The sequence below is a fragment of the Bombina bombina genome, chromosome 3 (genome assembly GCF_027579735.1).
Source record: "Bombina bombina isolate aBomBom1 chromosome 3, aBomBom1.pri, whole genome shotgun sequence".
Lineage (NCBI taxonomy): Eukaryota > Metazoa > Chordata > Amphibia > Anura > Bombinatoridae > Bombina > Bombina bombina.
The window spans coordinates 972,820,242-972,892,330 of NC_069501.1; the positions used below are offsets into that span (position 1 = coordinate 972,820,242).

Here is a 72,089-nt window from a genome sequence, read left to right on the forward strand (position 1 = left end):
TGTGACAGATTTTCCAGGGTCAGCCACCAACGGAGTGAATCTCTGGTCTTTTGATCTACTTGAATCGTCGGAGACAAGTCTGTATAATCCCCATTCCACTGTCTGAGCATGCACAGTTGTAATGGTCTTAGATGAATTCGTGCAAAAGGAACTATGTCCATTGTTGCAACCATCAATCCTATTACTTCCATGCACTGCGCTATGGAAGGACGAGGAACAGAATGAAGTACTTGACAAGAGCTTAGAAGTTTTGATTTTCTGACCTCTGTCAGAAAAATCCTCATTTCTAAGGAATCTATTATTGTTCCCAAGAAGGGAACTCTTGTTGACGGGGACAGAGAACTTTTTTCTTTGTTCACCTTCCATCCGTGAGATCTGAGAAAGGCTAGGACGATGTCCGTATGAGCCTTTGCTTTTGACAGGGACGACGCTTGAATCAGGATGTCGTCCAAGTAAGGTACTACTGCAATGCCCCTTGGTCTTAGAACCGCTAGAAGGGACCCTAGTACCTTTGTGAAAATCCTTGGAGCAGTGGCTAATCCAAATGGAAGTGCCATAAACTGGTAATGCTTGTCCAGAAAAGCGAACCTTAGGAACTGATGATGTTCCTTGTGGATAGGAATATGTAGGTACGCATCCTTTAAATCCACGGTAGTCATAAATTGATTTTCCTGGATAGTAGGTAGGATCGTTCGAATAGTTTCCATTTTGAACGATGGTACCCTGAGAAATTTGTTTAGGATCTTTAGATCCAAAATTGGTCTGAATGTTCCCTCTTTTTTGGGAACTATGAACAGATTGGAATAAAATCCCATTCCTTGTTCTCTTATTGGAACTGGATGTATCACTCCCATCTTTAACAGGTCTTCTACACAATGTAAGAATGCCTGTCTCTTTATTTGGTTTGAAGATAATTGAGACCTGTGGAACATTCCCCTTGGGGGTAGTTCCTTGAATTCCAGGAGATAACCTTGAGAAACTATTTCTAGCGCCCAAGGATCCTGAACATCTCTTGCCCAAGCCTGAGCAAAGAGAGAAAGTCTGCCCCCCACTAGATCCGGTCCCGGATCGGGGACTATCCCTTCATGCTGTTTTGGTAGCAGTGGTAGGCTTCTTGGCCTGCTTACCCTTGTTCCAGCCTTGCATTGGTTTCCAGGCTGGTTTGGGTTGTGAAGTATTACCCTCTTGCTTAGAGGATACAGAATTAGAGACTGGTCCGTTTCTGCGAAAGGGACGAAAATTAGGCTTATTATTAGCCTTAAAAGACCTATCCTGTGGGAGGGCGTGGCCCTTTCCCCCAGTGATGTCTGAAATAATCTCTTTCAAATCAGGTCCAAATAATGTTTTACCTTTGAAAGGAATGTTAAGCAATTTTGTCTTGGAAGACACATCCGCTAACCAAGACTTTAGCCAAAGCACTCTGCGCGCCACGACAGCAAACCCTGAATTTTTCGCCGCTAATCTAGCTAATTGCAAAGCGGCATCTAAAACAAAAGAGTTAGCCAATTTAAGTGCTTGAACTCTGTCCATAACCTCCTCATACGAAGATTCTTTACTGAGCGATTTTTCTAGTTCCTCGAACCAGAAACACGCTGCCGTAGTGACAGGAACAATGCATGAAATTGGTTGTAGAAGGTAACCTTGCTGTACAAAAATCTTTTTAAGCAAACCCTCTAATTTCTTATCCATAGGATCTTTGAAAGCACAACTATCTTCGATAGGAATAGTAGTGCGTTTGTTTAGAGTAGAAACCGCCCCCTCGACCTTGGGGACTGTCTGCCATAAGTCCTTTCTGGGGTCGACTATAGGAAATAATTTCTTAAATATAGGGGGGGGGGGACAAAAGGTATGCCGGGCCTTTCCCACTCTTTATTTACTATGTCCGCCACCCGCTTGGGTATAGGAAAAGCGTCGGGGGGCACCGGAACCTCTAGGAACTTGTCCATCTTACATAATTTCTCTGGAATGACCAAATTGTCACAATCATCCAGAGTAGATAACACCTCCTTAAGCAGTGCGCGGAGATGTTCTAATTTAAATTTAAATGTCACAACATCAGGTTCAGCTTGATGAGAAATTTTTCCTGAATCTGAAATTTCTCCATCAGACAAAACCTCCCTCATGGCCCCTTGAGATTGGTGTGAGGGTATGTCAGAACAGTTATCATCAGCGTCCTCAGTGTTTAAAACAGAGCAATCGCGCTTTCTCTGATAAGTAGGCATTTTGGATAAAAGATTTGCTAAGGAGTTATCCATTACAGCCGTTAATTGTTGCATGGTAATAAGTATTGGCGCACTAGATGTACTAGGGGCCTCCTGTGTGGGCATAACTGGTGTAGACACAGTAGGGGATGATGTAGTATCATGTTTACTCCCCTCATTTGAGGAATCATCTTGGGCAATATCATTATCTATTGCATTACTGTCCTTACTTTGTTTGGACACTATGGCACAATTATCACATAAATTTAAATGGGGAGACACATTGGCTTTCATACATATAGAACATAGCTTATCTGATGGTACAGACATGTTAAACAGGCTTAAAATTGTCAACAAAGCACAAAAAACGTTTTAAAATAAAACCGTTACTGTCACTTTAAATTTCAAACTGAAAACACTTTATTACTGAATATGTGAAAAAGTATGAAGGAATTGTTCAAAATTCACCAAAATTTCACCACAGTGTCTTAAAGCATTAAAAGTATTGCACACCAAATTTCAGAGCTTTAACCCTTAAATTAACGGAACCGGAGCCGTTTTTACATTTAACCCCTATACAGTCCCAGAATGAGGCTCTGTCTATAACTAGAAAGGCCCCCATCTGAAAAAGGTGTTCAACACAGTGCCTGCCGTTATTCTAAACGTTCCCCAAGATTATAATACCAATAATTAGTTAGAATCTGCATAATATGCCTAGTAAAGCAATTGTTTTAGCCCAGAAAAATGTCTACCAGTTTTTAAGCCCTTTTTGAAGCCCTTTATTCTTTTATGTTTAACTAAGAAAATGGCTTACCGGTCCCCATGAGGGGAAATGACAGCCTTCCAGCATTACATGGTCTTGTTAGAAATATGGCTAGTCATACCTTAAGCAGAAAAGACTGCTAACTGTTTCCCCCAACTGAAGTTACTTCATCTCAACAGTCCTGTGTGGAAACAGCAATCGATTTTAGTTACTGTCTGCTAAAAATCATCTTCCTCTTACAAACAGAAATCTTCATCCTTTTCTGTTTCAGAGTAAATAGTACATACCAGCACTATTTTAAAATAACAAACACTTGATAGAAGAATAAAACTACAAAAAACTCTAACCATCTCCGTGGAGATGTTGCCTGTGCAACGGCAAAGAGAATGACTGGGGTGGGCGGAGCCTAGGAGGGATCATGTGACCAGCTTTGCTGGGACTCTTTGCCATTTCCTGTTGGGGAAGAGAATATCCCACAAGTAAGGATGACGCCGTGGACCGGGCACACCAATGTTGGAGAAATATGTCTTAAGAAGCCACATTATATGCAGATTATTTGGTGTAAGTGAAAGGTGCAGAAAATATTTAGCTGTGATTTGAATGTGATGGAACCTCTGGACCTGCTGTGGGGAGATTTTCTATAGAGACTAGTCTATTTAAAAGTAAACTTTCATGATTCAGAAAGAGCAGGCAATTTTAAGCAACTTTTTAATTTACTCCTATTATCAATTTTTCTTCATTCTCTTGGTATCTTTATTTGAATATAAGCTTAGAAGCCGGCTAATTTTTGGTTCAGCACCTGGGTAATGTTTGCTGATTGGTGGCTACATTTAGACACCAATCAGAAAGTGCTACCCAGGTGCTGAACCAAAAATGTGCCGGTTCCTATTCTTACATTCCTGCTTTTTCAAATAAAGATACCAAGAGAACAAAGAAAATGGATAATAGGAATAAATTAGAAGGTCACTTAAAATTGCATGCTCTATTTTAATCATAAAAGTAGACTATCCCTTTAAATAACTAATGCTGATTTGCTGCAAAACTGCAGGAAAAAAAAGCCAGATTTGTGTTAATATTTTGCATGTAGTACGTAGTTCAATGATTCTCAGACAAGATGGATATGGTACTCCACTAGCACATGTCTGGGTGGGTCTCAGGGAATTTGAATGTGTTAGAGGGATAGTAAACACTTTTAGATTATAATATAAAATGAATAGTAAAATATCTTTACAATATACTTGTATTATTTATTTTGCCCCCTTTTTCTGTAACTTAAGTCTGAAAATTGTGGATTTTCAAATCCTGAAAACTGAAAGAGAACATGGCAGGCTTTACAAGACTAACCTTACCACATATCTCTCTCTTATGTGTAGTTTGTTATCTTATCACTTCTGTGTAAACCAAACAACGGATATGCTGTAAACACAATGACAGTGGCCAGCCCTGTCTTCTACAGATGCAAGTCCGGATTGGCTCTTAATCTGTTCTTATAACATTCAGACTCTGCTGTATGTTAAACTACTGTAAGACTGCTAAAAAAATATGTAATAATTACAATGTGTTTACTGTCCCTTTAAGTCTAAGAAACAAGTAAAGAGGTTTACAAACAAAAAATAATTTACTCATTCGCCTTTCTCTTTTTGTTTGGTTAAATTATCTTTGTAATGGATGAAACCACTTTAACCTGGTATAATCTAGTGTTTAGTGCTACAATGGGCTCGATTTATCAATCAGGGGCCGACATATTCGCCCCTTTCTGCCCCTTTGGCGTGCAGCAATCCGCTGCCTGAATTTAACATTGCACACGAGCGCTATTTTACACTCGTGTGCAACCCCGCCTCCTGCTCGCGCACAGCCAATCACACGTGGGCAGGAGCTGTCAATCTCCCCGATCAGACGAGCCCGGGGAGATTGAAATTCTCTGCTTAAGAGGTGGAGAAGAGGGTAGGAAGCAGCGGTCTGATGACCACTACTTGATAAATACTGACTGCAGGTTCTCTTGTGAGAAGCTGCAGTCAGAGAGGTGAAGGGCTTGATAAATCGGGCCCAATGTGGCAACACCACTACTCACTTTATTCTTATATTAGTAGACATATACCCCCTAGTATACATAAAAGAGAGAAAAAATAATGAATAAGAAAATACGGTGCAGTATAGTTTGGAAATGATTCATATCATAGCACATAAATGATTAAGTTATTATAAAAGCCCCTTTGCCAGGAATGTCCGGGTCTACATATCGGATACAAAGCTCAAATAAAATAGAAAAGAGTAATGCAATGAAATAGTTGTTCAAGTTAAAGGTGCCTGTAGGCCCAAAAAAACAATATATATGAAAGAGCAGACATTTAAAGGAATAGTCTAGTCAAAATTAAAGTTTCATGATTCAGATAGAGCATGCAATTTGAAACAACTTTCTTATTTACTCCTATTATCAATTTTTCTTTGTTCTATTGGTATCTTTATTTGAATGTAAGCTTAGGAGCTGGACCATTTTTGGTTCAGCACCTGGGTAGCACTTGCTGATTGGTGGCTACATTTAGACACCAATCAGAAAGCGCTACCCATGTGCTGAACAAAAAATGGGCCGGCTCCTATGCTTACATTCTTGCCTTTTCAAATAAAGGTACTAAGAGAATGAAGAAAAATTAATAGGAGTAAATTAGAAAGTTGCTTAAAATTGCATGCTCTATCTGAATCATGAATTTCATTAAGACTACCCTACTCCTTTAATATCTAAAACAGATAAAGCTAATTATATTTGCAAACAAGATATACTTTTGTACAATTGTGTATCAGTGCTCACTGGCTCTTGCCTAACAGGAAGAATCCTCTAAACAGGAAACAGTTCCCCTTTAGGTCTAAAATACAATTGTATGGTAATGTAGCAAATTGAAACCACTTTCATGCCAATTTACTGTAAATAATGCTGTGATTATGGATTTAACACATATGCAGTGATGGTGTAGGTCACTTGAAAGAAATACATTTTATTTTGTATTCCTTTTTGTGCTTATTCCTTTTTGTCTATAGAAAAAGGGCTTTGTGTGCATCATACGTAGTGATGCCTGTAGATAAAGACCAAACACATCCTGGCACTAGGATAACTGTTTTAAAGGGGCACAAACATTTCAACTAGAACGGTTTTGTCGCCTTTAAAACAATATTCCTCAGGACTATATCTAGTGCCCACTTTGTTGCCACCGCTACCAGATTGTAAGTGTGCAAACAGACAGTGGACATTACACAAAAATGATAACAATGATAAGTTGAGATATGGCAGAGTAAACCTAAATCACAGCACTTGCCTTTAAAATCGACGGTCTTTATGCAACTTTACAAAATAGACTATTTAACGGTACAGTAAAGTTAGGGGGAAAAAGCAATACACAGGATGAAGCAAAGTACTGCAAAGAAATTTTATATACAGTATATATATATATATATATATATATATATATATTTATATATATATATAGTATGTATGTATGTGTATATATATATATATATATATATATATAAACATGGGGATAATTCAAGAATTAAAACAGAACGGAAAAAAAATATTAGTATATCTTCTAACTCAAATGAGATGTGCAAGGCAAAAATTCAAGATTACATTCCAATTTTTCATGAGCAGATGCTGGTTTGGTGTTATTTTTTATAGCAAACTTGTAGCTGAAGTTTATTAGATAATGTTTAACACTAATCTATTTCCAATCCACTGAAACATAAACTGACAGCCAGGGATATGAAACAGTTGTCTTGCAAAATGCGCACTTATAAATTCTCAGTGTAGCGCCTGCCTACAGCTAAATAAGGGAGCAGACATGCTGAAAACATAATTACATTCTGCCTCTCCTGAGCATGAGGCTTCCTGTCCAGCTCATGTTACTCTAGAATATTTATTACATCAAGCTAGATATGCTTTCCTGTGGGGCTGTGACGGGAAGTAATGACCACTGCACAAATAAAATAAAAAAAAAAAAAAGAAATAAAAGGTAAAATCTTTTTAATGATAATACATATTGCAATAATTTATAATAAAGGGACAGTCTAGGGCACGTTTAATATTTTTCAATTAGCTATATCAAATTGCACATGCACAAATCAGCCTGTGCCAGTAAGAAAACTTATTCACGAGTTGATTGTTATTGGAGGAACTTAACATACCAAAATATACACGCAATAGGTGGACAGAGCTTGGCAGCAATTTTTAGCTCCTAATAAACAAATATTTAAATGGTTCATGTACTTCTTACATACTTATAGATGTCGGACGAGTTACAGGCAGGATGCTTCTCTGGTATGTAACAAAAAGTAATCAAAAGGATGTATTGGGTCTAGACTGTCCCTTTAAGTATAAGCCACCGCTTAGAGTTTTTTTATTACAGCAATGAAACAGACTGTTTTATATCCCTTTAACTGTAAGTTTGAGTTATGGTTGCCACCTTTCATGGGTAAAAATAATACTACTCATACTAGCACACATTTGCATAAATCTTTATACAGCATAGCTCAGAAAAAAAATGTTGATAGTACTAATTTTAAATGATTTTATGTTTATAATTAGATTTTTTTTTTTTTTTTTTTAAAGTCATCCTTAATTCTTTATCTAAATTTTTAAAATACTGGCCTCATCTGTAAAATACCAGCTTGGTGGCAACCATAGCCTCAGATTGTCACTTCCATGCTGCAAAATCCATTTGTGCTGAATAATATTTGTCTAAAACATTCTGAAATTCTTGGCAACTGAGAATTTGCAAATTGCTTCCCTAAAATGCAGTTCACTTTAAAGCAAGATGATATTTACAGAAAACTAAATAAAAAGACTGAAGCAAGTTTTCTCTTATAATATCTTCATTAAACAGTGTCACAATGTTATGGTCACATCTTTTAATTAGCTGCATGCTTTGATAGATCAGTACTGTACTTAAAGGGATATGAAACCCAAAACATTTCTTTCATGGTTCAGATAGAGAATACAATTTTAAACATCTTTCCAATTGACTTCTATTATTTAATTTGCTTCCTTCTCGTTAGCCTTTGCTGAAAGGTTTATCTAGGCAAGCTCAGGCAGGAGCAGCAGAGAACCTAGGTTCTAGCTGTTGATTGGTTGCTGCATATATATATATATATATATATATATATATATATATATATATATATTGATTGTCATTGGCTCACCCATGTGTTGTTAGAAACCATTAGTGCATTTCTGCACCTTCAACAAATGATACCAAGATAATGAAACAAATTAGATAATAGAAGTAAATTAGAAAGTTGTTTAAAATTGCATTATCTATTCGAATCAAGAAAGAAAAATGTTTCATGTCCCTTTAAATACAAATTCTTGTAAAATGAGTTTCAGCTTAAAACATAATTTAGTGCAATAATCAAACAATGCCGAGGATTCAAATCATTTTTTTATTTACATCAAAAAATGCTTTTCTGTTGAGTGGAACAAAGAAAAAATAATGTAGATCACTATATATATATATATTTATACAAATATTATCTATTATAATATTGAAGACAATCTGGGGGGGATATACCTATTGGTATAATATATTTATTACACAACTATATAAAATAGCATTCGGCTATATTTTATTCTCTGTTTAATATTGGGTTTTTTCCCCTTAATATATTACAAGGTGTGACATCCCAACTACGTGTGCATTTTGAATATTCGTTATGAAACGAATGCCGAATATGGCTGATGCCAGTAGCATTTGGCTCTTTTCTGTGCCAGATTTCTTCTTGTGAAAGTGCAATTTGGATTTGCACAGATCTTAGTGTGTTGCACTTTCACAAGAATAATTCTGGCTCTGAAAATAGCCGAATGCTCATCCCTAGCTGAGTGCGTTTTTGCTCCATAGCCAATTATTTATAGAATCAATCCATGTAATACATCATATAATGTCACTAAATGTGTGGGGGTATTTAAAGGAACATGCAACACTTTTTGAATTTAAAAAAAAAATAAAACATTTGCAATATATTATTTTGCCTAAGAATCGGAAATGCAAACTTCATAAGCCTGACAAGTCTACAAAGTGATTATTTGATCACTGTAGTATTTATGTCCCTGTTTGGCCTCAGCAGAGAAGATAGGAGGCTGTTGCTGAACTGGAAGCAATGGATATTCTACTAACAAAGTAAATAGTTTAAATGCTATTAAAACATTTATTTTGTATGTAGAGTGTCTGTTATATTTGACTTGTGAGGTGTATATATAGAGTAAGAGTTTTATGTCCCTTTAATGCCAATGGTTAATATGGCTGACACTAACAAGACACAGCCTTCATCCTAACTATTGACACACTGTATCTCCAAAACTCCTTTGGTGTCACAACTGACAAACTGCTGTGCCATGAGTTACATCCATGGAATAGGCAACAACTTCATTAAACACCGGTCCTTAGTCCTATTTTTAGTTATCACCAGCAACTCAGGATTTCTGTTTCTCTCTTGGTATCACAGAATCCTGTTCTGTAGGTGACAGCTGAGACCACAGGGCTTAGACGCACCAAGCTAAGTAGACTACATGATAGCACTGGGAAATTGTACATTAAAATGTTCTCCCCTTTAATATGTTCACAAGAAGCCATTTTACCTGCTGGAGTGTATTAAGTTGTTTACAAATAGCTTCTTTATTTTTGTCTTTTGGAATAGCTGCCATTCCCTGTTAAAATTGCTGCCTGTACTGAAATTTCCACTGCAGTATTGGCTATAAAGAAATGCTATATTAACAAGAGGTAGCTGCAGAAATTAACACCCAGTTGAGTTGCAAGAGAGACAGCAGCAGCTTTGAATACAACAAAATTAGCTATTTCATGAGTACATTGTTCCTTTAATGTGCAGTAATCTTGATAATGAGGTATAACTATTTTTAGTTTATATTCCTTCAACCACACCGCTTTGCGGGCAACATCTGCATTCAAGATCTTCGTCCTAATGTGTTGTTTAGGGTCTATAAAAACTAAATATTTACATGACGCAATGCAAAACACAATATCTTTTATGACAAATTGCTGCTAAGTTAACCAAATTGCTGTTGTTTTCTGTACAAAACCGGTTTTCATATCACAGATTCACTGCTCTGGTTTCAATATGGTTCAGTACAAACTGTTCGTTACGAAACACCTCCATTTCACTGCATGTTTTTCCACTGTTATGAGCGTTTATTTTATATTTACAAAAAAGGCAGAAGATGGCACCTAGAAATGTGCAAAATGGGTAGAAATGCCACATCAGGGAGCTTTTCTTCACAATACAGTAACCGTTCACTTTAAAAACCATGTCTGCCAACACCGTAAATAAATAATTCCCTTTGTACTGCATGTTTTGAACATTTTTGCGCACTCAAAGATAGCGAGAAATCTATATGTTGCACTTATGTACTGTACCAGTCTGCACGTAATCTTTAAATCTGTAAATAGTTTCTTTTTTTTTATGAAACTTTTTTTTCTACAATTAACTGTATAATGTTTGTTTTTCTAAAACAAAATGACAATGTTGGTACACTTATCTTTTGTAGAGTAGGAAAAAGCTAATTTACGTTTCAGGAATTCGGGGTTTAACAACAACGTATGTGCCAGGGTGGTCTGTAACAAAGTTATTGTCACAAGTTTCATGTAATTCAACACAATGTTTGTTATAAAATATATTGAATGAGTCGCCAGATCTTTATTTTTACTAGTAAAACAAACTTGAAAGTGGTCCAATGCCACATGCATAAATGATTTTATTTTTGTTTAAAAGGCATTCTATTCAATTAATTTACTGTAAAAACAGTTTAAATACAGTAGCTCTGGGTGAACCCATCTAGAAAATTGAAAAATGTGTATGCACCAAACACAGCTTGGCAGAGGAGGCATGCAGAAGATGCCAATATGGAAATAAAGTACTTTGACCATTGTATGTTGGAAATAATATATAATGGAAACAATAATGGGGCCAGAATCCTTAAAGGAACATTAGAAATTCAAGTTTCATAAGTATTTTATAGCATATTGCTAGATCAAAGATAAGATTTAACATATAAAAGGCACTCACCTTTTTTCCCCCACAAAGAATAGCATTTAAACATTTTAAATTTACTTTTATCATCAAATTTGCTTTGTTCTCTTGGCATTCTTATCTGAAAGCTAAAGCTAGGTAGACTCATGCTAATTTATAAGTCCTTGAAGGCTGCCTCTTATCTGAATACATTTTACAGTTTTTACAGCTAGAGGGTGTTCGTTCATGTGTGCCATATAGATAACATTGTGCTCAAGCCCATGGAGTTACTTATGAGAGGGCACCGATTGGCTAAAATGCAAGTCTGTCAAAAGAACTGAAATAAGGGGGCAGTCTGCAGAGGATTAGATACAAGGTAATCACAGAGGTAGAAAACATAATTTATGCTTACCTGATAAATTCCTTTCTTCTGTAGTGTGATCAGTCCACGGGTCATCATTACTTCTGGGATATTACTCCTCCCCAACAGGAAGTGCAAGAGGATTCACCCAGCAGAGCTGCATATAGCTCCTCCCCTCTACGTCACTCCCAGTCATTCGACCAAGGACCAACGAGAAAGGAGAAGCCAAGGGTGTAGTGGTGACTGGAGTATAACTTAAAAAATATTTACCTGCCTTAAAAACAGGGCGGGCCGTGGACTGATCACACTACAGAAGAAAGGAATTTATCAGGTAAGCATAAATTATGTTTTCTTCTGTTAAGTGTGATCAGTCCACGGGTCATCATTACTTCTGGGATACCAATACCAAAGCAAAAGTACACGGATGACGGGAGGGATAGGCAGGCTCTTTATACAGAAGGAACCACTGCCTGAAGAACCTTTCTCCCAAAAATAGCCTCCGAGGAAGCAAAAGTGTCAAATTTGTAAAATTTGGAAAAAGTATGAAGCGAAGACCAAGTTGCAGCCTTGCAAATCTGCTCAACAGAGGCCTCATTCTTGAAGGCCCAAGTGGAAGCCACAGCTCTAGTAGAATGAGCTGTAATTCTTTCAGGAGGCTGCTGTCCAGCAGTCTCATAAGCTAAACGAATAATGCTACGAAGCCAAAAAGAAAGAGAGGTAGCAGAAGCCTTTTGACCTCTCCTCTGACCAGAGTAAACGACAAACAGAGAAGACGTTTGTCGAAATTCCTTAGTTGCCTGTAAGTAAAATTTTAGAGCACGGACTACGTCCAGGTTGTGCAGTAGACGTTCCTTCTTCGAAGAAGGATTTGGGCACAAAGAAGGAACAACAATCTCTTGATTGATATTCCTGTTAGTGACTACCTTAGGTAAGAACCCAGGTTTAGTACGCAGAACTACCTTATCCGAATGAAAAATCAAATAAGGAGAATCACAATGTAAGGCTGATAACTCAGAGACTCTTCGAGCCGAGGAAATAGCCATTAAAAATAGAACTTTCCAAGATAACAACTTTATATCAATGGAATGAAGGGGTTCAAACGGAACGCCCTGTAAAACATTAAGAACAAGGTTTAAACTCCATGGTGGAGCAACAGTTTTAAACACAGGCTTAATCCTGGCCAAAGCCTGACAAAAAGCCTGGACGTCTGGAACTTCTGACAGACGTTTGTGTAACAGAATGGACAGAGCTGAGATCTGTCCCTTTAATGAACTAGCAGATAAACCCTTTTCTAAACCTTCTTGTAGAAAAGACAATATCCTAGGAATCCTAACCTTACTCCAAGAGTAACCTTTGGATTCACACCAATATAGGTATTTACGCCATATCTTATGGTAAATCCTTCTGGTAACAGGCTTCCTAGCCTGTATTAAGGTATCAATAACTGACTCAGAAAACCCACGTCTTGATAAAATCAAGCGTTCAATTTCCAAGCAGTCAGCTTCAGAGAAGTTAGATTTTGATGTTTGAAAGGACCCTGTATCAGAAGGTCCTGTTTCAGAGGTAGAGACCAAGGTGGACAGGATGACATGTCCACCAGGTCTGCATACCAAGTCCTGCGTGGCCATGCAGGTGCTATTAGAATCACTGATGCTCTCTCCTGTTTGATTCTGGCAATCAATCGAGGAAGCATCGGGAAGGGTGGAAACACGTAAGCCATCCTGAAGTCCCAAGGTGCTGTCAGGGCATCTATCAGGACTGCTCCTGGATCCCTGGATCTGGACCCGTAACGAGGAAGCTTGGCGTTCTGTCGAGACGCCATGAGATCTATCTCTGGTTTGCCCCAACGTCGAAGTATTTGGGCAAAGACCTCCGGATGAAGTTCCCACTCCCCCGGATGAAAAGTCTGACGACTTAAGAAATCCGCCTCCCAGTTCTCCACTCCCGGGATGTGGATTGCTGACAGGTGGCAAGAGTGAGACTCTGCCCAGCGAATTATCTTTGATACTTCCATCATTGCTAGGGAGCTTCTTGTCCCTCCCTGATGGTTGATGTAAGCTACAGTCGTGATGTTGTCCGACTGAAACCTGATGAACCCCGAGTTGTCAACTGGGGCCAAGCCAGGAGGGCATTGAGAACTGCTCTCAATTCCAGAATGTTTATTGGCAGGAGACTCTCCTCCTGACTCCATTGTCCCTGAGCCTTCAGAGAATTCCAGACGGCACCCCAACCTAGAAGGCTGGCGTCTGTTGTTACAATTGTCCAGTCTGGTCTGCTGAATGGCATCCCCCTGGACAGATGTGGCCGAGAAAGCCACCATAGAAGAGAATTTCTGGTCTCTTGATCCAGATTCAGAGAAGGGGACAAGTCTGAGTAATCCCCATTCCACTGACTTAGCATGCACAGTTGCAGTGGTCTGAGGTGTAAGCGTGCAAAGGGTACTATGTCCATTGCCGCTACCATTAAGCCGATTACCTCCATGCATTGAGCCACTGACGGGTGTTGAATGGAATGAAGGGTGCGGCAAGCACTTTGAAGTCTTGTTAACCTGTCCTCTGTCAGGTAAATCTTCATTTCTACAGAATCTATAAGAGTCCCCAGGAAGGGAACTCGTGTGAGTGGAACGAGTGAACTTTTCTTTTCGTTCACCTTCCATCCATGTGACCTTAGAAAAGCCAGTACTAACTCTGTATGAAACTTGGCAGTTTGAAAACTTGAAGCTTGTATCAGAATGTCGTCTAGGTACGGAGCTACCGAGATTCCCCGCGGTCTTAGTACCGCCAGAAGAGCACCCAGAACCTTTGTGAAGATTCTTGGAGCTGTAGCCAATCCGAATGGAAGAGCTACAAACTGGTAATGCCTGTCTAGGAAGGCAAACCTTAGGTACCGGTAATGATCTTTGTGAATCGGTATGTGAAGGTAAGCATCCTTTAAATCCACTGTGGTCATGTACTGACCCTTTTGGATCATAGGTAAAATTGTTCGAATAGTCTCCATTTTGAACGATGGAACTCTTAGGAATTTGTTTAGGATCTTTAAATCCAGGATTGGTCTGAAAGTTCCCTCCTTTTTGGGAACTACAAACAGATTTGAATAAAACCCTTGTCCCTGTTCCGACCGTGGAACTGGATGGATTACTCCCATTAACAAGAGCTCTTGAACGCAGCGTAGAAACGCCTCTTTCTTTGTTTGGTTTGTTGACAACCTTGATAGATGAAATCTCTCTTTTGGAGGAGAGTATTTGAAGTCCAGAAGGTATCCCTGAGATATTATCTCTAGCGCCCAGGGATCCTGGACATCTCTTGCCCAAGCCTGGGCGAAGAGAGAAAGTCTGCCCCCCACTAGATCCGATCCCGGATCGGGGGCCCTCAATTCATGCTGTCTTAGGGGCAGCCGCAGGTTTCCTGGCCTGCTTGCCCTTGTTCCAAGACTGGTTAGGTCTCCAGCCTTGTCTGAAGCGAGCAACAGATCCCTCTTGTTTTGGAGCAGAGGAAGTTGATGCTGCTCCTGCTTTGAAATTCCGAAAGGAACGAAAATTAGACTGCCTAGCCTTAGGTTTGGCTCTGTCTTGAGGTAGGGCGTGGCCCTTACCTCCTGTAATGTCAGCGATAATTTCTTTCAACCCAGGCCCAAATAAGGTCTGCCCTTTGAAAGGTATATTAAGTAATTTGGACTTAGAAGTAACATCAGCTGACCAGGATTTTAGCCACAGTGCTCTGCGCGCCTGAATGGCGAATCCGGAAATCTTAGCCGTAAGTTTAGTTAAATGTACTACGGCTTCCGAAATGAATGAATTAGCTAGCTTAAGGATTCTAAGCCTGTCCGTAATGTCGTCCAGAGTAGCTGAACTAATGTTCTCTTCCAGAGACTCAATCCAGAATGCCGCTGCAGCCGTGACCGGCGCAATGCATGCAAGGGGTTGCAATATATAACCTTGTTGAACAAACATTTTCTTAAGGTAACCCTCTAACTTTTTATCCATTGGATCTGAAAAGGCACAGCTATCCTCCACCGGGATAGTGGTACGCTTAGCTAAAGTAGAAACTGCTCCCTCCACCTTAGGGACCGTTTGCCATAAGTCCCGTGTGATGGTGTCTATTGGAAACATCTTTCTAAATATCGGAGGGGGTGAGAACGGCACACCGGGTCTATCCCACTCCTTAGTAATAATTTCAGTTAGTCTCTTAGGTATAGGAAAAACGTCAGTACTCGTTGGTACAGCAAAATATTTATCCAACCTACACATTTTCTCTGGTATTGCAACTGTGTTACAATCATTCAGAGCCGCTAACACCTCCCCTAGTAATACACGGAGGTTTTCCAGCTTAAATTTAAAATTTGAAATATCTGAATCCAATCTGTTTGGATCAGAACCGTCAGCCGCAGAATGAAGCTCTCCGTCCTCATGTTCTGCAAGTTGTGACGCAGTATCTGACATGGCCCTAGCATTATCAGCGCACTCTGTTCTCACCCCAGAGTGATCACGCTTGCCTCTTAGCTCTGGTAATTTAGCTAAAACCTCAGTCATAACAGTAGCCATATCTTGTAATGTTATTTGTAATGGCCGCCCAGATGTACTGGGCGCCACAATATCGCGCACCTCCCGAGCGGGAGATGCAGGTACTGTCACGTGAGGCGAGTTAGTCGGCATAACTCTCCCCTCGTTGTTTGGTGAAATTTGTTCAATTTGTACAGATTGACTTTTATTTAAAGTAGCATCAATACAGTTAGTACATAAATTTCTATTGGGCTCCACTTTGGCATTAGCACAAATAGTACAGGTCTCTTCCTCTGAATCAGACATGTTTAACACACTAGCAACTAAACTTGCAACTTGGAAATATTATTCAAGTAAAATATAATGAAATACGTACTGTGCCTAAGAAGCACAGAAAGATTTATGACAGTTGAAATTAATAAACAGAAAAGGTTACAGCATCAATCTTTGTAAAACAAACCACAATTTTAGCAAAGGCTTGTTCCCATTAGCAAAGAATAACTAACCCTGATGGCAGAAAAAAAAGTTAAAGAATAAACGTTTTTTATCACAGTCAACTACAATCTCACAGCTCTGTTGTGAAGATTACTTCCCTCAAAACAAGTTTTGAAGACCCCTGAGTTCTGTAGAGATGAACCGGAACATGCAGGAAAAACAATGAGCTTCTGACTGAAAATTTTTGATGCGTAGCAAAAGCGCCAAAAAAAGGCCCCTCCCCCTCACACACAACAGTGAGAGAGATCAGTAAACTGTCAGAATTAGATCAAGCAACTGCCAAGTGGAAAAATAGTGCCCAAACATTTTATTCACCCAGTACCTCAGAAAATGAAAACGATTTTACATTCTAGCAAAAACGTTTAACATAAATTAAGAGTTATTAAAAAGCCTGTTGCTTACAAATAGGCTAAAGTCTTATAAACACAGTGTAATTCCAGTGAAGTACCATTCCCCAGAATACTCAAATGTAAAATATACATACATGATATTATATCGGTATGGCAGGATTTTCTCATCAATTCCATTGTCAGAAAATAAAAGCTGCTACATACCTTTTTGCAGATTAATCTGCCCGCTGTCCCCTGATCTGAAGTTTACCTCTCCTCAGATGGCCGAGAAACAGCAATATGATCTTAACTACTCCGGCTAAAATCATAGTAAAAACTCTGGTAGATTCTTCTTCCAATTCTACCAGAGAAGGAATAACACGCTCCGGTGCTATTAAAAAATAACAAACTTTTGATTGAAGGAATAAAACTAAATAAAATCACCATAGTCCTCTCACACATCCTATCTAGTCGTTGGGTGCAAGAGAATGACTGGGAGTGACGTAGAGGGGAGGAGCTATATGCAGCTCTGCTGGGTGAATCCTCTTGCACTTCCTGTTGGGGAGGAGTAATATCCCAGAAGTAATGATGACCCGTGGACTGATCACACTTAACAGAAGAAAGTATATTAATATAACCGTGTTAGTTATTCAAAACAGGGGAATAGGTCATAAAAGGGATTATCCATCTTTTTAAACCATACAAATTCTGGAGTAGACGGTCCCTTTAACATCCACCTCTTGTCACCAACAATAGGTCAATTACTTTGTAATGCTAAAAAGACAAGAGGTCCTGCCCATCACGCTGCGGCAGGCCGAGGTCCTGCCCATCACGCTGCGGCAGGCCGAGGTCCTGCCCATCACGCTGCGGCAAGCCGAGGTCCTGCCCATCACGCTGCGGCAAGCCGAGGTCCTGCCCATCACGCTGCGGCAGGCCGAGGTCCTGCCCATCACGCTGCGGCAGGCCGAGGTCCTCCCCATCACGCTGCTGCAGGCCGAGGTCCTGCCCATCACGCTGCTAAAGTTTCTCTGGGGTAGGAGGGGGTCGGTAACAGTTAGGTAAGCAGTTTGACATGCTAACATCAGGAATAGTAAAAATCATGGGAACTATTTAAATACTCCGTTAACAAACAGAGCCAAGGAAATAAAATCAAACTCCTGCTTCTAGCATGCTTATCTGTGTTCTCTCCAGGGCCTTTTTAGTGGGTGCACCAACTGTCTGATTTTACTGACCACCCGGCTAAAATGTAAGCCAATATTAAGCTAACATTAGTTCATTTTAAATGTTTTCAATGTTTGTTGCTCAAAATACCATTTAATCAATGTTAAACAATGCAATTCATTTGTGCTGTGGATAGCTTAAAGGGACACTAAACCCAAAAAATGCTTTCATGATTCATGTAGAGAATACAATTTTAAACAACATTTCTGTTTACTTCTATTATCTAATTTGCTTAATTCTTTAGATATCCTTTGCTGAAGATAGGGCAATGCACATGGATGAGCCAATCACACAATGCATCTATGTGTAGCCACCAATCGGCAACCACTAAGCCTATCTAGATATGCTTTTCAGCAAATGATATCAAGAGAATGAAGCAAAATAGATAATAGAAGTAAAATTAGAAAGTTGTTTAAAATTGCATGCTCTAAATCACGAAAGAAAAAATTGGTGTTTCATGTCCCTTTAAATGACGCAGCATTGACAAGAAAATATTACCTAACATCTGTATGTAAAAACGATAGACATTTTACCTCAAAATGAATTCAGCTCGCCAGAGGAAATACTCTGTTTACAGTTCTACTTCAGTTATTGTCCAGCTGCAAGTTGAAAAAAGAAAACAAAAAAAGCCAATCAGCCGTGCTGAGGTCATGCTTTGATCTCATGAGATTTCCCTGAAATCTAGCGAGATTTCATAGTAAACTTCCTTAAACTGAATAGGGAAATAAGACTGTGCTTCCCCATGCCAGATGGATGCTCCCTTGCAAATCCCGTGACTAGCATTCTGATTGGCTGCTTAAAGTCCCTTTACAATGAGATGTAGCTACTGGGGAAATAGAGGTAAAATACCTTCTTTTTTTTTTTTTACATAGATACGTATGTTCTAGTCAACTTTTGCAGCCATGCTGTGTCACATACAAATGATTCAACATTTTGGTATCATGTTATTTTAAAGGGACAGTCAACACCAGAATTTTTGTTGTTTAAAAAGAAAGATACTCCCTTTATTACCCATTCCACAGTTTTGCATAACCAACACAGTTATAATAATACACCTTTTACTTCTGTGATTATCTTGTATCTAAGCCTCTGCAAACTGCCCCCTTATTTCAGTTCTTTTGGCAGACTTGCATTTTAGCCAATCAGTGCTGGCTCCAGGGTAACTTCACATGCATGAGCTCAATGTTATATATATGAAACACATGAACTAATGCCCTCTAGTGGTCAAAATGCATTCAGATTAGAGGAAGTCTTCAATGTCTAAAAAATTAGCATATGAACCTCCTAGAATTAGCTTTCAGCTAAGAATACGAAGAGAACAAAGCAAAATTGGTGATAAAAGTATATTGGAAAGTTGTTCAAAATTACATTCCCTATTTAAATCATGAAAGTTTTTTTGGGACTTGACTGTCCCTTTAAGTAACATTTAGAAATGACAGAAAATGTTATGATATTTTAAAGTATTACACTGCCTTACCTGACTGCCAGCTGGGTGTCATTATGAAGTAATCTTTTCTGTGGAGAACACTGCTTCTCCAATCCCAAATGCACAAGATATATCAAGTTTTCATATATTAAAAATGTGTCCCTTTTGTGTATTTTTCTTTTACAACTTGTTGCAGTGCCCTCTTGCACACAAGGAGTTAATGTTTCAGAGCAGGTCTTTCTGGCACCAGAGGGATTCATGTCAATAACACCATTTAAGCCTGCTTCTGAAGCACAATGTATACTTGTACCAATGACAAACTGTTCAGTATTAATAACTGCTTAAGACATCTGAAAACTAGTTTACATGGATTACAGACTACTTGTATGCTATTTCTAAACAAATAAAATAACTTTTCATGTTTGTCACCTACTCTGAATTATTTCACATACTGGGTTAAGTATGTGTTGGTGGATGGATAGAATAAACTATATCAGATGAATACCATAAAATGAATCAAAACAGGTTTACATTACTCGATGTTTATTTCAAATCATCAGAGGTCTGTGATAAAAAAAAAAAAAAAAGTAAACAAATGTATTTACAAAGACAAAAAAAGGGAAGTTAAAATCCAATTTTGCACATTTGGATTTTCAAATAATTTTTTTTTTATTTACCACATATAAAGTAGATATTCATTAAAAGATGATGTTGTTCATTTTCTTCTAGACGTAAACATTTCTGATTCAGACAGAGCATTCAGTTTTAAACAACTTCCAAATGTTCAATATCCAATTTGCTTTGTGTTTGTCATTCTTTGTTGAAAAGCATACCTAGGTAGGGTCAGGAACAATGCACTGCTGGGAGTGACCTGATTGGTAGCTGCACATATATGCTTCTTGTGGTCAGCTAGCTCCCAGTAGTGCATTGCTACTCCTCCATAAAAAGGATACCAGGAGAAGGAAGCAAATTTCATAATAGAAGTAAAGTGTCAAGTTCAGAATTGTGCACTCTGTATGAATCATGAAATAAACATTTTGGGTTTTGTGTCCCTTTAAAAGGCCAGATTTAGAAAAATGACATTAAAACTAGAAAACAAAAGCATTGAGATTACAAGAGCTGGATCACAACAGCTGACAAATAACTGTACAATATATAATACAACTTTACTACTACAGGTTGTCCATCTGTGTTCTTTTCTTAAGAAACTGTACACTTATGTACCAATCTCCATCATTTCAGTTATTATCTCAGGCTATGCTTCACCCTAACCAAACACTGAATAATATTAACATCTCTTTTTAAAAGGACATTGACAAAAAAACTTTGCAAAGTCACATACATGAAGCTTAACTAGTAACGTGCTGTTATTCTGGAACCTGCATTACTAGTATAAGTTGGTGCTAGAGAGCCTTTATGATTTATATATTCAGTTCACCTATGTCATGCTGAAAATGGTCAAACACGTTCCGTCATAAAGAGCATTACAATTGAATTTGATTTTCCTTTACAAACCATCATGTTTGTGTAAGAACTTACAAAGTCTTGAGTCATTGACTTGTTAAAGATTCTTAGAAACCCATTTATAGCAAAGTATTATTGCTGTACCAGTTTTGCATCCAAATAAATAGGTCAGCCACAGATGCTTGTGTCCTTGATCTTAAAAAAAATGCCAACTTCCTCCAACTAGAAAGTAAGGCTAATCACTGGGCACATTTATATTCATCACAGTTTATAGAGTACTTTCTAAAGTGGCTCACTGCAGAGCTCAAGCAAAGATGGTTTCTTCCCTCCTCTTCTTGGTAAGAATGGTACCAGGTTTGTGCTGTGCCTCCGGATGATTGGCCAGCTCTGGCGGACAGGACGACACTGGACTTTCCAAGATGGCCTGCTTGAGATCATAGAACACGGAAGCGTCTTCTTTGGTCAGGAAAGTTATAGCAACACCACTCTTGCCAGCTCTACCAGTTCTTCCAATACGATGGATATAATCTATAAGAAATTTAAAATTTGCAGTTAAAATACAAAACACTTAAAGGGATAGAAAAGTCAAAATTAAACTAGCATGATTCTAATAGAGCATGTCATTTTAAGACAATTAAATTCACTTCTATTTTCAAATGTGCTTCATTCTCTTAGTACCCCTTTTTTAAAAATGAATACGCACATATCCTACACTAGTGGGAGCTAGCTGCTTATTGGTGCCTGCACACATTTGTCTCTTGTGATTGGCTAAATAGATATTTTTAGCTGTCAGTAGTGCAATGCAGTCCCTTCAGCAATGGATAACAAGAGAATGAAGAAAATTTGATAATAGAATTAAATTGGAAAGTTGTTTAAAATCGTATATTCTATCTGAATCATAAAATAACATTTTGGGGTTTACTATCCCTTTAAAAGTAGGTTGTTATACACAAGACTGGCAACTTATGTTTGTAGGGACAGTAAACAGCTTGAGATCTTTATATAAATGTTTTAGTTATGCGTAATGAATCATATTTGTGATATACTATTTATTTTGTCCTCTTCACATAATTTAGCTCTGAAAATTCCTTTCACGATTCAGATAGAGCTTGCGGGTTTAAACAACTTTCCAATTTACTTCTATTATCAAATTGTCTTCACTCTCTTGGTATCCTTTGTTGAAAACCAGGAACGTAAGCTCAGGTGTGTACATGTATCTGTAGCTGTAGCATCATATACATTAGCAAAAGCAATAAATAGCAGCACTTTTTTTTCAGACATGTGAAAGCTACCTACCTAGGTATCTTTTCAACAAATAGCACCATGAGAACAAAGAACATTTCATAATAAAAGTGAATTGAAAACGTATAAAAATATATGTTCTAAATAATGAAAGAAAATGTTGGGGTTTCATGTACCTTTAAACCTGGATTGGCTCCTACAAATAAAGCAAATGGTTGGTGGATATTAACTAATGAAAAACTACATTAAACAAGATGCTCATTTGGACTTGGCTGATATGTTATTCTATAGCAACACAACAGAAGTGTCTTGTAATTACACAGTCTCTACTGTCCCTTTAAAAAGTGGTCATCCCATAAGCAACAGTCTCTATGATCTAGATTTAATAAAACTTGGTGGGCCAGTATTAAGCAATCTAAAGGTCTCAGTGCCTATTTAAAGTATGTATATTACAATTGTTTTACATGGAAGTTCACACTAAGCCAATGCGTCTGGGTCTCCGCAATTTGCAGTTCGATCCGTATATTAAACTAGAAGTGTAAAGACGTTAGAAGGTAAATATTCAACTTCCACTTCTGTTATTATATTGAAAATGTTATCATGAGGAGATATTTGGGAAAGAGAATTTCTTTCAATATCAACATATTACAGACTTTACTATGCAATTGGTTATGTCTGTGAATTTAAGGTGTAATGCAAGGTTTTCAGATCCTAAGCATGTCCCTGCTGTACCACTTTTGTCTTGTCTATATAGTGACATTAAACACAGAACACTGCATGATAATTTATCTTCATATCTGGAAATGAATAACGCAGCTTTAGTTGTCAAATGAGCTTACTGTGCAGTTAAAGATGGGGGTAGCTAATCCTTTAAGGTGGTTAAGCACTGATTCAGCAAATAATAGGGGTTGGCCCCACTTCAACAGCCCCCTTTTCTGGTCATTTGCAAAAGTTGAGCTGTCAGCCACATAGGAGAGAGAGGAGCTTGCTTCTCCGTGACAATTATTCATCCTTCCCTCTTGGTTAGTATGTGCTAGAGCACTGGTTTTCAAACCTGTACTCAGGCCTCCCCAACGGGACAGATTTTCAGGATCACCTTGGGTGAGAGCAGGTAAAATAACTATGTTTACTAATTAGCTGATTATTTCACCTGTGCTCCAGTTCAGATATCCTCAAAATGTGGACTGTTAGGGAGGCCTGGGGACGTTTGAAAACCAGTGTGCAAGAGGATATACACTTGTGCAAATATGGGAGCAGGTTTTTCATACAGCAACTCTGTAGTGGACGTCTTGGAAACCCTGACAATTTATAAAGGGAAATCAATAGACTTTAACCTGCGTGACATTTTGTTGCAGGACGGGAGCACAAAAGGGAAAAACATGATGCAGGACACAAGCAGGCTCTTCTGCAGTGACTCCAATACTGACTGCAGGGACTAATGGGCCCCCTAAAGCTGTGGGCAAAGTCTCAAGACTTTTAACGCCCCTGTTGTATACTAATACAAGCCTGGAAAGTAATTGATTTGGTTAAATAATATCTTCAAGGAGAGAATACAATTAAATATTATAGCTGTGGATACCAAATATCAGCTGTAGCATAAGGAACATACCTTCAATGTTCTTGGCCATATCATAATTAACCACTGTGGAGACATCATGGATATCAATACCTCGACCAGCCACGTCTGTGGCTACCAGAATATCCTTAGCTCCAGCCTTAAGGTTAGATAGAGCGAACTCTCTCTGTTCTTGACCTTTGCCGCCGTGCAGTGTACAAGCATTGTACTGTGAAGAGGTAAAATAAATTTAAGGAAGTGAAAGATAAATAAAAATTTTAATCATCAATAATGCCCCCTTTATTAACATTTAATAATATAAAAAAATAAAAAAAAAACAATAATGTTGATTGATCCACCTTATAAATCAACAATATAAAGGTATTTTCCGATGGACTTTCAGCACAGTAAAATGCATATTGTTATGTATACATACCCCCATTTTTTCAAGTGACTTAGCCAGCACATCACAGCCCTTCTTCTGGTTGACAAAGATAATAATTGGTGGATCAAAGCCTTTCTCCAGAATATTAAGCAACTTCTTCCTAAGAGGAAGAAACAGAAAAGATTACACACAGATTTGTAAAGATGTGTAATATCTTAACACCACAAATCTCAGCATAAATAGTGATTTTATGTGATCTTATCAAAAATACTTTCATTGGAAAACACGCAAACTTTTCTTTACTCACCTTTTCTCTCCTTCAGACATAAGGAACACTTTCTGTTCCACTCTCTCATGAGGTTTGCCAGCAGAACCAATGTACACCACTGCAGGACGGCGTAGATAGCTCCTTGCCAAACGTTCAACAGCAGGAGGCATTGTCGCTGTAAACATGACAGTCTGCAAAATAGTCAATATGGTCAACCATCAGTATCCTCACACAAAAGAATGGATATGCCAAAAACATTTTATGAAAGCGACAGTCAAAATTAATCAATCATGATTCAGAAAAAGCATGACATTTAAGACAACCGTCCAATTAACTAACATTATCTAAATTGCTTCCCTAAGTAGGCAAAGGATACCAAGATAATTAAACATTTGATAACAGAAGTACATTGAAAAGTTGTTTAAAAATGGTTTGCTCTATCTGAATCATGAAAATTATTTTGGTTTCATGTCAGTTTCAGAAAACTTAAAAAGCCAAACCCAAATACTAAATGTGCACACAGAGCTGACGTAATACATCCAATGAACAAATATTCATTGCATATTATTACATTTTTAGAATGTTTATGCTCAGCTGATCCTCAAGGATAAAACTGATCACTTGCTAATAAGTAATTTAAAAAGGTTTAAAAGGTGTATCTTTAAAATGCATACAACAAAGTAATACACTAAAAATCATTGAAGTCAAAACAAACAAAAAAAAGGAAATTTATGCCTACCTGATAAATGTATTTCTTTTACGATATGACGAGTCCACGGATTTCATCCTTACTTATGGGATTACGCCTCCTGTTTAGCAGGAAGTGGCAAAGAGCACCACAGCAGAGCTGTATATATAGCTCCTCCCTTCCCTCCAACTCCAGTCATTCGACCGAAGTTAGGAAGAGAAAGGAAAAGCCAAAAAGGTGCAGAGGTGACAAGTTTAACAAAATTAATTACCCGTCTTAGAAATGACAGGGTGGGCCGTGGACTCGTCATATCGTAAAAGAAATAAATTTATCAGGTAAGCATAAATTTCCTTTTCTTTTACAAGATATGACGAGTCCACGGATTTCACCCTTACTTATGGGATACAATACCAAAGCTATAGAACACGGATGAAAGGGAGGAACAAGACAGGAACCTAAACGGAAGGCACCACTGCTTGAAGAACCTGTCTCCCAAAAACAGCCTCAGATGAAGCAAAAGTATCAACAGAAGCATCGTTTTTAAATGCCCATGAAGAAGCCACAGCCCTAGTGGAATGAGCCGTAATTCTTTCCGGAGGCTGCTGGCCAGCAGTCTCGTATGCCAGACGGATGATTTTCTTTTTGGCTGAAGAGTGAGGTAGCCGTAGCTTTCTGGCCCCTACGCTTTCCAGCAAAAACAATAAATAAAGAAGATGATTGACGAAATTCTTTAGTCGCCTGTAAGTAAAACTTCAGGGCACGGACCACGTCCAAGTTATGCAACAAACGCTCCTTCTTAGAAGAAGGATTAGGACACAATGAAGGAACAACAATTTCCTGATTAATATTCTTATTAGAAACAACCTTAGGTAGAAACCCAGGTTTGGTACGTAAAACCACCTTATCATAATGGAAAATAAGATAAGATAAGGAGAGTCACATTGTAACGCTGAAAGCTCAGAAACTCTATGAGCAGAAGAAATAGCAACCAAAAATAAAGCCTTCCAAGATAACAACTTAATATCTATCGAATGCATGGGTTCAAACTGAACCCCTGGAAGAACATTAAGAACTAAATTCAAACTCCAGGGTGGAGCAATTGGTCTAAACACAGGCTTGATTCTAGTCAGAGCCTGACAAAAAGACTGAACGTCTGGAACATCTGCCAAACGCTTGTGTAGTAAAATCAACCAAGCAGAAATTTGTCCCTTTAAGTAACTTGCTGATAACCCTTTCTCCAATCCTTCTTGGAGAAAAGATAAAATCCTGGGAATCCTAACTCTACTCCATGAGTAGCCCTTGGATTCGCACCAATAAAGATATTTACGCCATATCTTATGGTAGATCTTTCTAGTGACAGGCTTACGTGCCTGAATCAAAGTATCAATGACCAAATCAGAGAACCCCCGCTTAGATAAAATCAAGCGTTCAATCTCCAAGCAGTCAGCTGCAGAGAAACTAGATTCGGATGATGGAAGGGTCCCTGAATGAGAAGATCCTGCCTCAATGGAAGCTTCAACGGCGGCAGAGATGACATGTCCACCAGATTGGCATACCAAGTCCTGTGAGGCCACACAGGCGTGATTAGAATTACCGAAACCCTCTCCTGCTTGATCCGTGCAATCACCCGTGGAACGAGAGCAAACGGTGGAAACACATAAGCTAGGTTGAACGACTAAGGCACTGCCAAGGCATCTATCAGTTCGGCCTGAGGATCCCTTGACCTGGATCCGTATCTTGGGAGCTTGGCATTCTGACAAGACGCCATCAGATCCAATTCCGGTCTGCCCCATCTGAGAATCAGGGTGACAAAGACCTCCGGATGGAGTTCCCACTCCCCCGGATGAAACGTCTGTCTGCTTATAAAGTCTGCTTCCCAGTTGTCCACTCCTGGGATGTAGATTGCTGACAGATAACAAGAGTGAGTCTCCACCCACCGAATTATCTTGGATACTTCTGTCATCGATAAGGAACTCCTCGTTCCTCCCTGATAATTGATGTAAGCCACAGTCGTGATGTTGTCCGACTGAAATTGGATGAATTTGGCCGAAGCCAACTGAGGCCAAGCCTGAAGCGCATTGAATATTGCTCTCAATTCCAGAATATTGATTGGAAGTAGAGACTCCGATCGAGTCCACACCCCCTGAGTCTTCAGGGAATTCCAGACCGCACCCCAGCCTAGTAGACTGGCGTCCGTTGTCACTATCACCCAAGAGGGTCTGAGGAAGCACGTCCCTTGGGACAGATGATCCGGCGACAACCACCAAAGAAGAGAGTCTCTGGTCTCCTGATCCAGATTTATCTGAGGAGATACATTTGCATAATCTCCATTCCACTGCCCGAGCATGCACAGTTGTAGTGGTCTGAGATGAAAGCGAGCAAACGGAATGATGTCCATTGCTGCCACCATCAATCCAATCACCTCCATGCACTGAGCCACTGATGGCCGAGGATTGGACTGAAGGGCTTGGCATGTATTCAGAATCTTTGACTTTCTGACCTCTGTCAGGAAAATTTTCATGGATATAGAATCTATTAGAGTTCCCAAGAAGGGAACCCTTGTCTGTGGAATTAGTGAACTCTTTTCTAGATTCACCTTCCACCCGTGAGTCCTCAGAAAGGACAGAACCATGTCTGTATGAGATTTTCTCAGATGGTAAGACGCCTGGATCAGAATATCGTCCAGATAAGGCGCAACTGCAATGCCCCGCGGCCTGAGAACCGCTAGAAGGGACCCTAGAACCTTCGTGAAGATTCTGGGTGCTGTGGCCAACCCGAAGGGAAGAGCCACAAACTGAAAATGTTTGTCCAGGAAGGCAAACCTTAGGAACTGGTGAGGATCCTTGTGGATAGGAATATGAAGATATGCATCCTTCAAGTCCATGGTAGTCATATATTGACCCTCCTGGAATAATGGCAGAATTGTTCGAATAGTCTCCATCTTGAAGGATGGGACTCTGAGAAACTTGTTTAGACTTTTTAGATCTAAAATGTCAAAACGTGCCCTCTTTTTTGGGGACCACAAAAAGATTTGAGTAAAACCCCTGCCCCTGTTCCAGTATTGGAACGGGCCGAATTACTCCCATAGTAGAGAGGTCTTTTACACACAATGTAAGAACGCCTCTCTTTTTATCTGGTCTACAGACAATCGTGAAAGAAGAAACCTCCCCCTTGGGAGAGAATTTTTGAATTCCAGTTGATACCCTTGGGACACGATTTTCAGTGTCCAGGGGTCCTGAACATCTCTTACCCAAGCCTGGGCAAAGAGAGAAAGTCTAACCCCTACTAGATCCGGTCCCGGATCGGGGGCCGCCCCTTCATGCTGTCTTGGTAGCAGCAGCGGGCTTCTTGGGTTGTTTACCCTTGTTCCAAGCCTGGTTGGGTCTCCAGACGTACTTGGCCTCAGCAAAATTCCCTTCCTGTTTAGCAGAAGCAGACGAAGAAGAGGGGACTCCTTTGATGTTCTGAAAGGAACAAAAATTATTTTGTTTACCCCTCAGTTTAGCCGTTCTATCCTGAGGTAGGAGATGACCCTTACCTCCCGTAATGTCAGAGATTATTTCTTTCAAGTCAGGCCCGAATAGGGTTCTTCCTTTGAAAGGAATAGCCAAAAGCTTTGACTTAGATGACACATCAGCAGACCAAGATTTTAACCATAACGCTCTATGCGCTAAAATTGCAAATCCGGCATTCTTAGCCACCAATTTGGCAATCTGAAAGGCGGCATCTGTAATAAAAGAATTAGCCAGCTTAAGAGCCTTAATTCTATCTAAAATTTCCTCTAAAGGAGTCTCAGTCTTAAGAGACTCTTCTAAGGTGTCAAACCAGAAGGCCGCCGCAGTGGTAACTGGTACAATGCAGGCCGTCGGTTGTAAAAGAAAACCCTGATGAATAAATAACTTTTTTAGAAGACCCTCCAATTTCTTATCCATAGGGTCTTTGAAAGCACAACTGTCTTCAATAGGATTAGTTGTACGCTTAGCCAGAGTAGATATAGCTCCCTCCACCTTAGGGACTGTTTGCTAAAAGTCCCGAACAGTGTCAGATATGGGATACATTTTCTTAAAATTAGGAGGTGAGAAAGGGATACCCGGTCTTTCCCATTCCTGCGTAATAATTTCCAAGATTCTCTTAGGAACCGGAAAAACATCAGAGTAAGTAGGCACCTCTAAGTATTTGTCCATCTTACACAATTTCTCTGGTGGTACCAAAATAGAGTCACAGTCATCCAGATTCGCTAAAACCTCCCGAAGTAACAGGCGGAGGTGTTCAAGCTTAAATCTAAAGGACATGACGTCCGAATCCGTCTGAGGGAACACACTTCCCGAATTGGAAAGTTCCCCCTCAGACAGAAGTTCCCTGACCCCCAATTCAGATCCCTGTGAGGGTACATCGGAAATAGCCAACAAAGCATCAGAGGTCGCAGGATTCGGATTGGCTTCTGTCCTGCTGCGTTTGCCCTGTAACACTGGCAACTTAGATAAAACCTCTATAAGGGTAGATGACATAACTGCAGCCATATCCTGCAGAGTAAATGAAGTAGACGCGGTTGAAGAACCCGGCGTTGCTTGGGTGGGCGTTAGAGGTTGTGCTGCTTGGGGAGAAAGTAGCGGCATACCCTGATTCTCATCAGACTGAGAATCATCCTAAGACACACTTTCTAAAAGTAAGAGGGGGTTCCACAATGGCATCTAAACACATAGAACAAGTAGTTTCCTCAAGTTCAGACAGGTTAGACTAGCAATAGCAATAATAGTCGTTCTTTACTTGATATATTGAGCTCTGAAGTCAAATTACATAGACAAAAGTTTTGAACTAAAAAGTGTACTGCGCCTTTAAATAATAAAAGCACAACAATTTTTCTGTTATCGGCAAAACGCCCTTATGTGCCTAAATAAACTTGACAGTATTGCACCCTTTGTTTGGTAATGTTATTTCTCAATTTTTATCAACTTTTATGAAGATTATCAAATTTATCAACACATTAGACCCCTGCACCTCGCCACAGCTCTGCTGTGGCGCCTACCTACCCCCAGATCGCACTGCTTCGGCTAAGATATCGCTCCTAAGTCTCTCTGTACCCTTCGAGTACAAAACAACTTAGGCCCCACCGGAGCTCAGGACCTTACTGCCCGATCCGGATGAATACTGCGTGGCTGAGCGCGCGAAATTATATTCCGCACACCATGGGCGTGACTCGAGCCGTGCTGAGGCCCGCATGGGCCGAAAACAACATGTCGGAATACCCAACTCAAATGTTAAAAACTACATGTGCCCCTCAAAATACACACTTTAAATAATAAAAGCGCAACAACCATGAAATATTGCTCTCTACCAGGCCTGTTATTCTTTGACATAACAACGCCAGCTCATGAACAGCAACCGCACCTCTCAGCATCAGCCCACATATGTATAAGTGAAAAATCAACACACTGATAATATCAAGATAAAAGGGAATTCCAGGTACACCATTTCCATTCCTATAGTGCCCACTGATTATCCCTCCCCAGTTAGGGAAAAATGTCAGCCTGTTCTGATGTATCAAGTCTCCCCAGAAACAAATGACTGAACATACCTCAATGCTGCTTGTAGCATGACACGGTTCTCCACACTGAAGATATTTCTTTACACTACCTTCAACTGCTCAGTGGACAACCAGCTGGATCTTAGATAATGTTTGCTAAGAAAATTCACATCAGGGCAGAAAAAAAAAAAGGATGTCTCCACTCCTCTTAGGGATTAAGTGGCTGATGATTTCTCCCTGAGAAAAATAGTACTGACTGGCACCATTGTAAAATAAAAAACTTCTTGATTGAAGAATCTAAACTAACACCTCACTTTACCTCTTCCTATCACTAACACAGGCAAAGAGAATGACTGTGGTGGGAGGGAAGGGAGGAGCTATATATACAGCTCTGCTGTGGTGCTCTTTGCCACTTCCTGCTAAACAGGAGGCGTAATCCCATAAGGATGAAATCCTTGGACTTGTCATATCTTGTAAAAGAAAACACTTTAATGTTTAAATGTTCTTTATGACTTTTAAATACTGGCTAACAATTATACACTCACTTGTCTATACTTGTGTTTCCCGGATTCAAAGTTGGCCATCATTTTCTCTGGGTCCTCTGCCTCATCTGTATCAGGCTTCTGGTTGGTGACTGGCATGTGCTCTAAGATCTTCTGAACATCTGGCTCGAAACCCATATCAATCATACGATCAGCTTCATCCAGTACCACGTAAGTACAGCGACTCAGTACTAAATATCGATTTTCCAGTACATCTATCAAACGTCCAGGGGTAGCAATCACAATCTTGAGAGGATGATAAAATGTAGCCAAATAAATTTTGCAAAGTTGTATAAGATAAAGTTATAAATATAGTAATGTGAAACCCTAGCCTTTTCAACAGAACAATTCTATAACTTCCAATCTGTCTTTGGAGTGGTTGCTTCTAAATTATTTGGACTAAAGAGCTACACAATTCAGCCCTTAACAGATTATTAATTTAGTTGAATTTAGAATTTTAAAATATTTTTTTATTTCAATATAGTGTGATAAAGTATGGCTTCTAGCTAATCTCTTGGGCACAATTATTGGTGTAGCCTAACATATGTCAACCTAGAGGCGTGTGAATTATAAATTATCTTGATATTAGCAACAAATGTATCACTATACCTCGCATCCCATTCTCAGACGGAAACCTTGATCCTCACGAGAGATACCTCCAATAACTGCCACTGTGCGAATTCCCAATGGTTTTCCGAACTTAATCGTCTCCTCCTCAATTTGTTGGGCCAACTCTCTAGTTGGGGCCAAGATGATGGCATAAGGTCCTTGATCAGATTCTTCAATCCTTAAAATGACAAATTAAATACTTGTTAGTATGTGACAAAAGCAGTATTTATCCACATTCTTCTCTCAGGATGTCATGTGAAACCTTTGGATCCTTAGGTTACATGCAGAACAAAACTACTGAAACTTCAGAGCTAACTTTCATCGTCACAAATAATTAAAATGCTACTTAGGCCATCTCTTTACTAGATTAGTGATGGCAAGAATTGGTGTACAAATTATACGTTTGTTGTATGTTTTCATATCCACGACGACGCATCCTGCTTCACAAAACAGGCACACAAAAAACATTTTTAAACATTGCCTTTGAATTCCTCATTTGGGACCCACAGCACCACTCCCTTTTTTTTTTTATAAATTAGGAAACACTCAAACTCAGATGTGCACAAACCTTATGTCATGCCAAAACAGCAAGTTTAAATTCCAACATCCTACGTCCATTTATATTCTGGAATACCACCACACAATTTACAAATATCTCAGCCTTTTTTTTTTTTTTTTTTTAAAGAGAATTTATGAAATCTGCAAGTTACCTGTCAATCTTAGGCAAAGTTGTGATCCAGACCAAGAGAGGAATAAGGAAGGCAGCAGTCTTACCACTACCGGTTTCTGCCACGCCAATAATGTCACGGTTCTGTAAACCAATAGGAATGGCTTGCCGCTGGATGGGCGTTGGTTCCTACGAATATAAAATAGGATAAAGTTTAGAAAACAGAATATTTTTAAACAGGCATGAGAGAAAGCATTGCTTTCGAATTAGCCTTTGATCACATCAGGCTATTGGAGATATCCAAGAAAAGGGGTAAAGTCAGGCGTTGATATTTAGTGTAATATTACATTGGTGAGCACTCTGAAATCACTGGCTTTTTTCCCTAACAACTTTTATGGCAATTAAATTTCAATTACTTTTTGTTATAACATTTCCATAAACCCAGCAATAGGGCAATTCTTTTCTTTGCATACAATATAAATTGCCCTTATCACCAAGCATAGGTGTCCTGTTACAATAGAAAAAGATTTTCAAGCAAATGTATGCAATAGTCCTGCCCTATGACATACCTTGTATCCACATTTGTCAATAACTTCTTGAATATGTGGGGGCAGAGAGGAGTCGGCCCAGGAGCGGATAGGGTTGGGAATCTTTCCACCTTTGGTGGTAATACTGTAGTCCTCCCGGAAAATACGCCAGTCTCGGTCAGTCATTTCATCTAATTTCTTCTGAGACCAATGTCTATCATCCCATCTCTGCTTGGCTTCCTTCTTCCTCACCTTACGCAGTCTCACCCTTTTAACGATCAAAATGACATGAATTTAGTTGTTAATGTTGAATTAAATGAAGAAGAAAAAAAACCTACATTTTACTCTACCTTAGTGTGGATCTCAGAGATCATAGACAAGTTAATGGTCATTGACAAACAACGTTGCAAACACTGCTGCCATAATTCTGAATACAATCCCACTGATCGCATTGCCTGAGTCAATATGGAGAAAGCTGCACTGCAATATCACTTCAGCTTACAGTGTCGTACAAGATCAGTTGCATGTGGTTTCTGATTTTCCACAGCAATATAGAACCGAAAGAGGTTTTACATACTGTATATATAAGAAATTAAGCAATGCGATGAAAGATTCTTGTGCAAAAGCAGTCCAGTTACACACTCTAACTATACAAACAAAATGCATACAATGCCCTTACAAAACAGATTTTAGTATGCTCAGCAATAAATACACTAGAATATGCCAGAACACTGCAACAGTGACAGGTATCATGCTGAGGTATAGCCGACACAGGTATATTTGTGTAGTCCGTAAATACTGCTGAGAAGTACAGGCCACTTACTCCTCTTGCTCTTTTTCCTCCAGAGTCCTCCTCTTCTCCATGAGATCACCATAAAAACGGGATTGCTCACGCTTCTGTTGCTTCAGGTCTATGCCTGCAATGAAACCACGGCCGAGTAGCTGAACATGGTGTCTCTCCTTATACCTTAAGCAAAAACAAAATCATTGCAGTTGATGGTTTACAGAGGGGCTGCAGCACATTGCAAAATCGTGTAAAGTTACACACATATATATATATATATACATACACTCACACATATACTTCGATTTACAACCTACATACGTTTTTAAAAATAGCTGCCATAGTTAAAAGGGATCATGTACTCAGGCAAGCAGCTGAGTTCCTTGTTTTGAAAGATGACGGAGGAGCAATCTTTCAGACGGGTTGATTTCTCTCTTCCAACCCCACCCCACTGGAGGCCGATTTATGCGGCTGCTTCCTGTTTACATAGCTTTTCTATATCCAATACTGCAGTTTTCAAATGTCCATATAGATGGAAGTTTCAACAAGTAACGGCAGCTATTTCTAATGTCAAACAAAGGAGCTATTTCGTAAACAATTTTATACAGTCCAGCAGGTAAAATAGATCATTGGGAACAAATTAAGGGAGAGAACATTTTAAAGTAAAAATTGCCATTTAAATTTAGATTACCTATACATACTTTATATTGTAAATACAATGGGAATTGCCGTTTTGTAACAAGGAATTAATTTCAATAGTTGGAGCTTTTACTCACAATGGATTATAGTCAATTGACGTATCTTCTGAAGCATCCCATTCAAACACAAATTTCCTATCATTTAAATGTCTAGTGCGTCTCCTCTTCTTTATACCCCCCAGGTAGCGCTCCTGCCAAACAGAAAAGTACAAAAATTACAGTGTCAAAATATTCACTGGAAGCAAAGCAAGTACATGTCCTGGGTAATAAATCCACAAATAACAAAACAAACAAATTGATCAATGGGGTCACTCATCATTACTGGCTGTTACATATGGGTGACAATCAACAGGAAAGAAAATACAAATTTGTACAATAGTCAGTCTCTGGTTTATCATTCTTACTCAGCAATATACCGTATAATTAGCTCTGGTTCTCATTAACGTATTTAATAGCTATCTTTCTATAAAAGCATTGATCTTCTTTAAGCAACTGCAAATCTGCACACAACATATTGCAGATGGATGGTCGAAGTGCTTCATTATAATAAACTACTTCCTCAACTCAGCATCCATACTGTTACTGTCATGTGCTGAAAAAAAAAAAATCATATGATTTTCTGCTGAGACTATAAGTTAAAAAAAAAAAATATATATATATATATATAAATCCAGTTATACTTACAATTAAAGGGACAATGAACCCAAATTGAGAGAGAGCATGAAATTTTAATCAACTTCCTAATTTACTCCTATTATCAAATTTTCTTTATTCTCTTGGTATCTTTATTTGAAATGCAAGACTAAGTTTAGATGCCGGCCCATTTTTGGTGAACAACCTGGGTTGTCCTTGCTGATTGGTGGATAAATTCATCCACCAATTAAAAAGTGCTGTCCAGAGTACTGAACCAAGAAAAAATATTTTTCAAATACAGATAGCAAGAGAACGAAGAAAAAATTGATAATAGGAGTAAATTAGAAAGTTGATTAAAATTGCATGCTCTATCTGAATCACAAACGAAAATAATTGGGTTCAGTGTCCTTTTAAGTGAACAGAGCACTTAATCTGTGAAAGGATATAAGTTTCCTGATGAAGATTTAGTCAACATATAGTAAATAGATTGGAACAAGAGAGCAGACAGATTAAACTATTTTAAGTCAGGCTCTGGGTACAGACTCCAAGGGCCTTATGCTCAGTAACCTCTGCAAAGGGGTTAAACACAAAGTTAGGGCATCACTAGTATTAAAATGAGATGCTATAGCTAATTGGAGCCTGTGTCCTTTTCATTATTATTGCCCTTTAAAGAGACATAAACCCCATTTTTTTTTTATTTAGATAGAAAACCCCAAATAAAAACAAAAATAAAAATGTATAGCTTTCTGCTGACACACTAATTCCTCTTTTATACAGTTTATTCCATGTAAGGCATTAGACCTTGTACGTTGTCTTTAGTTAACAGCGCTTGGCCAATATCTTGCTACTGCAGGTTGAAATAAATTGGTTTCTGAAACCATGCAGTTGTTGTATACAGCAACAATGGATGCACCAATTTTGATTTAAAAAAAAATAAAAAATTATATATATATATATATATATATATATATATATATATATATATATATATATATATATATATATATATATATATATATATATATATTATATTACTCTCTCTGCTGTAAAATGGTGGTAAGTTTGTTGTATTATCATGGAGTAAAATCTGCCCTATCATCTTATATTCATCAGTTAATAAGGCAACATGTTGCTTTTAAAGGGACAATCTACTCCCAGAATTTTCATTGTTTAAAAAGATAGATAAATCCCTTAATTACACATTCCCCAGTTTTGCATAACCACTACGGTTATGTTAATACACTTTTTACCTCTGTGATTACCTTGTATCTAAGCCTCTGCAGACTGCTCCCTTATTTCAGTTTTTTTGACAGACTTTAATTTTAGACAATAAATACCGAATCATAAATAAGCGAGTGAGCACGTTATCTATATGGCACACATGAACTAGCGCTGTCTAGCCGTGAAAATCTGTCAAAATGCACTGAGATAAGAGCCAGCCTTCAACTGCTTAGAAATAAGTTTGAGCCTACCTAGGTTTAGCTTTCAACAAAGAATACCAATTGAACAAAGTAAATTTGATAAAAGTAAATTAGAAAGTTGTTTAAAATCTCATGCCTTATCTGAATCATGAAAGTTTAATTTGACTAAATTGTCCCTTTAAAGTTAAAGGGGACAGTCAACACCTAGAAAAACTTTATTGCATACCTTAAAAAAAAAGATAATGAGCCTGCACCGCATCCCATCTTCAATACCACTAACGTTATGCGTCTAATCTTCAAATGAACATATAGTTTTCAGCGGTAGATATGGCCGCCAAACTCCCCCCACCGTTACGTAGGAGGCTTCTTCTTAAAGTCTTCAACCAATCAGAATCAAATCCTAGGCTAGATTCTTTATCCACTTTCTATTTCTAATAGCGAGCGGACTAAAATTATAATGCGCATGCACATTAGAAATAGAACAGCGTCCCTGTGAACGAGGATTGAATAAAAAAAAAAGAAGGGGACGGAGGAGGAGGAGGGGTATGGTGGCCATATCTACTGCTGAAAACTGTATGGGCTTTCGATGATTAGACTTATAACGTTAGTGGTATTGAAGATGGGATGCGGCGCAGGCGCATCTTTTTTGTGGTTCTAAAGTATGGGATAGATTTCCTGGGTGTTGACTGTCCCTTTAAGGTTATACTAATGAAAATATAGCTTCCATGTGAGTTTTAAATATGGGTTGTAAGTTACATATCATTTTGAATGGGAACATATATAAATAAAAGAGAAGACAACTGTGCATTAAACAGCAAGTATGGGTTTACTATGCTGGTGAAAAGATGGTTCTTTTCATTTTTAGCATGCCAAAACTGCCCCGTCTCTCTCTTACAGGTGCCTTTTTGAAAGCTTGTCTTCATGGCAACTGAACTAAACAGCCCTCTTCCAATAAAAGTTTTGTTAGATTTTACCCAGGTCTGCTCGATGGGCTACCAGCTGCATGACGGAGGAGCAGTTGTATGTATCAGGATTTGATACAGCACCAATGTCGCTTACATGGTTTCTAGATCTTGACAAGATCTCCCCTAGATCACACTTGACAATTCCTCTGCTTAAAACATCAGAGATTAAACCAGCCGGCGGCATCATTGGAATATAGCTGGGGAAATGTGGACGTCTCATTAAGCAGCCGTTTCCAATCACAGCCACTTCACCGCTCAGGATGAAACAATTTTTGTCAATAACAGACTGCTGAGTGCACAAAATGCGCAAAAAATACAAGTGCTACACAAAAAACAACCACAAAACAGGTTGATCTGTAGATAAAACTGGCTAATGAACATCATTGATATATAGAATATTGCTCAAATAAAAACATACCTTAATTGCTTGTAATTCTTTGGTTTTATCTTTCTCTTCTCTGACTTTTACTCTTCCCTCATCCTCTTCATTACCATTGTTCTCACGCTCTATCCTCTCTCTGCGCTCTCGCCGCTCCCTTTCTTGGGGATCCTCTGCAACATGCATAAAATGTATGAACATCAAGATTAAAAAAAAGGTACATTTTAAGAATGTGTATTAGAAAGGCAAAAAAAATCCATGTAGCCTGGGCTCAAAGAATTTTACTTTTGGGAGCAAAACATTTTTAAAAATGGCAGAAAGTTTCTCAATACGTTCAATTTTTCCTTGGTATCAAAAACATTCTTTCATTTCAAAATGCTGTGTCCATTCCTGACTAACTTGATAAAGCAAAATAGAAGCCAAAGGCAGTGTAACCTATCATTCCTATTAAATGTAGAACATTCAGTGTGGAAATAAACTCACTTAAAGGGACACTGAACCCAATTTTTTTCTTTCATGATTCAGATAGAGCATGCAATTTTAAGCAACTTTCTAATTTACTCCTAATATCAATTTTTCTTTGTTCTCTTGCTATCTTTATTTGAAAATCATGAACTTAAATCTTAGCAGCCAGCCCGCCCATTATAGGTTCAGCACCATGGATAGTGCTTGCTTATTGGAGGCTGACATTTACCCTCCAATAAGCAAACATAACCCAGATTCTCAACCGAAAATGGGCCGGCTCCTATGCATCACATTCCTGCTTTTTAAAAAAGGTTGGCAAGAGAATTAAGACAAATCGATAATAGGAGTAAATTATAAAGTTGCTTAAAATTGCATGCTCTATCTGAAACATTCAAGAGAAAATTTGCGTTTAGTGTCCTTTTAAACAGTCATAAGAGGTAGATTAGTATTATTCCAACTAAAAAACAAACAAAACAAAAAAACTGCAATAAATAGAAAGAAAAATATTTCCTTTTAAAAAGGTAAAGAGCAGATAAAGTGTGATTTTTCAAAATACTGCAACCAAAATCTTAACACTAAAGCAAAAACTTTTCAAAGCTCACCATAAAATATAAAAAAATAATAATCCCAGTTTAAATCTCGCAAGCATGGATAAAAATCTCTCTTTTTTTTATATAGCATTATATTGTAATGTGTCTCTCCTTTACATTCAGAACCTGCATTGCTATATAGAGAGCTCTCAAAACCCAAATGTGTCTGTGGAAATTATTTGAGGGATATTACAGTACTGATGAGACCCAGAGTGGAGAACTTTAGATCATGTGGGAGTAAACACATAGGCTTGCAGGGTTAGTAGTGCTAAAACTACACACTCTACCATCTAGGACATGTAAAGCTTGCCCTATAATGTCCCTTTAAGAGAGAACCGCAGAGTCTCTTAATGGAGGTGATAAAAATAATCTTCTGGCTGCAACAATGTACCATGGTGAACTGTGACTACTGTTACACAATGAAATAGGGTTGTTTAGGTTAACCCCTAGGCTGCAGTACTAATGTACAACAACCATAACCTTTTTTTTAAACACCTTTTTCATTATGCGTCATTATAATGCCATAACCATTAGCACAAATTAAAATGCACATCGCTATTGCAATATTTTACAAGCCAGCAATACAACAGTACACTAAAGGAAAGCTCTTCTGATAAAACACCCAGGTACCCGGCTGTCTTTTTCAATAAAGATGGCAACCTGGCACCAAGTATTTCTCAAGCTTCTGTCATGATGCAGTTACTGATATTTGAGCTTCTTTGGCACCAGATGTCTGTTCCATTATGTGACAAGTGATGCCTTGCTGTTCTTATGCTAGAAAAAGAGTGGGGAAACCTACATCATCAGGCGACTTCTGAGTAGGTTGGAATAAAAACTATAGGAAAGGCAAAGATGCAAGCTCACCTAACATCCTTCTGCCGATCTCCTGGAACTGTTTCCTCTTTTTCCTTTCTTCTTCTATTAATTTTTGTTTCCCTTCCACCTCCATTTTTCTTCGTTTCATAGCCTCAGCCTCTCTCTCTGCTTTGGAAAGGAATTTGGGCTACGGAATAGAAACAGATTTCAATCAGATTTGCTATATTAGTAAATGTTAAAATATATCGCAGCAATTATTTTTTGTTAAATTCTTATCTGTAAGTCAATTTTCTATCAGTTGAGATGAGTTTATTCATTTTTTGTCAAGATGTTTGGCATTTTATGTATATGCGTTATTACTTAAAAGGGACACTGAACCCAAATTTTTTCTTTTGCGATTCAGATAGAGCATGCAATTTCAAGCAACTTTCTAATTTACTCATATTATCATTTTTTCTTTGTTCTCTTGCTATCTTTATTTGAAAAAGAAGGCATCTAAGCTTTTTTTCTTGGTTCAGAACTCTAGACAGCACTTTTTTATTGGTGGATGAATTTATCCACCAATCAGCAAGGATAACCCAGGTTGTTCACCAAAAATGGGCCGGCATCTAAACTTACATTCTTGCATTTCAAATAAAGATACCAAGAGAATAAAACATTTTTTATAATAGGAGTAAATTAGAAAGTTGCTTAACATTTCATGCTCTGTCTGAATCACGAAAGAAAAAAATCTGGGTTCAGTGTCCCTTTAACTCTCTCCATAGCAAGAGAAAAAAATATATAGTCTTACCTTAGCTTCAGCCGCCTCCTCTTTTTTCTTTTTTGCCAACAACTCTTCCAGAGACAAGGGCTGCGCCTAAAAGAAGGAAAATTCCACAAATTCATGTGTATGACAACTATTAAAGATTCTGTGTACACACATTATATGGTCAAAATTATGTGGACACCTGGTCATTAAGCCTATGTGAGGTTGTTGGATATCCCATTCCAAAACCACGGGAGTTGGCCTCCCCTTTGTGGCTAGAATAGTCGCAACTTTTCTGGTAATGTTTTCCACAAGATTCTGTGGAGTTTCTGTGGCAATTTGTGCCCATTCAGCCAAAAGAGCATTTGTGTGGTCAGGCAATGATGTTGGAATAGAAGGCCTGGCTTATATCCCAAAGGTTTTTAGTGGGGTTGAGATCAGGTCTCTGTACAGACCACTTGAGCTACTGCACATCAAACTCTTCAAACTAGGTCTTCCTGGGTGTCTCTTTCTGCACAGCAGCACAGGAAAGGACCTAACCCAGACTCTTGGAAGCACCCAATTGTCTAAAATGTCTTTCCATCCTGTAGCATTAAGAAAACCATTCACTGTAACGAAGGAGCCAAGCCCAAACCCTGAAATACAGGCCTAGAAATTATCCCTCTTCCACCAAACTTTACAGAAGACACTATGCTATTGTTGGATAGTGTAGATAGTGAAGCGCGATTTATCCCTCCATACAACTCATTTCCACTGTTTCACAGTCCAGTGGTGACCTGCTCAGCCATGGAAACCCATTTCATGAAGCTACAAACACACAGTTAATGTGCTGATGTTGCTCCCAGAGGCTGTTTAGAACTCAGTAGTGAGTGAAGATTTTGGGGAAAGGCTATTTTTTACATGCTACGCACTTCAGCACTCGGGAGCCCCACTCTGAGTTTGCATGGTCTACCACTACATGGCTGGGCTGTTGTAGCTCCTAGACTCTTTCACTTTACAATAATAGCACTTACAGATTCACAAACTGACTTGTTGCGAAAGGTGGCATCCTGCGACACTGGCACAGATACAGAGTGCTTCACTTTGACACATTGTACTGCCAATGTTTCCATATCAGAGAGTTGATGCTGAGAAGCGTGCGGCGTGTCTGGCAACAACCGTGGAGCCGGCTGAGAGACCGGAAATGACACCGGTCTGACTGATTTCAAGTTCAACCCACCTTGAAAACGGAGTGCCGTAGCAGTGGCGAAACCAAGCCACAAATCCAGATCCAAAGTACAAGTAGTAAGCAGGCACTGCAACGAGGGTTTCTTTTTTAAAAATAAAAAGTATCCTTTATTGAAAAAACAAGGTTAAAAAGGTTTTAACCAGCTACAAACGCTGGATGACACGCTAAAAGAGACAAATGGCAGGAGTGTGTGAGAGACATTATTAGCTGTCTGACTAGTTTTGCGTCCCTCTTGGACGCTTATTCATAGACTAATTTGTGATGAGAGGAAGGCTGCTTAAGAAGGGGAACTTTAAATTCAATTGGCTGTTTGCTAAAAATGGTATAATAAGCTACAGCCATTAGTTGTTAACCCTTAGTAAGAAAACCTCTCTCTTGATACATCACAAAGTACAAAGTTAAAAACAAAGTTAATGAACCTCCTTGTATTTTAAATTTACAATTATATACATTAATGCAAAAAAATGGTTACATGGTATTGATGGAGGAAGCAAAATCCAAAACAAGAACTTAGACTGAAATGGAAAATATTGAAAGAAATAATAATAATAATAATGAATGAGGAAATAAATGAATGAAAAAATGAATAAATGAATGAATGAGAAAAATGAAAAAATAACATAATAATAATTATGAAATGAGTAAAAATACAAGTAAATTTAGAAAATTAAAAATGAAAAAGGAATACATAAGAAAAAAGTTAATTAACTAACCAGCAGGTTAGTGAAAAATGTCTTTGGAAAGCAATTAACCCTATCTAGACCTCAATTGAAGACATTAGGTGTAAATAATAAACCATATACAAAAAAGCATGTATATAATACAGTAAACCAAGAGGGATAAACTAAGAAGATGGAATCAACTGTCAATTAAGTAATTAATGTCACATTCACGGTTCATCCCTAATGGTGACCGTGTTTTAAGTTTCAACATCCAAAACAGTTCCTTTTTCTCTAAGATTTTAAATTTATTGCCCCCTCTAATGGATGTAGTGGCAATGTCTATGATGTTAATGCTCATATTAGCTATATTCGTCATGTGATAGCCATTGAAATGATTGGCCACTGCTGAGTCCTTATTATAATTTTTAACATCTCTAGTGTGTTCATTGAATCTTTTACGAGCCTCTCTAGAAGTTTGACCTGTGTATTGTATTTGGCATATATTGCAAGTGATAAGATAAACCACAAAAGTGGTGCAACAATTTGCATAAAACTCCATAGTGTATTCATTTTCTGTACTGTGACTATGAAACTTGTCACCTACATTGATATGTGTACACATTAAACAGTTGCGTCTTCCACATTTGTAGTTGCCCCTATGTTGCAACAAATTTTGTTGGCTTACATCAGTTTTCATGACCAAACTTGGTGATATGGCTTGACCTAGGGTTTTACATTTTTTAGGAACATATTTAATATTCTTTATATGTGGTTTAAGTATGTCATCTCCTAAGAGGACATGGGAGTGTTTTTTCATGATTTTAACAATTTCATTATACTGTTTTGAATAGGCCGTTGTAAACACTACTGCATCTTTAAAGTTAGATTTCTCTTTCTTACTCAAATCAGGTTTTTTATAAGCACTGCTGTGAGTACTTATACTTTTTCGACACTTTTGAAGGGAATTGGTGTTATAGCCCCTACACACTAATCTGTCTTTTAATTCCAGGGATTGAGATTCATATATTGCATCTGATTTTGTATTTCTATGAATCCTTATAAATTGCCCCCTAGGTATTGCCCTAATGACATGTGTGGGGTGTTGTGAGGTGGCATGTAAGATTGTGTTGCCAGCTGTCTCTTAGCGATATGTGCTGGTAATTGTATTATCAGTGATTTGAAGTGTCAAATCTAAATAGTTGACCTTATTGTTGTTAAATATCCCAGTAAATTTAAGATTAAATGCATTTCCATTTATATATTCAATGAATGTATTGAAATCTATCTCATTGAGCGGCTTTTTTACAATGACCAACAGGTCATCAATATAGCGTACATATATAAGGATGTTTTCTAACCAAGGGTTATGTATACAATAGATATGTGACAACTCCCACCATGAGACATACAAATTTGCAAATGTGGGGGCAAATTTTGCCCCCATGGCAGTGCCACATATCTGATTGTTAAATACCCCATCAAACCAAAAATAATTGTGAGATAAAAGGAATCGCAATACATCTCCTACATATTGAATGATTAAATCTGTTAAATCCATTTCTCGATTTAGAAAAAATTGCACAGCCTGTACCCCTAATTCTTGAGGGATACAGGTATAAAGAGAGCATACATCAATAACTGCCCATGTATAGTCTTCCTTCCATTGCACAGTGTCCAGTATGTCAATAAGCTGGGCACTGTCCCTTAGATAGGATAGCTGTTTTTTGGCTATAGGTTGTAAAACCTCATCCAACCATGCCCCCAATGGCTCAAATAAGGACCCCACCCCAGAGACAATAGGTCTACCTGGAGGGGAGAGGGGGTCCTTATGAACCTTGGGAACATGGTAAAAAATTGGAGTAAGAGGGTGATCTGGAATTAAATTCGTGAGATACCCTTCTTTGAAAATGCCCAGAGTGATACCTTCCTTAACTAAATTTTCCAATTTCTTCTTGTAAGAGAAAATTGGAATTCCTGGAAGGCGTTTATACACTTCAGTGTCATTCAATTGTTTATAAGCCTCAATGAAATAAGCCTCTTTGTCTTGAATGACAATGCTGCCTCCCTTGTCCGCATTTTTAATGACAATGTTAGAATTGTCCTGTAGAGATTTTAATGCTCTCTTTTCTCTATAAGACAGATTATGGGAGGCAGCATTGTCATTTTTCTTCATTTCCAATTCAAAAATGTCATCCTGAACCAATTTATGATATGCATTGATGATAGCACCTCTATATTGCTTAGGATAGAAGTCAGACCTTGTCCTCTTTGGGCGCACCAATTTGTTAGATGAAATGTGCTCATTGTCACCACTATACAGATCAGTAAGGGTGACAAGAGCTATCACATGACGAATATAGCTAATATGAGCATTAACATCATAGACATTGCCACTACATCCATTAGAGGGGGCAATAAATTTAAAATCTTAGAGAAAAAGGAACTGTTTTGGATGTTGAAACTTAAAACACGGTCACCATTAGGGATGAACCGTGAATGTGACATTAATTACTTAATTGACAGTTGATTCCATCTTCTTAGTTTATCCCTCTTGGTTTACTGTATTATATACATGCTTTTTTGTATATGGTTTATTATTTACACCTAATGTCTTCAATTGAGGTCTAGATAGGGTTAATTGCTTTCCAAAGACATTTTTCACTAACCTGCTGGTTAGTTAATTAACTTTTTTCTTATGTATTCCTTTTTCATTTTTAATTTTCTAAATTTACTTGTATTTTTACTCATTTCATAATTATTATTATGTTATTTTTTCATTTTTCTCATTCATTCATTTTTTCATTCATTTATTTCCTCATTCATTATTATTATTATTATTATTATTTCTTTCAATATTTTCCATTTCAGTCTAAGTTCTTGTTTTGGATTTTGCTTCCTCCATCAATACCATGTAACCATTTTTTTGCATTAATGTATATAATTGTAAATTTAAAATACAAGGAGGTTCATTAACTTTGTTTTTAACTTTGTACTTTGTGATGTATCAAGAGAAAGGTTTTCTTACTAAGGGTTAACAACTAATGGCTGTAGCTGATAATACCATTTTTAGCAAACAGCCAATTGAATTTAAAGTTCCCCTTCTTAAGCAGCCTTCCTCTCATCACAAATTAGTCTATGAATAAGCGTCCAAGAGGGACACGAAACTAGTCAGACAGCTAATAATGTCTCTCACACACTCCTGCCATTTGTCTCTTTTAGCGTGTCATCCAGCGTTTGTAGCTGGTTAAAACCTTTTTAACCTTGTTTTTTCAATAAAGGATACTTTTTATTTTTAAAAAAGAAACCCTCGTTGCAGTGCCTGCTTACTACTTGTACTTTGGTACTGCCAATGTTTCTCTAGGGAGATTTAATGGCTATGTGCTGTGCAATGATTGTGGCGGAAGCACCTGAAGTTAATAATTAGTAGGGGTGTCCACATACTTTTGGCCATATAGTGTGTGTGTGTGTGTGTGTGTGTGTGTTACCAGAAGTGATCTAATTCCATAATAAAAATGTTTAAGACTGGTGCCTGTATTCTGAGCAGTTAAAGGGACAGTCAAGTCAAAATTAAAAACACTTTCATGATTCAGATAGAGCACACAATTTTAAACAACTTTCCAATTCCCTTCCATTTTCTAAACGTTCACTATCTTTTTATATGCACACTTTGAGGCACCAGCTCCTACTGAGCATGTGACATGCTATACATATATGCATTGGCTGATGGTTATCACATGATGCATTAGGAAGGAAACTGTACCTGACATTTGTCAGAAAATAACCTACTACTCATTCGAAATTCAAAGTAAGTAATTTGGCATTGTCTTTTTTATTGTGCATGTATTGGTTATGCAATTCTACTATTTTCAGTGGTCCTTTAAAGGGACATGAAACCCCCAAAAAATATTTCATGATTCAGATAGAGAATACAATTTTAAACAACTTTCTAATTTACTTCTATTATCTAATTTGTTTAATTCTCTTGGTATCATTTGTTGAAGGAGCAGCAATACACTACTGGTTTCTAACTGAACAAATGGGTGAGCCAAAGACAATTGGTATGTGTGTATATACATTATATATATATAATTTTTTTTTTTATTATATTATATACACACACACAGCCTATATATGCAGCCACCAATCAGCAGCGAGAACCTAGGTTCTTTGCTGCTCCTGAGCTTTCCTAGATAAACTTTTCAGCAAAGGATAACAAGAGAATTAAGCAAATTAAATAATAGAAGTAAATTGGAAAGTTGTTTAAAAATAGTATGTTCTATCTAAATCATGAAAGAAAAAAAATTGGGTTTCATGTCCCTTTAAGTATTTACATCCCAGATGAATGTGTTTCTGGCGAGCAAAATGTTAAAGGGAGAGGAAATCCCCAACATTTTATTTCATGATTTGGATAGAACATACAATTTTAACAACTTCTATTATAAAAAATGCTTCATTCTCTTGTTATCCTTTGCAGAAGGAACAGCATTGCACTACTAGCAGCTAGCCAATCACAAGAGACAAATGTGTGCAGGCACAAGCAGCCAGCTCCCACTAGTGTAGGATATATGCATATTCTTTTTCAACAAGGGATACCAAGAGAACAAAGCACATTTGAAAATAGAAGTGAATTTAAAAGTGTTAAAATAACATGATCTATCTGAATCATGCAAGTTTAATTTTGACTTTCCTATCCCTTTAAATCACAGTGGCAAGAGTTGTTCAAAAGTGATTTAATCACCTTCGCCAACTTGGATGTTACAATATATTCTTTAGGTGAATCTCATGCTCATTTCAGTGATTTAATCACCTTGGATATAAAGTAAAAATTGACAGACTATTTTAGTTGGTATTTTAAAATATTTAGGATATATCAAATATTTAGAAATAGAAAATAACACTTAATGTAACAAAGGGAACAAAAAAAACTGGTCTGACCTTTAGCTTCTTTTCATTCTGGTTTTCTTCCTCCGATTCCTTCTTTATCTCTTTTTTTAGTTTTACATCTTTCCCTCGATTTGGAGATGTGCTCCTGAGCATAGAAACAAAGATATATTGGCACCAGTAGAATAGGTCACCCTATTAATTAAAGTGCCATAAAACATGTTAAGATCTGTGCATATCCTAAGGGCTAAGTAAGTAAAAATAGTTTGCATAAATAAAAAAAATTGTTTAAAAATTGCTGGCAAGTATTTTAAAATAATTTAAAAAATAAGCTAAACTAATTACATGGCCATGCTGTCTGGAGCAGTCTGCTCCACCTCCCCTCCCCTCAGTGTTTAGACACAGGCATTGTATTTAAACTGAGTTAACAGCTTCTAGGCATGCTCCAGCAGATAATCACTGTGCACCTTTGCATTCTACCAAAGCAACAGTAGATATAGATACAGCCATAGAAGGAAATGTGTGGTGGGAGTTAGAGCTGTACAATTCGGAATCTTAAAAGAAAGAGTTAATGGCGAGGCACTGCAGTATAAATTATTAAAATATTATATTTTGTCTCTATCCCAACTTGTCTTATGTCCCTTTAAATGAATTAAAAATTGCATCATGGAGATACAAAGTATATATTAAAATCATAAGAGAAAAAATTATTAATCACTTTGGCAGCATTGGTGAGTACCAGTTAATCCTTATGGATGAATAATGTATCCCTGTGTGTGGATAAACTCTAGGGGAAATGAAACTATTCACTAAGGAAAAGCTGTCTATGTCAGGGCACAACCTTGTACTGAGAGTTACGGCACAACTCACGGAATGTGTCCGATGACAGTAGTCCGTTAAAGGTTATAAAAGGGATATAAAGGGACAGTAAAGTCAAAAATAAAAAGTTTCATGATTCGGGTAGAGTATGCAATTTTAAACAAATTCCCAATTTATTTTTATTATCAAATTTGCTTTGTTCTCTTGGTATTCTGGGTTTAAGAAAAAAACGAGCAGGCTCAGTGCACCACTGGGAACTCGCTGAACCCATCTGGTGAGCCACTGACAAGAGGCATATGTGCAACCAAATCACCCACAGTGAATTGCTATATCAGCCTATGTAGACATGCTATTTAACAAAGAATACCAAGAGCAAACTTTGACAAAAGAAGTAAACTGGAAGGTTAATTTAAAACATGCATGCTGTATTTGATTTATGAAAGTTCAATTTTGACTTTGCTGTCCCTTTAAGACTGTGTATGGATATAAATAGTATAGTTTGTTACCATTTAACTAGTCACTGATAAGAGTCTATGATTTGTTCTTTTTCGCTATTTTATATAATGGTATGCATTTTTTATTCTGTAATCTGAGTTGGGGTGTTTTGGGGCCCCATTGTCAGGAAAGATGTCTACAGTGTTAACACTAATGATGAAATTAGAATATAAAACTATTCCCATATATAATGTCATGAAATGCCTGAAGTTGTAAAGCATTGTTTTTGTAGCCTTACATTCTTAATAACATCTTGCGTCGTTTTATCTTTTAAAAAAATATATTCTACAAATATAACTGTGTAGACACTGGATAGGGCAACAGATAAAAAGAACTGCAACAGAAAGAATTTACCTTGATCGCTTCCTGTCCTTATCCCGGCGATGAGAATCCTTCTTTCGATCTTTCTGCCTTCTATCCCTCAGAAAACAAGATCATAATGTCAGTTTAAGATGGATTATAAAAATATTCTCAGAGATGATTGTGAAAACATTCACTTTAAATTAAGATATAAGACAGCAATTTTGCTTTATTACTGAGAATAATTGCATTTGAACTATCTTCTAATAAAAAAAAAATGTACCTCTCGTTAGATTTGGAACGTGAACGAGAGCGACTGCGAGATCGCCTTCTCTCACGGGCATGATGTCTCTTCCTATCCTTAGATGGTGAGGCTTTCCTATCGCGATCCCTCTCAGCAGATCTTGACCTGGACCTCTTACGCTCCTTAGAGGGAGATCCATCCCGTTGTTCCCTCTTATCTGGCAGCTCCCCTGCCATCTGAATATTAAGAAAGAAAGAAAGAAAGAAAGAAAGAAAGAAAGAAAGAAAGAAAGAAAGAAAGAAAGAAAGAGAGAGAAACTTTGGCTGGACATACAACTGAAAAAAATCCTTGGAAGGAAATGGCGTATATTATGATTGAAGCGGATTTAACAAATAATTCCAAGTCAAACCCCTCCTTTTTCCAAGTGAAAAAGAAGGGGTAGCAGTATCTATAGTGTTGCCACCTTAAAGGGATATTAAACAGTGCTCCTTTTGTAAAAACAAATATAAAAAGATATTGTAAAAAACAGCAAATAAGTTTTCTTGCAAAATTAGCACTTAGAATTTCTCAATGTAGTTCTGCCCCCAAGTGCTATAAGAGCAGAGGATTTTCAAAACCTATATTTTTATTCTGTCAGTTCTGGGCATGAGAAAATTTAACTCCCTGTCATCTATTATATTCACTAACCTAGAAGTTTTATGACATCAGGCTAAGATAAAACTTTTTGCAAAGGCCTCCTTCTAGGGCTGTGGCAAGAAGCACAAATAAGCATAAAAAAGGTAAAATCCATTTAAATAGATGAATAATACATATTGCAATGATTTCTATTATGTATAAGCAACTGCTTAGTCTTTTTTATTACAACAATGAAACAGACTATTTAACACCCTTTTAAATATTAACCCTTTCGTGACAGGGTTAAAGTGCCTACATCGGAACAACTGTTCCGATGTAGACAAATTGAAACTACGCGATCGTGCATACGATCGCGAGATTTCAATTATTGGATCGCATCTGGGGGGCGTCCCTACAATCCTAGGAACGCCCTCCAGACCGCGATTAAATCCCTGAAGCACAGAAGGCTTCAGGACAGCCGTTAGTTATGACGTTCCATTCCGTCATAACGGCTTTAAAGCCCAGTCTAATTATGACGGAATGGAACGGCATAACGGCTTTAAAAGGTTAATATCCACAAAGCATTTTTACACCATTTGCGTACAACCATAAGAAAAAACAAAACAAAACAAAAAAACACTTGGTGATATAATCTGGCCGCACAAAGATGACTTGTGTATAGACGCCGCTATGGCTACTCTCAAAACCGTTCCCATTAACATTTAAGACAGACAAGACATGCATGCAACAGGTGCATAAAGCAACTACATTTGAAGTGGGGAGATAGTATTATCTAATGTTTTCTCAATACGTCAAAAACAATGTCAAGAGACAATTTACCCCAAATGTTTCTTCGCTTTAATTTGTTCCCAATGATCCATTTTACCTGCTGGAATGTATTAAATTGTTAATAAGTAGCTCCTTTACCCTTATTTCGGCTTTTGAAATAGATGCTTTAGCCTGTGGTATCCTAACCTATACTGGAGTCTAAGCTATTAATAAGCCTAAGTAAACACAGCCAGCAGTAGAAAGTACACTCTCAGTGGGGTGCAGGATAGTTAAAGGGACAGTACACTGTAAAATTGTTTTTCCATTAATGTATTTTAAATGACTTGTTATACCAACTGCAGAGTATAAAATATTTGAGAAATTGCATTTTCATGCTTATTTGTGTATATGAAGTAGCTGATTTTGTGTTTTGAAACCACAGCCTATTACAATGGGTTGAACTTTAAGGTGATATCAGATCTCATTATGTCACAAGTTTGTGTACACAGACTTGCTTCCTTATCTTTTATTTGGCTGGAACACCAAAGCTCAATACATAGAGAGAACAATGAACAATTATTGTATTACTTAACTATCCTGCATCCCACAGAAAGTGTAACTTCTACTGGCTTAGGACATTCAATAGCCTGTACTCCAGTATCAAAACTTTCATTATAGGTGGCTATACCACAGGCTAAATCAGCTATTTCAAATGCTGAAATAGGTGTAAAGGAGCTACTTTTAACCAATTGAATACACTCTAGCAGGTAATAAGGATCATTGGGAATAATTTAAAGGGCGGAACATTTCTGGGTGAACTGTGCCTTTAAGTAATAAAATGTTAATTTTCCATTGCTCTCTCTAAGTATTGAGCTTTGGTTTACAGACAAATATAAGGTAAGGAAGCAAGTGTGTGTACACACAGTGATAACATAATGAGATCTGATATTACCTGCAAGCTCAACCAATTTCAATAAGTTGCGGTTTAAAAGCACAAAGTTAGCCAATTCATATATACAAACCTGAAAATGCAGTTTTTTATACTCTGCAGCTGGTATAACAAGTCATTGAAAATACATTAAAGGCACATTATACACATTTTTTATTTTCATAAATGTTTTGTAGATGATCTATTTATATAGCCCATGATGTTTTTTTTTTGTTTTTTTAATTTTTTAGTTTTGCTTATTTTTAAATAACATTGCTCTGATTTTCAAACTCCTAACCAAGCCCTAAAGTTTTATGAGAATACCGTCAGCTACCTACTCCAGCTTGCTGCTGTTTGTGTAAAGGGTCTTTTCATATGCAAAAGAAGGGGGAGGGGGGAGTGTCTCATTTCCCACTTGCAGTGGGCTTTCCAGCTACCTTTTCAACAGATATAAACTGAGAGCTTCTAAGTAAGTTTTTAAACAGTTTTATACTGCATTTTTATATCAGTATCTGTGCATCTTATTCTTTATAGTAGTGTCTATTACATGCAGTTATATAAAAAACGAGTGTATACTGTCCCTTTAAGGGAAAAACTATTTTACAGTATACTATCCCTTTAAAACAGTTATAAAAGTGCAAATGCTCCATTACATTAGAGCATTTTATTATTTTACTATTGCTTGTATATAAACTGCAAAAAGATTAAACTTATATAGTTAAAAGGGACATAAAACTCCCAATTTTTCGCTTTCACGATTCAGATAGAGCATACAATGTTAAACAACTTTCCAATTTACTTTGATTATCTAAATTGTTTTGTTCTCTTGGTATACTTTGTTGGAAAGCATACCTAGATAGGCTCAGGAGCTGCAGATTGGTGGCTGAACATATATGCCTCACGTTATAGGCTCACCTCGTGCAATGCTACTTCCTCAACAAAGAATACTAAGAGAATAAAGCAAATCAGGTAATAAAAGTAAATTGGAAAGTTGTTTAAAATTGTATTCTGTTTTAATCTTGAAAGAAATGTTTTTAAATTTCATGTCCCTTTAAAGTCAGCTCCACAGAAGCAATGCACTACTAAGAGCTAGCTGAAAACATATGGTGAGGCAATGACAAGGGACTAATGTGTGCAACCACCAATCACCAGCTAGCTTCCAGTATTGTACATATCTTTAAACAAAAGAATACAAAGAGAAAAAAGTAATTTGAAAATAGAAGTCAATTTTAAAGTATCTTAAAGTCACATGCTCTGAGCCATACATGTTTAATTTTGAATTCCCTAGCCATTTAAAGTTCTAAAAACTATAAGAAAAGAAAACAATGTTTCCACAAAAATCCTCTTGTTTGGCATAACACAGCACAACAAACAAAATTTGTCTAAAACATAACTAACCAACTCTCTCTCTAATAGCAAAAAGTTTTTATCTAAATTAAAAATAAAAACTTTAAAAAGGGACACTAAACCTAAATTTCATCTTTAATGATTCAGACAGAGCATGCAATTTTAATCAACTTTCTAATTTACTCCTATTATGAAATTTTCTTTGTTCTCTTGTTATCTTTATTTAAAAGGCAGGAATGTAAAGCTTAAGAGCCGGCTCATTTTTGGTTCAGAAACTGGGTTATGCTTGCTTATTGGTTTGCTAAATGTAGTCACCAATAATCAAGCGCTATCCAGGGTCCTGAACATAAAATGGGCTGGCTCCTAAGCTTTAAATTCCTGTTTTTTAAATAAAGATAGCAAGAGAACGAAGAAAATTTGATAATAGGAGTAAATTAGAAAGTTGCTTAAAATTGCATGCTCTATCTGAACCACGAAAGAACATTTGTGGTTTAGAATCCCTTTAAAAGTTGATTTTGCTCTGAAACTTATCTTGGAAAATATAAACCTTATGTCACAAGCACAAACAAGAGGAGTTAGGTAAGGGAACCAAAAGGTTTAGGGTTTATTTAGCACTCATCCCTAAAAATGTAGAAGTTAAAAAATTGAATTTTTAATAATAACCATTTAAAAAACCAAGGAGAATCCTTGATAATGTACCCACGCTAAAACTGTGCACCTAGCCCCCCTGTTTCCTGGCCGATAGCAGCTCCCTCGGCTTCAGGTGTCAGGGACTAGGGACAGTGTTAAAACCAATAGTAAGTGCACAACAAAGTGCTTACTGTAAGCACAAACGCGTTTCGGCTGTATTAATCAGCCTTTCTCAATGTGAACAAGTAAGCCGAGGCCCGGGTGCCACCCCTTTATATAGTGCTTGTAAAAAAGGTTCATAGCCAATCCCTATCTCTCATTAACGTCCGCCCATTCAGTGACCAATCAGGAGCGGTATGTAGTAGGCGCGATTGCCATTTGCGGCTTGATTGGATCCAACAATTTTAGACGTACCAATCATTAAGTCTGCAGTGCTACAAGGGGGACCGGCTGGTCTATCAGATATCGATCCTTTGTAAATATCGTCATTGGATGTAAACAATGGCATAAATCCCTTTTTGCGCCTAGTTACTGCTTAATCTATAGATCGTTATGTTATTATTCATATGTATGATTATTATACACACATCCATAGTCGTTATTTGCCGGCTTAGGTGCTGCATGGCTACATCAAAATCATGGTATTAAGCTAATGTGGCAACCCCTGTGTTATGTCAGTATATCATGTCCCTATCAAGGATTGATATGTACACATACATGGTCGTTATCCAGCGGCTTAGGTGCTGCATGATTAGATCCAGTCCATGTTATGGAACCTATGTGGCAACACCTATGTTAGTTATGTGTTATCCTTCTATAGATATTTATTTATTCCTTAACGTATGGTCAATAAGAGCTTATTCTCCCTATGTTAGTTTAATACAGTATCCTTTCTGTTCAGTACGCTGTATAATACCTTAAGGTTCACCTTAATTCTGATGAATACCTTTGTATAGTATTGACTTACAGTATCATCAAATATACTTGTCTGTTATAATAACTCCTGAATATATGCAACATTAAAGGTTGCTAGATAACACAAGAAGATGAATTTTAATCAGAGACTACCTATTTTTGATTTTTCTACCAGTATCAAAGGTATTCATCAATAATTGTCTTTAAATTAATAACAACGGATAACACATTTTTAAAGTGCCGCCCGTAGTGCTATATATTTTTTATAAGTTCACATTACCATTTCCCTTATAATGTTCCAATTGGAATCCAACTCCCAATGACTCTGATTAACATCACTACCCTCAAAAACATGATTCATACCATTTACTACACACATGAGCTTCTTTTATATTGTATATGTAGTTTCATACTAATGCAATAAAATGAGCAGCACCTGAATAGGAGAATATGTATAGTAAGTTCAGAAAATGAACCATAGGTACAACCAAGTAAAACTCTGTACTCCGAAACAAGTATATTGGGCCTTAATATGATAATAAATAAAAAACTTATGTTTTATTATAAATCTGTATATGCTCAGGTAATTCGGAATATACTAAGGTGTACAATGAGAGGTAGGAAATATGTTTGGGAAATAGGATAATAGTAATCTCTACTATGAAAGCTCACACAGTACAGAATTAAGGTGAACCTTAAGGTATTATACAGCGTACTGAACAGAAAGGATACTGTATTAAACTAACATAGGGAGAATAAGCTCTTATTGACCATACGTTAAGGAATAAATAAATATCTATAGAAGGATAACACATAACAACTAACATAGGTGTTGCCACATAGGTTCCATAACATGGACTGGATCTAATCATGCAGCACCTAAGCCGCTGGATAACGACCATGTATGTGTACATATCAATCCTTGATAGGGACATGATATACTGACATAACACAGGGGTTGCCACATTAGCTTAATACCATGATTTTGATGTAGCCATGCAGCACCTAAGCCGGCAAATAACGACTATGGATGTGTGTATAATAATCATACATATGAATAATAACATAACGATCTATAGATTAAGCATTAACTATGCGCAAAAAGGGATTTATGGCATTGTTTACATCCAATGACGATATTTACAAAGGATCGATATCTGATAGACCAGCCGGTCCCCCTTGTAGCACTGCAGACTTAATGATTGGTACGTCTAAAATTGTTGGATCCAATCAAGCCGCAAATGGCAATCGCGCCTACTACATACCGCTCCTGATTGGTCACTGAATGGGCGGACGTTAATGAGAGATAGGGATTGGCTATGAACCTTTTTTACAAGCACTATATAAAGGGGTGGCACCCGGGCCTCGGCTTACTTGTTCACATTGAGAAAGGCTGATTAATACAGCCGAAACGCGTTTGTGCTTACAGTAAGCACTTTGTTGTGCACTTACTATTGGTTTTAATACTGTCCCTAGTCCCTGACACCTGAAGCCGAGGGAGCTGCTATCGGCCAGGAAACAGGGGGGCTAGGTGCACAGTTTTAGCGTGGGTACATTATCAAGGATTCTCCTTGGGTTTTTTAAATGGTTATTATTAAAAATTCAATTTTTTAACTTCTACATTTTTAGGGATGAGTGCTAAATAAACCCTAAACCTTTTGGTTCCCTTACCTAACTCCTCTTGCATATATATATTTAGGGTCAGCACCGGATAACTTATCTACCTATCCCTAAACCTACTATTCCTAGTGCCAGTTTCATAATTTGTAAATATATACAATACAAGCACAAACAAATAATGACACATACCAATACACTCCTCCTTGAGCACGGCCACTTCAGCCCAAACATTTTTGTGTCGACATTTTAACATTAAAAGGTTTAATATTAGACACAATGTGACTCTAAATTCCAGAAATAGAAACTAATCTGGTCTGACACTTAAAAATGTAATTCAAGTGGAGTGGAGTTCTTAAACACTTTTCTATGTTTACCACCCTTGCAATAAAGCAATAACTTATAAAATAAATACTTTATAACAGGGCTTGACAAATCCAGGAAGTCAAGCTATCATATTTTACTTCTTGGATGAGAATACATATGTCTATATACACAATACAATTGATTGGTCACTAAAAATGCACTGACTGCTCCTAATTCTTATATTAATTTTGTTTACCCCTGCTTTAGAATGTCATTACTGATGAGACATTTCAAGTTCCAAATAAACTTCACAAAATAGCTATAATTGATAGTGGACTAATAACTATTAGGTCAACAAATCTTGTGTTTTGGGTTAGTGTATAAAGATATTGCTTTCTTCAGGCCAAAACAACTAATCATCTAGATTTTGAGCTCATTTTGTGCTTCATTTCTTTTTAATTGAAAATTGCTTTGCACTAACACAAGTAAAATTAAACATCATAGATCCACAAATTAGACTGATATAAACAACTGGTAAAGAAAACATTCTATGGACTTACTTTACAAGTGACTGATCCTCTTCTCACAGCCTCACCAAAGCAGTGTTCAGATCTGAATTAAAGGGAAAAAAAAAAAGAGAAATAAGTTTTCATAAGCCAATGGTAGATGCATAAACACAAGGGATATTAGACACAAGGGATATGAAACCCAATATTTTTATTTTTTGATTCAGGGAATACCATTTTAAAAAGTTTCCAATTTACTTCTATTATAAAATTAGCTTTGTTCCCATGCTATTCTGTTTTAAAGAGGTACATAGGTAGGCATCTGGAGCACCACATGGCAGGAAATAGTGCAGCCATCGATACATTCTTGCAAAACTGCTGCTATATAGTGCTCTAGAAATGGACTGGCATCAGAGCTTACATGCCTGCTTTTCAACAGAAGATACCAAGAGAACAATGAAAATTTGATAAGTTAGAAAGTTGTTTAAAATTGCATGCTCTATCTGAACAATGAAAGAAAAATTTTAGTTACTCTACTGCTAATTGTTTATAGGAACAACTCATACCGAGCAAGTTTGTGTTATTCTGTCATTTTGAATTCTTAAGCTGACATATAACAGAAATATAAATAACCACCCTCACTTGCTGTCGGCCAGTATGGGGGTTGCAATCCCACACAAGACATTAAGTGCTTCCCCCTGACAGTTCCCTCCACTAACCCCCCCAGGTGTTAGGGTTGTTTTCACATTCACAGATGGATGGAGTTAACTTGGGCACATACCAACCTCTCAAAGCAGCTAATCCCAGTACTCACTGCCTCTCCTCACACGCTGACCTTCCAGCCCCTGCGTTGCTCACAGGATACCCTGCATCCCTAACAGATCTGGTTCTTTGCCAGCTCCCGGAGCTATGATTCTACCTGGCTGTTAAGAGGGGGGAATTGAAACAGTACCAGATGGCAGCATGGCTGCAGCTTGGTTTAATAACAAGCAAAATAAAACTTGTGGACATATTTTGTCAAAGAAGGCAGAGGTTGAGCAATTCGGGAGCTATCTCAGCAGAATTTGAGACTGTCCCGTACAAATTAGGACAGTGGGGAGGTAAGCTACTCACAAAATTTATTGTTTTCCCGCTTGTGCCTGCAGCTCTCTTCAAAGACATTCTCTTATTTAACCCTATACAAGTACAGTTTAGTACTTGGAGTTTAATTATTATCCCACTGTGTGATAGAAGCAGTGACATTGTTGTCTTCTTGACAAGCCACATTGGGCACTTTACACGTGCACAAAACAAAGCAGAAGCTTTACATTTTTGCAGTGGCTGCATTGCTCTATATTATTCATTAGAGCTTTTTTTAAATGTATTATGTAACTTCTGAATGGTGTGGAACAAAACACAAAAATGTAAAGTGTATGATTTTCTATTGTGTCAGTAAACATCTCTGATCTGTGAACGTGCACTGCTTCTGTCACACGATGCAACAATATGGTGTGTTACAAGCTGGCGGTGCTCAGTATAAAGATGCAGAGCTTTACTAACTGATTTCTGTAATAGGTTTAAAAGGGATATGAAACATATTTTTTTCTGTCATGATTCAAATAGAATAGCAGTTCCCAGCCTGTGGTACTCGGCGGACCGGTTGAGGGTACTCGAAAATATTGTTGGTAATGGCGGAACCACACACGATGGACTTATATTTGCACAGTTACCTTTAAATTCATAACGAGTGACTTTATCTTTGATCTGCCTGGGATTCTATCTACGGATCGGCTACTGGTGTGTTTTGGGCTAAAGGTGATGTAGGAGCAGGTGTGGCACAAGTGGTTTGAACGGGGTTGACTCATTGGGGCTTTTGGAGTCAGGTGGTAAGGAAGTGCGGAAGCAGAGTTTATTGACGGAGACAGTCCTGGGACCAAGTACTTACTTGCAGCTCTGCTAAGTGTTTACCTTCACAATGCACTCAACACCTGTACGTAGCCTATGACACTGTCCCCTGCATAACAGTGACATAGCCCACCAAGCGATCTCCTTGCTAAAAGGATCACTGGCAACCAAGTTTTAAATACATTTCAGTTTCTGTTGCAAATACAAAGACAGTGATCCTATTCCGCTTTGAGCTTGGTACACATGCTTTGAAACTGACTACTTTTGAATGTGTATTAATAGGCCTAGCCCGCCTAGATTGTTCTTTTGTTATGAGTGCCTTACATGTCATTAGGTTTATTTGAGTTGTTTGATTATTTAGCTAACCCAAGAAAATAAAAAACTTTGAGGGATGGGTGGGGGTAATGAAGAGAGGGGGTACTCCTAAATTAAAAGCCTAATCAAAGGGCTACAGGAGAGAAAAAAAGGTTGGGAACGGCTGAGACAGAGCATGCCATTTTAAGCAACTTTTTAATTTACTGCTATTATCAATTTTTCTTTGTTCTCTTGGTATCTATTTAAAAAGGTAGGAATGGAATGTAAGCTTAGGAGCCAGTCCATTTTTGGTTCAGCACCCTACATTTAGCCACCAAGCATCTGGCAGCAAATGGTTTAAAGTTAAAGGGACATGAAACCCAAACATTTTCTCTTTTGATTCAGATAGATCATACAATTTTAAACAACTTTCCAATTTACTTCAATTATCAATTTTACTTCATGCTCATGATATCCTTCCTTGAAGGGGCAACAATGCACTTCTGGGAACTAGCCAAATACATTGGTAAGCCAATGACGAGACATATGCAGCCACCAATCAGCACCTAGCTCCCAACTCCTGAGATTACCTAGGTATGCTTTTCAACAATGGATACCAAGAAAATGGAGCAAAATTACATAATAGAAGTAAATTGTAAAGTTGTTTAAAATGCTATGCGTTATCTGAATCATAAAAAAGTTTGGGTTTCATATCCCTTTAACAAATAGCTCTGAAACAAATGTTTATTCTCCCAATTTACTAGATAAAAAATAAAACCAAGGCAGTATCCCAGACTCCCTTTTAGCAATAATAAAGGATATTCTTTTATCCTTCACTCTCTATTACATTAAATAAATAGATGTACGCAAAAGTTAGGAGTGCAGAGGATAGAAACAGCATAGTAACATCATCATGAACACATATGTAACATATGACAGGCGCCCAGAGTAATGTTTTAGTAAATCTGGTTACAGACACAATCGCTTGAATATAGTTAACACATTGCCCTCAGTCGGTAAATACTACCCAAAGCTCTCATATTCTTTCCTAATCACCTGGGCCCACTTGTTATCGGTTTCGTAGCAATGCCGTACTTCACCTAAGGCGCCATCTTACGCATGCGACACAGCATGCTGGGAAACCGGTACGTAATGACGTCCAAACAGTAACGCACTCCTAAAACTACAACTCCCTTTGGGCCCTTGATGTCTTGATGACGTAGTTGCAGCAGTGTGCGCAAGAGATGACATTTTCTATACTGTGTTTACTGACACTGACAGAATATTAAAGTCGCATAATTGTTATTGTGTGATTTTTGTGATTTGACTTGGGAAGCAAATGCTTGTATACTAAGGCAATATTTTATCGTTCTATTGTAATTACTTGGTGGTATTTTGTTGATTATTTTCGTTATAATCTTGCAATATGCGTTTGTTAAAAGCTAGTATATTCTTTATCTGCTGACAGATTGTGTAATATAAAAAAACGTGCAGCTCTATTGTTAGCAACATTGTCATGAAATATGTCAGGAGAGATGCCAGGGAGGAACATTTTGCCAGTATAGTTTATTGGAACTGGAAGTGAAATCATTCCACTTTAAACTTTACCATGTTCGTATGAAAATAATATTGCATGACTGAACAAACAATTTAAAATTGTACAACAAGGTTTTATTATACATTTCCGGGCCATTGCCATGACAGCAATACACCAGGTTAGCTCCTAGCCTCACTCCCTCAGGACAGGAAATTGAATCAAAAGATACCTAGGGGGCGATTTATCAAGCTGAGGCAAATAGGGGTGCACATACGAGCCCCTGTCCGCCGCAGCTCGCCTCTGGTGGGCTGAATTCCCCAGGCGGAATTCAGCATTGCACACGAGCGCTATTTTGCGCTTGTGTGCAATCCCGCCTCCTGCCCGCGCACAGTCAATCACGTGCAGGCAGGAGCTGTCAATCTCCCCGCTTGGAGATTGAAATTTGCCACCTAAGAGGTGGCAAAAGGGTAGGGAAGCAGCGGTCTGATGACCGCTGCTAGTTAAATACGGTGTGCAGGTTTTCTTGTGGGAACCTGCAGTCATAGGCAGGCAAAGCCTGCCGAAAGGGCTTGATAAATCGCACCCCACAAGTACCCTATAGCCCCTGTACTCCTCAGTACTTTTTCCTGTCCACACTCCCTAGGACTTCATAGTTTCCTTTATGGATATTTCATTGCTTACCAGGGGGCTGTTTAGCCTCATGTCTGGGGGGAGTTCTGCCTCTCTCCCCATGGAAGCTTCAGTACACGGCACTTCTCCAAGGACTACCCCCTTTAGCGACCGGGTTAAGAAGCTGCAGTGATTGCAGTGCTTGCAGCATGGAACCCAGGGGCAGGATACCTAAATCCTCAGGTACCTGCAGAACCCTTAGTGAACGGTTCCTTCATACAGGTAAGGTGAGGGAAGCAGGTTAACAGTGCAAATCAGGTACTTCCTGTTTTTCTTGTTGCCGTGGTAATGGACGTATATTATATATAGGGCTCTTTTGGCACCTTTTTAGTCAGTTTGAATGTAGCATTGTGTTTGTTACTTCCTGTTTGTTTTCCTGGTCTGTTTTCAGTGCAGCAGGTAGGTGGGGTGTTTTTCCCCTTGTGTTTTTACTTAGTTTGTGTTTTTCACAGTTAGTTGCCCAAGTTTTCATGGCTTCCCCCACGCATAGAAAAAATAGGTTGCATTCAAGAGGTTCAAGGTAAGCAATGCTCAGTTATGGGTAAAAATAAGAGAGCATGTTTTGATTTTATCCTTTTCAGTTCCCTCAGGTCTCCTGGTAGATCCCCGGGTAATCCTGTGGCTAGGAGACCAAGACCCTCCTGCTGTATGGCATGTGATGAACCAGCGGTCAAATGGAAAAAGCTCTGCCTTGGGTGTATTAACATGGCAGCAGGACCCTCAACCTCCCAGGCTCCTTCAACAGACGTTATATCCTTTATTCGTCAGTCTGTGGCAGAAGGGGTAAGAGAAGCTATCCACAGCCGCAAGCGGATAAGATCAGCTGCCTCAGAGGAGCCTGAGGTGGGGAGCTCAGGGGAGGAAGGTCAATTGAGGGGCGACTCTTCCAGGGCCACTAGCAGCTTTGATGACAGCGGAAAAGAGGCCCTTATTGAGGGTATTAGGAAAACCTTAGGCTTACAATGGTCTTGGTTCAGGAATCTGCTGGTTGCAAGCATTTTGCCAGCCTAAAAAAGAAAGAGTTTTCCTTTCGTCTTCATGATACCATCAGAGACCTTATTAAAGAGGAATGGCTGAAAGTAGAAAATAAAGTTTCTATTCAACAAAGATTTGGCAGATTGTATCCTTATAAGGAGTCAGATTCGGCCTCCTGGATTGCGGCCCCTAAGGTAGACGCAGCTGTTCTGCGCTTGACTTAGAAAATTACTTTACATATGGACAATTCAGGTTACTTTGCGTGACCCTATGGAAAGAAGGGCATATATTAATTTCTCCAAAGCCTATGTGGCACCTGGGGCAAGTCTACGCCCTGTTGCTGCTCTCACCTCGATCTCAAGGGCTCTCAAGCAATGGACAGATGACCTAGAAGAGTATATTAAGGAGGGGGTCCGTAGATCTCATCTCTTGAATACAGTTGCAGACATACAACTGGCAGCGGATTTTTGTACTGAAGCTTCAGTGGATCTGGTCAGATCAACGGCACAATTCATGGTATTAAATGTGGCAAGCAGGAGAGCCTTATGGTTGAAGGCGTGGGATGCTGATACAGCTTCCAAGAACAGCTTGAGTGCCCTTCCTTTCCAGGGCGAGATGTTGTTTGGTCAGCATCTGGATGACTGTATTAAAAAAGCTGCAGAAGGTAAGAAGACCCTTTTGCCTTCAGACAGAAGAGGAGGTTGCTCATCTGGCAGGGGTCACCGTTCCTTTCAGCAAACAAGACAATTTAGACCATGGAGACAAGCTTTCCAGAATCAGCCCTGGAGAGGTGGCCAATTTTCCAACAAATTTGGAAGAAGCAGGGGCGACTCCTCCCGTCAGGGACAGAAGTTCTGACAGGTTTCCGGCTCAGTTTCCAAAAGTAGGGGCAAGATTACTCAGGTTCTCTGGGATCTGGTGCCGATCCATAGAAGATGCTTGGGTCCGCAGTGTTGTCTCGATAGGGTGTCATCTGGAGTTTAAAGACACTCTTCTTCCTCCAAAGTTTTTTTGCTCCAGTTTCCCGGAGGACCGAGAAAAGAAGGCAGCTCTGAAGCAGTTTGTGGACAGGGTTATCTGCCCAGTTCCACAAGGAGAGTGCTTCAATGGTTTTTATTCCAGACTGTTTTTGGCTCCAAAGGGTCCCAACAATTGGAGGCCAATCCTGGATCTCTCACGACTGAATACCTTCTTGCGTGCAAGAAAATTCAGGATGGAATCCTTGCAGTCCATCATAAAAGTGGTCTCTCCAAACATATGGATGGCTTTGGTGGATCTAAAGGATGCCTATTTCCACATCCCCATGGCCATTTCCCATAAAAAATATCTGAGGTTTTGTCTGGACAACAAACATCTGCAGTTTCAAGCCCTCCCCTTCGGTCTAAGTTCTGCTCTACGAATATTCTCCAAGGTTCTGGTAGCATTAATTGCAGAGATACGGAAGAAAGGGATACATATCTCCCACTATCTGGACAATATTCTTATTCTGGGGGGAGGACAAGTTATCTTTGGAAGCCCATTGCTCCCATACCATGATCATTTTACAACAGTGTTTCCCAAACCCAGTCCTTGGGACCCTTACTCAGGACAGATATTCTTTATATCTTAACTAGAGCACAGGTAAAATAGTGAGCTGATTGTTTTACATGTGCTCTAGTTAATATATAATGATTATCTGGCCTGAGTAAGGATCCTGAGGACTGGGTTTGGGAAACACTGTTCTACAAGATTACGGTTGGGTCTTGAACGTCTGTAAGAGCCAGCTTGTTCTCTCACAGATGATTTTCCTGGGCGCCCTATTCAATACCCAATGGGGTCTAGTTCAGTTGTCCGAGGACCAGGCAATCAGACTGAGGTAGAAGATTCGACTGATTATCCGGCTCAGGCAAATCTCAGCAAACGGTTTCATGAGACTGCTGGGGACGCTATCCTCCACCATTGGTCTGACCAGGTGGGCTCAATGGCACCTCTGGTTACCTAAGCTGTGCTAACTTTCGCCGTTAAAGGGCAGGAAACTGCATCAACCCATTCTAGTCTCCAGATTGGCCAAGAAAGAGCTGATGTGGTGGCTACAGGATCAACATCTTCTGCGGGGGCCTATCACCATGAAGAAGATTCCATCGAACCTCTAAGAGTTGAGGGCAGTGTTCGAGGCTCTGATTCAGTTGAAAAGTGTAATCTGTCACCATTGGGTCAAGATTCAGACGTACAACAGGACTGTGGTGGCATACCTGAATCATCAGGGAGGAACACGCAGTCGGGACATGATGAGGATTATGGTTCCTCTGATGCAATGGGCGCAATCCAGCTTGAGGGGTCTACCGGCTGTCTATCTTCCGGTTACAGAGAACATGGAAGCAGATTACCTCAGCAGACATGTCATCCAACTGGGAAGACTGGTGCTTGGCAGATTGGGCATTTCAGATGATTGTGTATTGCTGGGGTCTTCCATAGGTGGATATGTTGGCTTCCTTTCAGAACCGGCAGGTGAAGAATTTCTGCTCTGCTCATGGAAGTTCAAGAGGGGTTATGCCTTCCCTCTGGTGCCTTTGATTCTCAGCCTTCTCGGGAGAATCCGGAAAGAGAAAGTGGAGTTGTTGGCAGTAATCCCTTGTTGGCCCAGGAAACCTTGGTTTCCAATGTTGTTGAGCCTGTCCATAGAGGCTCCTATGATTCTACCTGCAATGCCAGACCTTCTACATCCAGTTCAATGGTCTCTCCAACTGAGGGTCTGGAGATTGAGAAACAGCAACTGAGAGAAAAGTTTTTTTTGGATCAAGTCATCTCCACTCTCATGCAGGCAAGGAAGAGGTCAACTTCTACTGCATATTACTGAATATGAAATATTTTTTTGGAATGGGCCTCCCACAAAGGGATCTCTCCATGTTCCTTCTCTTCTGCAGAGCTTTTGAGTTTTCTCCAGGATGGTCTGGACAAGGGACTCAGCTTGAGTACCTTGAAAGTTCAAGTTATAACATTATCGGCCCTTTCAGGTGTTAAATGGGCATTGGATCCAGATGTGGTTCGATTTCTGCGGGCTGTTATGCACATCAGAGCTCCTAGGAAGTTTTTTTTTTTTTTTTACCTACATGGGATTTGCTTCTTGTTTTATCTGCTCTTCAGAAAACTCATTTTAAACCTTTGGGGGACATCCCTATGATGCCCCTTACTCTAAAGTCTGTGCTATTGGTGGGCTTGACCTCGGGTTGGAGAGTTTCAGAACTGGGTGCTCTGTAAGCACAGGAATCGTTTATATCCTTTTTCCCAGATAAAGTGGTGTTGCGGCTGCTCCTGAATTCCGCCTTAAGGTGGTTACCTCTTTTCACATTGACCGGGAAATTGTTCTGCCAACATTTTCCCCGATTCCTATTTCTGCAGAAGAGGAGGCCTGGCATACTCGGGATGTTGTCCGGTGTTTGTCTATTGACCTTCAGAGATCTATGGATTGGAGGCAATCCTCACGGCTCTTTGTCCTTCCCATGGGTCCTAAGAGAGTGGAGATGGCCTCATTGGGTACTATTTCTCAATGGATAGTGTCCGCCATCTTAAAGGCCAATGAATGTTGTCAGGTTCCGGTTCCTCAGGGCATTAAAGCACATTCTACTTGAGCCCTATCTGCTTTCTGAGCAGCTGCTGCACACGTCCCTACGGACCAGATATGCAAGGCGGCATCATGGTCTTCGGTGAATACATTTATTTCTCACTACCTCCTGGATGTCAGATAAGCTAAACAGGCTAATTTTGGAGCAGCGGTCCTGGCAGCATCTCAATATTTGTTTTGTTAACAATGAATACACTTTTTTTGCAGTATCTTCTGTTGTGTTTTCTTTTCCCTCCCAGAGTTCTTGTGCTAGGGTATTACCCTGGCATATTGCTGCCATGGCCTGGAATAGGGAAAATTTACTTCATACTTACCGTTATTTTCCTTTCCCGGTTATGGGCTATGACAGCAATATGGTCCCGCCCTTTGGTGTGGCTGGTTACGAACTGAGGAGTACAGGGGCTATAGGGTACTTATGGTATCTTTTTATTCAATTTCCTGTCCTGAGCGAGGGAGGGAGGAGCTAACCCTGGTGTATTGCTATCATGGCCCATAACCGGGAAAGGAAAATAACGGTAAGTATGAAGTAAATTTTCCCTAATTACATTTCAATCTTCAGTACTGACCAGCAAATTCGTTGCTGCACCCCACTGACATTTTGCTTGTTATGGCTAAGTACATGCTTGAGTCACTCTTCTGATGCCTCATTATTAAGATGATATGCAGCAGATGTGTACAACAAGCTACTCTCTCCAGAAGCGCTTTTTCAACAATAATATTCTGCTTGGGGCACAATACAGCAGATATTAGAATCTTGTTATTGAAATATTAATACAAAAAAGTAAAAGACAGTTACAGAAATATTGGGAATTAGTTAACTGTGCCTCTCTTACTTAGGGGTAATGTTTATTAGGTCAGATATACAGTTAAAGGGCTATAGTGAAACAAATAATATGCACTAATTTGTTACAGCGTGCAATTTTATGACTATCAAGCATGCACATGTATGTGTTTAACCCTTGCAAATGGGTTAAATAAATAAAGTACTTCATAGGAGCTGCAGAGAACTGCTGGTCCCGAGTGGAAACTGACCCAATAAGGAGTACTAGTCACATGACCCACGTGTGTAACAAACGTTATAGAGGATACTGACAAGGAGCCATGCCTAAGGAATTTGTAGTTGTTTTTTAAATTTTGTTGTTGGTTTTTTATTATTTCTGTTGGAGTTGAAACAACTATATAAAATTTCCACAGCAGTGTCAGATCCACAACTTTCAGGTCTCACTGTAGAAGAGACTAATTTGTCCTGTGCGATAACCAGCCAGGGTTATGTGCTTCCAGAGGAAAAAATAATGCCTTCTTCAGTGTTTGTTGGAGGGATTGACATAAGGATGGATAAAATAGAAAGCCAAGAATTCTTCTCAAGGTTTGGGTCTGTCAAAGAAATAAAAATAATCACTGTTAGAAGTGGTGTGTCCAAAGGGTATGGATTTGTCTCTTATTACAATGATTTTGATGTACAAAAGATAGTTAAATCACAGATACATTTTCATGGCAAGAAGCTGAAACTGGGCCCAGCAATCTGTAAACAGAAAAAATGTATCTAATTACGTGCAACGCAGACCTGTTGTCCTTAGTTCACCTGCACCTCAGTTCCATAATGTTTGGAATAACCATAATGTGGACCTATATTTTCAGTATCCTCCTATAAGTTCAGTTGCTCAATACGTGCCCATGCCAATACCCAAACAAACACTTCACTAATGAAGATTTAGCGCTTCCCAGTTGGCTACCAACAACAAGCTTACTATCAGGTGTTTTCACAGTGGCCAGCTGGTCAAGTCTGCAATATAGAACAAGCTGCTAGTGATATCATCCAAACAGAATATCCTATAAGCGTTATCCACCTAAAGTACCCAGTCTTTGGAAAATAGTACATGAAAAAGAAAACACCTGAACACACCATAGCATTATACTTTAACCTATATTATAATATCTGCACCAGTAGAATTTTACTCACAACTTCAAGAGCCGCTATAGCACTGAGTAATGCGCTCTGCATGTGTGGCCTGTTAGGGAGGCCTGAAGACAGGTTTGAAAACCAGTGCTTTAGAGCAATTCGATATGAAATGTTTCAGATCTGAATTTGTTAAGTTGCATGTAGGACATATATTCAGCAAATCTTTGCGGCATTTACAAACCCTATTTTGAGTTCAATTCTCCTCATGTGTCTATCTCAAATTTGCTGCCATAGTTGTTCATTTCACTATTTCCATACCAGAAATTCAATATCTAATTCTTTGTCCAAGAGTTCTAACTTCTGACCAAAAATGTTTTATATTTATGGAATCTACTTCACCTTCATAATTCATTTAAGATTTATAGATTGATGAAATTGAAGTTTGTTGAAATTGAGAACTTTTTTATTTGATCAATAACCATTTGAAACTGATGTGGGTTCCAAATTTGAGGATAGATTATAAGTGTGTGTGTTTCCATATATATATGTGTGTGTGTATATATACGTATATGTGTGTGTGTGTGTATATATATATATATATATATATATATATATATATATATATATATATATATATATATATATACTGTTTAAATTTTAAATAGCTCAAGTTTTGTTCTTTTTAATTCCAAATTATTTTTTAAAGCCTTTCAAAAGATAATATTTATTGGTTTCAAATCCATAAAGTCCACAACATTTGTGACCTGCTTACTTTCCCATTTTTTATATTTTTTTCTCTAGATTTCCTGTACAATCCCCCTGAGCAGTAAGAATTTAAAATCTATCATTTCTATTCAAAATTGTATTAAGCCTTCTCCAGGCTATTAAAACATCTTTATATGATGTTGTTTGATCTTTTATTTCCAGCTCTTTTATTCGACCATAAAATCTCTGATATTTTACCGAACTGTTCAATATCTTTTAAGATCTTATCAATATACTGTCTAAGATCAGTAATAAATATCAAAAGGTCATCTGCATATATAGACAATTTTACTTTTGCCCTTCAAATTTAAATTCTGGGTAATAGTTCCCTTATCTTAAATGCCAAGGGTTCAAGCATACATTAAAACAAAATTCTGGTCATTGGACATACTGGCCTAGATTTAGAGTTTGGCGTTAGCCGTCAAAAGCAACGTTAAGGGATCCTAACGCTGCTTTTTAACGCCCGCTGGTATTTAGAGTCAGGCAGGAAAGGGTCTACCGCTCACTTTCTTTCCGCGACTCCAGGCTACCGCAGATCCACTTACGTCAATTGCGTATCCTATCTTTTCAATGGGATTTGCCTAACGCTGGTATTTGGAGTCTTGGAAGAAGTGAGCGGTGGAGCCTCTACTGACAAGACTCCTACCGCCAAAAAAAGTCAGTAGTTAAGAGTTTTACGGGCTAATGCCGGAACATAAAGCTCTTATCTACAGTGCTACAAAGTACACTAACACCCATAAACTACCTATGTACCCCTAAACCGAGGCCCCCCCATATCGCTTGGAACAGCCAATAGAATGCAAGCTCAATACGATTGGCTGATTGGATCAGCCAATCGGATTGAACTTCAATCTGATTGGCTGATTGAATCAGCCAATCAGATTTTTCCTACCTTAATTCTGATTGGCTGATAGAATCCTATCAGCCAATTGGAATTAAAGGGACGCCATCTTGGATGACGTCACTTAAAGGTACCGTCATTGTGTTAGAAGACTCCGGATGAAGAGGATGGCTCCGCTTCGGCTCCTTGGAAGATGGCTCCGCTCCGGATGGATGAAGATTGAAGACGCCGCCTGGATGAAGACTTCTACCGGATGAAGGACCTCCTCTGTGCACCTTGGATGAAGATTTCGGCCCGGTTGGGTGAAGACGACTCAAGGTAGGGAGATCTTCAGGGGGTTAGCGTTAGGTTTTTAAGGGGGGTTTGGGTGGGTTAGAGTAGGGGTATGTGGGTGGTGGGATTTAATGTTGGGGGTTGTATTTTTTTTTACAGGTAAAAGAGCTGATTACTTTGGGGCAATGCCCCGCAAAAAGCCCTTTTAAGGGCTGGTAAAAGAGCTGATTACTTTTGTAATTTAGAATAGGGTAGGGCATTTTATTTTTTGGGGGGCTTTTTTATTTTATTAGGGGGCTTAGATTAGGTGTAATTAGTTTAAACTTCTTGTAATATTTTTTTATTTTCTGTAATTTAGTGGGGGTTTTTGTATTATAGATTAGTTTATTTAATTGTATTTTAATTTAGCTAATTGTGGGTAATTTATTTAATTAATTTAATGATAGTGTAGTGTTAGGTGTATTTGTAACTTAGGTTAGGATTTATTTTACAGGTAATTTTGTACTTATTTTAACTAGGTAACTATTAAATAGTTATTAACTATTTAATAGCTATTGTACCTAGTTAAAATAAATACAAAGTTGCCTGTGAAATAAATATAAATCCTAAAATAGCTACAATGTAATTATTAGTTATATTGTAGCTATATTAGGGTTTATTTTCTAGGTAAGTATTTAGTTTTAAATAGGAATAATTTATTTAATAATAGTAAATTTATTTCGTTTAATTAAAATTATATTTAATTTAGGGGGGGTTAGGGTTAGACTTAGATTTAGGGGTTAATAACTTTATTATAGTAGCGGCGACGTTGCGGGCGGGAGATTAGGGGTTAATAATTGTAGGTAGGTAGCGCCGACGTTAGGGAGGGCAGATTAGGGGTTAATATAATTTATTATAGTGTTTGCGAGGCGGGAGTGCAGCAGTTTAGGGGTTAATACATTTATTATAGTGGCGGCGAGGTCCGGTCGCCAGATTAGGGGTTAATAAGTGTAGGTAGGTGGCGGTGACGTTGGGGGGGGCAGATTAGGGGGAAATAAATATAATATAATATAATATTCCTAAATACTCTCTCTCCCCCCTGCACTTCAGTTAAACAACAGTCTCATTACTGCAAATCTGCTTCTCATCTCATGTCACTCTCCCTCTTGCTCATACTAGCTGCTGGTGACATCTCCCCTAATCCTGGTCCCTCACAACCTCCTAACCTTTCACATCCTTGTGTGCCTTTCAATAGACTTCATAAACTAAACTCTGGTAACCTTAATCTCATTCCTCTTACATCTAAAAACCCCTCCCCCTTCACTTGTGCACTCTGGAACTCTCGCTCTGTCTGCAACAAGTTAACTTCTATCCATGATCTCTTTATCTCCCACTCTCTTAACCTTCTGGCTCTTACAGAAACCTGGCTCTCTACTTCAGACACAGCATCCACTGCTGCACTGTCACATGGGGGTCTCCATTTCAGCCACACTCCTAGGTCTGGCAATAGACAAGGAGGTGGTGTCGGTATTTTACTTTCCTCTCGTTGCACCTTCCAACAAATACAGCCCTTCTCTTCACTCACATTTTCTTCATTTGAAGCACACATGATTCAGTTATTCTCTCCCCTCTCTATACGTGTTGCAGTCATATACCGCCCCCCTGGCTCCCCAACTCAATTTTTAGATCAATTTGCTGCCTGGCTTCCTTATTTCCTTTCCTCAGACACCCCTGCCCTCATTCTTGGCGACTTCAACATCCCCCTTAACAATCCCACTGCCTCATCTGCTAAACAACTTCTGCAACTCACTTCCTCTTTCGGTCTGTCACAATGGACTGATTCTCCCACTCACAAAGACGGTCACTCCCTTGACCTGATCTTTAGCTATCGATGCACTCTCTCAAACTTCTCAAACTCCCCTTTTCCTCTTTCTGACCACCATCTCCTTACCTGCAACATATCATCCCTTCCTACAACTCTCCCACCTTCTACTCCTCACACCAAACTTCACAGAAGCATTAGGTCTTTAGATCAGCAACAACTTGCTAATTCCCTTCAACCGCTCCTCTCATCCTTCTCCTCCTTTTCCTGCCCTGAACAATCTATCTGCCACTATAATTCCACCCTTATATCCGTCCTTGACAATCTCGCCCCTCTTACCACTGCTAGGAAATCACACACTCATCCCCAGCCCTGGCATACTCCTCTGACACGGTACCTACGCAGATGTTCCCGTACTGCTGAACGGCATTGGATAAAATCACGGAGTTCAGCTGATTTTCTTCATTACAAATTCATCTTGAACTCCTACTACTCTGCCCTTAATCTCCACAAGCAACATTACTTCTCTACTCTTATCTCTAATCTTTCTTCAAACCCAAAACGTCTGTTCTCCACTTTCAATACTCTCCTCCGCCCTCCCCCACTTCCAAATACAACTTCTCTGTCAGCTCAAGACTTTGCCAGTCACTTCATTAACAAAATTGATTCCATCAGACATGAAATCAGCTCTCAACACAATTCCATTCTCTCCCTCAACCACAACCCTCATAACTTGAAACTTAGTTCATTCTCCCCTGTTACTGAGGAAGAAGTTTCAGCACTTAACCTCACTACCTGTCTCCTTGACCCTATCCCCTCACAGCTGCTCCCCTCTCTCTCTGCTACCCTTACCCCTATACTAACACACATTTTCAACCTCTCCCTCAGCACTGGTACATTTCCCTCATCATTGAAACATGCACTGGTCACACCTATCCTCAAAAAACCTTCCCTTGATCCTACCTCCCCATCCAACTACCGCCCAATTTCCCTCCTCCCTCTTGCTTCAAAGCTTCTCGAAAA

General features: G+C 38.5%; 1 protein-coding gene across 3 annotated transcripts; it reads right to left on the reverse strand.

The window, feature by feature from the left end:
- Positions 1-19,824: 19,824 nt before the first annotated feature.
- Positions 19,825-59,843, reverse strand: DDX23 (DEAD-box helicase 23). Of its 3 annotated transcripts, none has more exons than XM_053708061.1 (18): positions 59,761-59,843; positions 56,581-56,632; positions 48,934-49,130; positions 48,705-48,770; positions 47,091-47,184; positions 40,311-40,376; positions 39,569-39,707; positions 37,689-37,822; positions 34,330-34,442; positions 33,593-33,736; positions 32,812-33,037; positions 32,286-32,431; positions 31,576-31,753; positions 30,970-31,212; positions 24,252-24,403; positions 23,996-24,104; positions 23,614-23,788; positions 19,825-21,290 (listed from the first exon to the last, which is right to left on the reverse strand). In XM_053708061.1, the coding sequence occupies exons 3-18, from the start codon at positions 49,128-49,130 to the stop codon at positions 21,067-21,069; spliced, it is 2,406 nt and encodes an 801-aa protein (XP_053564036.1). In that variant the 5' UTR covers positions 56,581-56,632; positions 59,761-59,843; the 3' UTR covers positions 19,825-21,066. The 3 variants fall into 3 exon arrangements, with proteins under 3 accessions (XP_053564036.1, XP_053564035.1, XP_053564038.1); XM_053708060.1 differs by having other exon boundaries at positions 59,732-59,802; XM_053708063.1 differs by having other exon boundaries at positions 48,705-48,764; positions 59,732-59,800.
- Between the last annotated feature and the right edge of the window lie 12,246 nt (positions 59,844-72,089).

What these genes read in the sequence shown, in the direction of transcription:
- DDX23 (XM_053708061.1), bottom strand. Translation starts at nt 49,130, where the DNA reads ATGGCAGGGGAGCTGCCAGATAAGAGGGAACAACGGGATGGATCTCCC. An exon ending in AGGAGGCGGCTGAAGCTAAG is followed by an intron (nt 39,708 to 40,310) that starts GTAAGACTATAT and finishes TCTATTCCGTAG; the next exon opens with CCCAAATTCCTTTCCAAAGC. An exon ending in ATGTCTGAAGGAGAGAAAAG is followed by an intron (nt 24,105 to 24,251) that starts GTGAGTAAAGAA and finishes TCTTCCTCTTAG; the next exon opens with GAAGAAGTTGCTTAATATTC.